Source organism: Tiliqua scincoides, chromosome 8, assembly GCF_035046505.1.
Source record: "Tiliqua scincoides isolate rTilSci1 chromosome 8, rTilSci1.hap2, whole genome shotgun sequence".
Classification (NCBI taxonomy): Eukaryota; Metazoa; Chordata; class Lepidosauria; order Squamata; family Scincidae; genus Tiliqua; species Tiliqua scincoides.
In genome coordinates, this window is record NC_089828.1 from 51,914,103 (window position 1) to 51,982,388 (window position 68,286).

At 45.4% G+C, this 68,286-nt stretch overlaps 1 protein-coding gene across 1 annotated transcript; it reads left to right on the forward strand.

Annotated features, from left to right (window-relative positions):
* Positions 1-4,257: 4,257 nt before the first annotated feature.
* Positions 4,258-60,580, forward strand: LHX1 (LIM homeobox 1). The gene is made up of 5 exons (XM_066636160.1): positions 4,258-4,427; positions 19,364-19,590; positions 27,568-27,845; positions 51,833-51,998; positions 60,201-60,580. Exons 1-5 carry the CDS (start codon positions 4,258-4,260, stop codon positions 60,578-60,580), a joined length of 1,221 nt encoding a protein of 406 aa, XP_066492257.1.
* The last annotated feature ends 7,706 nt before the right edge of the window (positions 60,581-68,286 follow it).

Here is a 68,286-nt window from a genome sequence, read left to right on the forward strand (position 1 = left end):
TTTCAGCACCTAGATTTTCCTACACACGTTTCGTGGGGAAACCAGCGCTCTTGTTTCAGTGGAATCCTGCAGAGGACTGGAGCCCCCGGATCCCCCTTAAAATCCAAATGCTTCGGCTTAAGTCGTTTGCGGATCTCTGGTTTTTCAGTGGTTTTATTCCGCGGCCACGCGTTTAGAAGCCGGCTGTCTAAACAGGCGACACTCTGGATTGACTGGTTTATGGATCAGGCTGAAGGCTGTACGAGGTGAACAACACCTCTGCCTCCCCTGGCTCAGTAATATTCGATGAGAAAGGAAAGAGCAGATATATGGCGTTTCAGAAAGTCCTATAGCCACACTTTCCAGGGAGTAAGCCCCATTGACTAGCATGGGGCTTGCTTCTGAGTAGACATGCCTAGGTTTGGGCTCTCGAACCCGGCGATCTCCAATCTGTTTGGTAACCTGCTCCCTCCCCCCCAAAAAAATAACCTTTTGAGTAGACCTGAAAACAGGTTAGTAAAATGGGATTCCGTTAGTTTAATAGTATTTATTTGATTCCCAGCCAGATAAGCCTTTTATGAAACTGACCCGGGGATTCGAAAAGACTTTTATAAGGAAATAAAAACCACTGACTTAAGTGGAATTTATTTTCCAAATAAGTGCCAAATAAGGAAACAGACTTAATAATAATGAATTAATACTTTATTAAAAGTATTAATTTTGGAGAATCTAATACATCTGAAAGAAAGAAAGAAAGAAAGAAAGAAAGAAAGAAAGAAAGAAAGAAAGAAAGAAAGAAAGAAAGAAAGAAAGAAAGAAAGAAAGTTGTTATTCCTAAAATCGAAAATAAACAGAAGTCATTTTCCTCTGTTAAGGGTTAAATTTTTCTAGTTAATGTAAAAAAAAATTTAAAAATTCATTATTTGTTTCTCTCTGCGGGTCAGTTTGACTCCCAAAGTGTTAGGGAGGGTCTCATCTGTACGTGAAATTCTTCAGCTCCCCTCAGTCCGTTGGTTTGGGGTTCTGTTTGTTTTTTTAACCTGCAGGGATCTTGTTAGTTTTCTGTTTGGGGAGGGGACTACATGGAGAAGAGTTCCAATTTAGCTTAGTCTCTTTTTAATTTTTTTTTTAACCTTGATGTTTTCTTTTGCAGCAAAAGTTTGAACTTCTGGGCTGGATTTTAAGGGGGAAATGTTTCGAAAAGCAGATTCTGCACTCTTCCAGCTTCTGTAAGAAAGAAGGGGGTTGAAAATTCGTTCCCTAACAGAAAACCATTTCTCTTCTTTGGGGAGGGGGGCAGATGGGGGTTGGAAAAGGGGATCTCCCCCATGATCATCAACAAGTGCTTTCTGCAATAATAACCAATGTGGCAACCTCTCTCTGTCTTCAAGTATTCTGCCCCCTCCCAAGATTTAGCAAGGGGGGGTACATTATCTAGCACTCCAAACTTGAACAGAGAACACATGCATGCATTTAAAGCAGCCCATTCGTGAACCGAAATCCATTAAGTTCTAACTAAGGTGGATTTGTTCTTGACATCAGAGTTCCCCATCCAGACCTGAAATCAACACATTTAATTTTTTTTTTTTTAAACCAAGGCTGGAAAATGAATGACACCCAGTATTTTGCTGTCGTAAACTCCTCCTTGCCACGAGGAGATCAACACTGCATCTAAGCAGGCGTCTCTCTCCTTCCTCAAGAAGTCCATATAGAAAACTTCCCCACTATTAAAAAAAACAGAAAAGGATGCTAAAATTCCTGGGGTAAGAACCAGAGTTAAGAAAGGACGTTAAAATGCAAGGGGTAAGGCATCCTTGGGGACAGCTTCAAGCTGGGAAACTTGAAGTCTGAGCCTCATCTTTCCTCTCACCCCCATCCGAGACCTCAAGAAGTTGTGCAGAAGCTTCCCTTCTCCCTTGCAGGCTTATGGGAAACCTTGTCTGTTCACTCCAATCATAAAGCAGGCAATTGGCCCTGACACAGGTAGAGTGTTGGAGGAACCCCTCATTCTCCAAGCAATACACACTTCCCCAGTGAGAGTCCCCATCCTCGCAGGAAGTTCCACTGATAACGAGGGGGGAGGGGGGCTTTGTTTGCAGTCAGTACATTCAGGGTTAAAGTTCTAACTTCTCCCACTGATCTCTCAGGCAGGCACACGCACCCCTCCTCTCCCCACTCTCAACCACACCCCACTAGCATTTTGCATATGAACAAACCAGACCTTACATCCCAAAGTGCCTTGGGATTTCCCCCTCCCCCAATTCTTTCTGCCAATCTTAAACTTTTTTTTTTTTAAAGATACTTTATATATGGGCAATTTTTTAAAAGTGTATCGCCTCCACTGGGGTCGAGAGTTCACAAAAAACTCTATTTCTGCCAGGAAATTCAAATTTCTGCTTAAAAAAATTCTGCCCATAATTAGTATCCTTTAAAGAAGCCAGGAGTACCCACCCAGAGAGAGAGAGAGAGAGAGAGCAACCTGCCTTTAGAATATTTTCCCCTCTCCCCCCCCCTTTCCAAAATGTAATCAGTTATTGAGGAAATGAATAGATAACAATGAAGTGTCTGGTAAGTTTCACCTCCCCCTCCCCAAATTACCTACCCACTTGGATCACTTTCGGGTGTCAATTTCAATGTCAATTTCTTCTATATCTCAGCCAACTCCCTTTTAAAGTTTATTCATTCCCAACGCTGCAGTCTATATATATTTCAGGGACCATTTAAACATTTAATTTAAAGAAGAAAAAAAATAGGGCGGGAATAGATATTTCCTCTAGATACTAATCAATGGAAAAAAAAACAACAAAATCTGACACCACGTACCAGTTTTGGACAAAGGGGTCGGTCCCTCTTAGTCCCCCTCTAAAGGGTCTCTCCGGCTTGTACCATCCCGGGCTTAGAGAAGGATGCTCGGATGTGTTGGAAGAGAAAGAGTGGGGAGCGAGCTGGGCTCTGATTGGCCTGCGGTGGCTGTGACGTCGAGGGTCAGTTCATAAGGCTTTGGAGTGTAGACAGCTGGGAACATGCAGTCTATAGAGAGGCGGCTGGAAACTGACACGAACAACAGAGGGAGAGAGACAGAGAGTGGAGAGGAGCCTCTTCTTTGAAGGACAGATCTTGACCCAAACAACAACAGCAACAACACACCTTAGGAACCAAAAGGGGGCATCCCATCCCATCCCCACTTCCTCCAGCCAGAGCAGCAGCAGCAGCAGCAGCAACCAAGAAGCCAACTTCTGGGGGGGGGGAATTATCCTTCTTTTTTCACCCCCCTTCCACCTCTCCCTCCATCCCTTGATGACATTCACAGTCCAGGAAGGTTAAAGCAAGCCAAGCAGCTCCCCCAATGGACCAGGCGAAAGAGTTTTTGACTCCTGGACTTGGCAAGCAGGGGTAGGTAACTTTCTTTGTGTGGGGAGGGGGGGGTTAGAAAATTTAAAAAAAAACAAAAATTCCTCTTCTCCAAAAAAGGATTTAAAAATATAGTCTACAAGGGAAGAGAGAGGGGAGTGAGAAGGACTGGATGAGAGCTTGGATCCTCTGAGTGGATTCTTTTTCCTTTGCCACGCGTGAAAGAGACACGAGGAGAAAGACTCTCCCCGCCTTTGATTTCTAGTATGTTGATCTAACAGACTGCCTGTCCCCCCCCCTTCCCAATCACTTCCCCCCTTGGCTCTCTGGAGCAACCAGGAGGCACGATCGCCCATCGAAAAGCTCTACAAGAGACCCAACTCTGCATTTACTTTTATTTTTGAATTTTCGAGCTCTGCTTTTTGTTTTTTGGAGGGGGGGATTTTCCGATTGCACTTTGACCTCTTGCCTGTCTACCTCAAAACCTCAAACCTTTTGTGATCGAAGGCTCCTTCCTGCTGTGGTTGGGTGTCATTCCTGGCTACGAGTGGGAGCATCGAGCATCCTTGACCTGGAGAAGGACCAAGGCTGAGTGCTGCTGGCGTGGGGCCCTGCAGGGCCGGCCTCCTCTGGACGCTGGGGCGAAAGCCCGGGCTTGGTTCTCTGCCTGCCTCCCTCTTGCCTCCCGAGCTCATGAACCGGCCTGGACGCCTCCAAGAAGACGTGTCAATTTCACCCTGTCCCTTCCACCGCGAAGGCTTTTGAGAAGCAGGAGAGGGGTGGGGGGCTTTGCTGGACTCCCCCCTTTTTTACTTGCCTGGGCAAAGACAGTGGCCGCTGCCTGCTTCCTCCCTCCCAGCCTGAGCCAACTTTAGAGCCTTCCCCCCCTTTCCCTCCCCCTCCCCACCAAGCCCCTAGCCAAAGACAATGGTTCACTGTGCGGGTTGCAAACGACCCATCTTGGACCGCTTCCTCCTGAACGTCCTGGACCGCGCTTGGCACGTCAAGTGTGTTCAGTGCTGCGAGTGTAAATGCAACCTGACCGAGAAGTGTTTCTCCAGGGAAGGGAAACTCTACTGCAAGAACGACTTCTTCAGGTAGGTCCCAGAGGGGTCCCATCTGGTCCTTTGTATCCCCCCGCCCCATCCCTTGGATTCTTTAGGATGGGAGACAGTAGGACTCTTGGCTACTCTTTGGCCACTCCAGTGGCGTAGCTAGAGGGGGGCAAAGCACTGTGTTTTGCAGGGAGCCACATCGCAGAATGCAAGGGGCCCCTCCCTCCCCTTGCGAGCTCTTGGGGAGGGGAAGGGGCCCCTTGCACACTGCAGTGAGGCTCCCTGCAAAACTTGGTGCTTTGCCCCCCCTCTAGCTACGCCACCGCTTGGATTCTTTAGAAGGGGAAACTTGGGGGAATTTTGGCCATTCCATAGTCATTTTCTTCGGCGTCACCCTCAACTTCTCCCCCCCCCACCCCTAAGCCTAAACTTTTTTCTTGGCCATCCCCTCCTCCTCTTCCTCCAACCATTCCTATCCCAACGGACGAAGGGTACCCATCACTCCACCCAAGGCTCAATGCGAGGTTCTCCAAAAGGAGAGGGGTGGTTTTATCTGTAGGACCCCGATGTCAGTCCCAGGTCCTGTTTCAATACCTGGGCTTTAGGCACCAAGTTGTATGAAGCAACGGTGGTTCCCCTGAGCACGTGCAGAGTGCGTTTCCCTCGCTCCTCAAATCCAATTGGCCAGTACACATCTGGGGAATAGGAGCAGGGCTTCCTAAAGTCCTGCGGGGTTCTTTGTAGGGCGGCAGGCTTTCGCCCCAGGAAGAAGTGGTGTTCAGTTCGGTCCGCCGTCTTAACAGTGCGCTATGAATACAGTATTTAACTTCACTTCATTTCAAGGAATTGGGGCAGGAAGAGGGGGGAGTGATCTGGTTTGTTTCAGCGGGCCTTTGTTACTGGCAAGGCTGCGGGGGAGGAGCGCGGTGTCACCTGTCAATCACAACCCATCGGAAGTGTCAGGCCTTGGAGGGGGAAAAGGGCTTGATCCCCCCCCCCCAAACCATCCAATACTTTTCCAACTCCAAACTTCCTTCCAGGATATCGCTCTCCTGGGCGTTTTGAATATGACCCAGGCTGCGATTCTAGCCACACTTTCCTGAGAGTGAGTCCCATCGAGCGCCATGAGACTTACTCCCAAGTAGACATGGCTGGGATCGTGCTGTTTAAGATGAAGTTAAAGAAACTAAGGCTACAATTCTATCAACACTTACATGGAGTAAGCCCCACTGAGTATAAAGGGACTTCCTTCTGCGTAGACACACATAGTATTGGGCTCTTACAACCCAATCCTATCCACACTTTCCTGGGAGTAAGTCCCATTGACTCTAATGGGACTTACTTCTGAGTAGACACGGTTAGGATTGGGCTCTAAGGCTACAATCCTATGCACACTTTCCTGGAAGCAAGCCTTATTGAACTGAATGGGACTTACCTTTGAGTAAACCTGTTTAGGATTGGGCTGTAAGTCCAACTTCATCTTAAACCGTTCATCCCTGTTACTCCATCCTGTCCCCTTTCCTCCAACAAACCAGAAGGAGAAGAGAGACAGAAAAGAAAATAGAAAAATAATAATAACTGGACATTTTTTAAAAAATACTAATTTTAAACCATGCTGGGGAAACACAACTGTTTGTAAATATGAATACTCTATTTCCAAAGTGGTCAGAAATGAAGTGAACTTGGTCCTTAAGCACGATTTCAAATCTAAATTTTAATTATTATTTTTTTTAAATATATGATTTCCACCCCTAACCACCAGACCCTCATCAGAAGCAGAACAAGCCCCTGGTTTCTTTCCCTGTCTTATAACCATTTCCCAGACTGTTTTATCAGATTTACCAGAATCATTTTTCTTTTTAGTTTTTCTTGGTTGGGGGGGGGGGTAAGAGGGGGACTGGAGGTTTCAAACCTGGCACTTTCGATCAAAGAAATACTGAGGGGGGGGGGAGGAAGCTGACCTTGGACTGTCCAAGATTTCTTTTTCAGTGGAAGAAAAACAAAACAAACAAAAAAAACACCTCCTTTTAACCAGAATAAGCTTTTAAAAATTGTTTATTTTTTTATTTTATGAAGCATTAGTTTGCCTAAATATCTTCATTCTCTCCACTTTTAGAGATGCATTTTAACAATGCTTCTGTAAGCATTGATTAAAATTTGAAGCCTTATATATTTTTTTTCCTAAAGAAAGAAAGGAAAAGGTTTTGCAATGCCTTTTAGAAATACCCAGGCCTAAGAGGGGTCCACTGAAATCACGGCCCTGAGGTGGTTTGAGTACTTGAAATGTGATAGATTATTAGCAATAACCAGGAATAATAATTACAACGAAATATACTAAACCTTGACAGTTGCTTTCCTCCCTACAAACTTTTAATTTCTATCTTCTAGTGAAGATAGCAGGAAGAGTTTGACCTACAAACCATTCTTGAAATAAAGATTTTTTGATAGTGTCTCCGCTAAGGAGGAATTGAACTGATCAGAAATAAAATTGGGTTTTTTTTTGGGGGGGTGGGGGATATTAGGGTGTGATCCGGTCAAAGTTCTAGAAAGCTGCAGTCCTAAGCACGCTTACTGAGGACTAAATGGGATGTACTTCTGAGCAAACAGGATCTCGAATTGAAGCGACAATCCACATTTCTCGGACTGAAATCAAAGGGACTGAGGCTGCAACCCTATTCACACCTCACCCCAGTAGGGTTTACATAGGAAGCGATGTTCTCATATAAAACTGCCATCCTAAAACCACTTACTAGGAAGGGGGGCCTCTGAAATTAACAGGGTTTACTTTGGAGTAAACATGTTTACAATTACTGTTTTGTTTTTTTAAAAAAATTAATATATATACTGCCAGTGTTGGTTGAATCGTATTGTCCTTTAGATCACTTTCTAAGGTGTGTGTGTGTATTCTCGTTTTTAATTTAGATCAGAGTAGGATGCTTCTTTTTAAAAAGTTGGTAGAAAGAAAGAAAGAAAGAGGACTCTTGACGATACTGAAGTCTCTTAGGCGTGGAATCCCTTTACACAGGTACTGTGGCTTCAGTTGGAGCCTCGGGCTGTGTGTTGGGAAAGACAATTCGAAGGGCAATCGCACAATCCTTGTTTAAAAAGGGGGGGAGCCAAGTTCGAGCAAAGAAGTGAGAAGCTGAGGGAGGCGAGGGGATTCTAGTCCAGTTTTTAAATGATCGCTGTGGTTGGCGGCTGTGGTGGCATTGCTGGGGAGGGGTTTATTTCAGGGCAGAAGTGACAAGTGGATTGGAACAGGAAATGTCTCCTCGAGAGGAAGCGGGTTGTGTAGATCCCGACCCACGAAAAAATTCCGATCCCTAACCCCACCCTCACCCCAGCAAATCTAACCCTGTTCACTGCAGAGGAGCGCACTGGGATCTTAACGCGAGACTCCCTTCGCTTCTCCCCAAGTGTCCTCGGACAGCAGCCAAGCGGAGCAGCCCTCAAGAGCCAAGCCTCGACGTGGCTTGCGTGGGATCTACTCCCGTGTCAGCGCGCCTCGGATCGCAGCCCTGAGACTGCAAACAGCGAGCCCCAACCTCAAAGCCTGCGCTCTCCCCTCTGCTCTCTGTAGAGTTTCCGGGTGTGAAATAGACACTCCTTCCATTAAAACCATCGTGGGGTGAGGGGGGGGGAGAGATAATTCATCTGGGGGAACTCAGATGGAAGAGGAGGAGAAAGGAAAAGAAAAGAAGATAAAAGGATATTCCATGCAGAGGGGGTTTAAGGCAGAGTGAAATTGACCAAGGTCTCCAGTCCAATTTTGGGGCTAATATAACGCGTCAGAGTCAACGGAGTCCAGTAAGCAGAGAAGGAGAATTTAGAGTAGACCATGGAAGGGTCCTGGAAAAAAGGAAGGGAGAGGATGGAAGGGAATAAATAGGTAGCCAGAAGGAAGGAAGGAAGGAGATCAAATAGACAAAGCAAGAGAAGGAAGGAGGGAAGGTAAAAAGGTTGGGGAAGGTTGGCAGAAAAAGAGAGGAGGATTTATATAGGGGGAAAGAATTAAGAGAAGCCCGGAAACAGGAAGAGCGGGGCTAGAAGATCAAAACTGCCTGCCCCCCCCCATTTTAAACCTGCTCGTTTGTCCAGGGGCATCCCGCTCCCCCCCTCAAATGACCCCCACCCCCCAAAAACTTAGATTCACACACATACGACTGTCCCAAATCAACACCCCTCCCTAGTTCTGGTTTTTCCTTTCCTCTCTGTCTCCTTTCTCGACCCCACGATCGGAGGTCCCGATCCTGTCCAACTTCCCAGCGCCAATGCGGCCACAGCGCAGCCCTGAGGGAAGGGAAGAAACATTTCCTTGCCTTGCGGAGGCCTCCGTGATTGCCCAAGCCCGGTTGGGCTGGCTACATCAGCGCTGGAAAGTTGGGTAGGATCGGGCCCCTAGGCCTGCGGGAGTGCGTGGGACACACTTTCGGGAAGACACGACTCGGATTGCACGGCCAGGGTCAACCACGGGACATCCGAAGCTGTGGCGTAGCTAGAGGGGGGGGCAAAGCTCTAAGTTTTTGCAAGGAGCCTCACCGCAGCGTGCAAGGGACCCCTCTCCATCGGAGTCATTCTTGGCGGGGGCTTCCCCCCGCCAGGAGTGGCTCCAAAGAGGCTCCTTGCAAAAACTTAGAGCTTTGCCCCCCCAGCTACGCCACTGCATCCGCCTTGACCACCTTCTCGGGTTCCTTCCTTCCTTCTCCTGCAAGTTACAAGCCCCTCGTATCCAACCTGGCCATTGATTTGTCCCCCATCCTCAAAGCCCCCCTCCCCAGCCGATCGTCCCCAGCTCCGTTTCTTAACGCATTCACCAAAAAGATGTGGACCTCTCCGCTGGCCCTCATCCTTCGTCCCGGTCTGAGGAGGAAGCGCTCTGGAAACTGGCGGCCAAGTAAGCGCCTCCTCCGCTCACTGATGGGGGGTAACAGGCCCCCATCCAGCTTTCGCACGTGTTCCTCGTCTATTTCCTTGTGGCGTTCAGGCTGCAAGTCGACGAGCACTTGGCCTCCTAGGAGAAAGCCTATTGAATGCAATGACATTGACTCCTGAGTCGTCATGCCCGAGACGGCGAGGTCCAGCCCAGGTGAAGCTGAGATCCACTTCCCATTGAACTTAATGGGGCTCGCTGACTTACAGCACAATCCTACCGCGTGTCTATTCAGAATTAAGTCCCTTTGTGTTCAGTGGGGCTTACTCCCAGGAAAGTGTGCATAGGATTACGGCCTTACACCTCCGCCCTGGAGTGCGGGCAGGAAGCAATCGCGTTGGTTTTCCTTTTTCCTGAAGTTTCCTTTTTCTCACTCAGCCCACACAGGACACTTAAACAATATTTTTACAAAGGCATGCATGTATTTGAATGGTCCTGCATATTAAGAGATGGGACACACAGAGACACAAGCACACTGCCCAACCAAAGCTCAGCTGATTTCAGTGGGAAATCTTTAAACCTGTGGCTGAAACTCTCCCATTCAGATCAATGGGGCGTCAAAGTGATTCACTTGGGCTGCATCGTGGCCTTTCTTTGAGTAGTAAAATCCGGATGCTTGCCTAGAGACTTCTGGTTTTGTGCATGGCTCGATTTTCTATTATATATATACTATGTATTATATAGGCTGACCTATATACTATACAGTGTGTATATAATAGAAAATTGAAGCTGTGCACAAAACCAGATCTAGTCACCCTATAGAATATATAGTATATATACTATATATGTCATCCTATTTGTGTGTGTGTGAGATCCTATTACATAGAGTGACCTATATAATAGGATGACATATATAATATAGTATATATTCTATAGGGTGACTAGATCCAAAGGGGGACAGAGTGTCTCTAACCTTTAACCATTGTACAGAAGTGGGGACTTTGGGCAGGGGCAGCTTTTTAAACCTTTCCGTGTTGAGCTGCCTCAGCCCAATTTGCCCCTGCCCAAATAACATGAATATTAATATATATTCATGTTGTATATTAATCCAGTGGTTAAAGGTAGAGGCACTCTGTCCCCCTTTGGATCTGATCGCCCTAATTAAATAATATTATTCTATCTATTTATTTAAAATGTGCGTCTCCCGCCTCTTCCCCAAAACTTGCTCATTGGTTACGGCAACCAACGTAAGAATAAAACAATAAAGGCTGATATAATGTTCTCTTTGGGGAGAATGTAAAGATTGTGATGGTAAATATGTTTTGTTCTCCCCTAAAAGAAATTAAGAACAAGTCATGTTAACTCCCAAGTTTCAGGTCCTCCTACTTAATTTGTGGAGAGCCTGATTGGCGTTTACTTACTAGTAAGAAGGGTCCGGGTGTTGGGGGTAGAGCTGATATTAATGAGGCATTTTTGAAGGGAAAAATCCTTTTTCGCCCCGATCATATGAGGTAGCTCTTTTAAAGAAGGTAGACGTAAGTGCCATTGAAGACAGGAGGATTTGCTTCTCGAGTAAACCTGCGCGAATACGAACGTCCCCACTGATTTAGTAGAAGAGTTAGGGCCCAATCCTAGCCAATTTTCCAGTGCTGGTGCAGCTGTACCAATGGGGCATGCACTACATCCTGTAGTGGGGAGACAGTCTCTAAGGCCTCCTAAAAGTATGGGAACATTTGTTCCCTTACCTCGGGGCTGCATTGTGGCTGCACCGGTGCTGGAAAATGAGTTAGGATTGGGCCCTTGGAGCCCAATCCTATGCATATCTTCTCAGATGTCCCATTAGAGTCAATGGGGTTTACTCCCAAGTAAGTGTGGATAGGATTGTAGCCTTAAGCCTGCGAGTAAATCTAGCCCGTGGAAAGCCCGGAGTATTTATATCTTGGGGGGGGGGGGGTCTAAAGGATGCAAGTACGGGGATTTGGGGTCGGAATTAATGATTAATCAGTTAAGGGAGTTGGAAGAGAGGGATCTTATTTGGGTGCAGGGAAATGAAAATATAGAACCACTTTTTTGTTTAAAAAAAAAAAAAAAGATGGTCAGTTTCACCTGGCAGCCCTGGTGTGGTCTGGGTCGCCTTCCAAGAGGGGGGGGTCGTGGTGGAAATGACCCCCAAAGAGTTTAAACTCTTGTCTTCTTCCAGAGCGCTTTCTGTGTGCAGAAAGCCTTTTTAAAATAGTTTAAAAAATAATTTTAAAATAAAAGCCAACCAGCTTTACTCAGGCATTCCGTTGATGTTCGCGGGACTTACTTCCGAGGAAGCCTGGTTTCTTGGCGCTACAAAACGAGGACTCTGCCAGGCCCAGCGAGGCCTGGAAATTGAGGATCACTGAGAGATCCATCCACTCTAGAGGGATCTAGAGGCTCTCCAGTGGCGTAGCTAAAGCGGGTGCAAAGCACTAAGTTTTGCAGGGAGCCTCACCGCAGCGTGTAAGAGGCCCCTTCGGAGCCATTCCAGGCGGTGGGAGGAGGAGTACGCCTGGAATGACTCCGAAGGGGGTCCGTTGCGCTCTGCGATGAGGCTCCCTGCAAAACTTAGTGCTTTGCCCCCCCCCAGCTACGCCACTGAAGCTCTCCACGACGAGTGAAGAAGCTGGCCCAGGATGGGGCTTTGTTTGCTGTTTTGCACAAGGTCACCACTCTCTCCCCTGGAGGGTTGAGCTTTGATGGGGGGGGGGTGAGGATGCAAGCTGCGATTGGAACCCGGCTCCCGGATGAACCTGCCCTTCTGGGCTGGAGACCAGGGGCGTCTCTCTCCCTTCTCTCCGGCTCAGATCTCTTCTTCTCCAAGCCAAGGATCGACACCTGGGGACCTCCCGGGTGGAAAGCAGGACCCTGGGCCCATGCGGGCAGGTGGGAGTTGGGTGGGCTGGGAACTTCTTTGCAGGCTCCACCAGTCAGACTGTGGTGGCCTCCCCAGCCCTTGGTGAGTGTCCCCCACTGAGTCTTGAGGTGGTTTAGAAAACTCCAGCCTCCCTTCCAGGCCAATAGCTCTCAGAGAAGCCCCTCGGTCCAATTAATACCGTCATCTATCTCTACCCAGTTCTGGAATCGAGTTTATTAGGGCGTCGTTAATGGACGTGTCAAGAGGATAGTCCCCAGCAACTCCCCTGTCCTCTTTCCAGGTCACTTGCAAAAGCATCTTCTCTCTCTTATCCCCCCCCCGCGCCCCCAGAGAAGGAACTGATGTGGTTGGGGCTGGAGAGATCTAATCAATACATTGCTTATAGGCAGCAAAGGCTAGAGAGATCCAGGAGGAGACCCAGACTGGGGCAGACCTTTGGAGAAACTGACAAGAAGCTCAGAAGAGATACTTCTCCTGTAGTCTACCTGTCGCTTGGAGACAGGTGGACAGCAGCAGCGGCGTAGCTAGAGGGGGGCAAAGCGCTAAGTTTTGCAGGGAGCCTCATGCAGTGCCTGAGGCTCCCTGCAAAATTTAGGCTCCTCACTGCATGAGGCTCCCTGCAAAACTTAGCCCGTTGTTCCCCCTCTAGCTACGCCGCTGGACAGAAGGATGAATTGGAGGGGCATTTAATCTAAGTAGGCTTTGCATCCAATCTGGGACGAAAGGATCCCTCCTTGACCGCTCTGTTCATATTCCTTGTCGTTCTGTGTGGCCCGCAAGTAGGTCCTGGTGAGAGGGGCTCATCATTATTCGCTAATAATAGCATTATTATTTGAATTTACTAATTGGGAGTTTCTGCCTGGAGTGACCGTTTGACGAAGGTTGCCTGGCTATTAACTGCAATGGTAATGGGACTGCGGTGTGCCACTAATAATAATTACTAATAAAAATAATAAGAATCAATAATTTCTCATAAGGAGAAGGAAAGGCAGGTCTGGACAGACTGGTGGAGCCATCAGTGGATGTAGCCATTTTAATGAGCCTTAAAATAAAGTTCCAGTTCTTTAATTCTTCCTCCCAGACTCACAGGCTGAGGGCCTGGCAATGTTTGATCTATTAAATCCGGTTTCATCCCCTGCTCTGCACCTCCCAATCCCCTTCACCCAAATTCAAACACTCAAGCTGTGTAAGCGTCTCGGGGCAGAGACCCTGCCTTTTTTGGCTTAGGAAACTGGGTCAAGCGCGTGCCTTAAAGGCGTAAGAACGACAGCATTTCTCCGGCTGCAATCCTACCCATACTTTCCTGGAAGTAAGCCCCACTGACTACATTGGGACTTACTTCTGAGTAGACAGGCATGGGCTTGGACTCTTGATGGTATTCCCCTGTGGCCCTGGGCAGTCTCTGCAGATGGCTTCACGCGTGGCTGAGGGCCACCGGATTCCTCAGGGACACCCCCCCGCCAGCCTTCTTCTCGCCCCTTGGGCCATGATAAGCTGCAATCTCGTCTTATTAGAGCAGCCGTCCTAGATCCACTGACACCAGGGCCTTGGGTCTTCTTGAACCTGGGCAAATCCTTCTCTGCCTCAGGCTAAGACTGGCACAACTGCGGGGGAGATAGTCCAGGGAAGTGGGAATGGGAGCTTCTCAAGTGTCCCTCGAAGGTTTCTGAGATGGACACTGGTGTTGAGAAGCAGGACTGGCTGGATTTAGTGATAGCAGAGGCATTTGATGACTATTTAGTAGTCCTCGGTGCAGAGATGGAGGACAAGCGGGCAAGAAGACTCGGAAAGGCCTCTGCCTGCTGTAGCATCCTCGCCAGTTCTGTGCCAGTCCCTGGCTTCCATCCAGTGGCATAGCCAGAGGGGGTGCAAAGCATTAAGTTCAGGCGCCTGCCAAACAGTGCTTAGCACCCCCTCTAGCTACGCCACTGCTTTCATCCAGCTCAAAAGTCACGACTGTCAGGCCGACGCTCTGTGTGTTTACTCGGAAGTAAGCCCCACTGAGCACAGGAGACGCCCTACTAAACTGGGCAGCTTTGCTGCCTTCAACATTGTGGTACCCCCATCTGTAGTACAGAAAGCGATAGAACTGGGCTGGGAGGGGGCGCCTGCATTCCCACGCACACTTGACTCCGGAGTAAAGCCCTATTGAGATACATAGGACTCACTTCTCTGGGTCGACTCTCAGAGGATCAGGCTGTAGTGTGGGACCACCGCCTTTACCTGGATCGGGACCTTCGGAGTGTATTCCTCCCTGGGGGGGGGGAGGATTGCTTTCCACCACCCTGATGGCATTTTTACTCGGAAGTAAATCCCCCTGAGTTGAATCTCTAGAGATCTTTGAGGGAGGGGGAGGGGGAATCAGGGGCTGTCCTGATGGCTGCAACCCCTTAATAAGTCAATAAATAATGACTTATTTAGTCATGTGTCCTGTTGACTACAGTGGGGCTTACTCTTGAGTAAACATGCGGTAGGCTCACACGCTGTAAGGGTGCCTAGCCAGGCCCCCCTCGCAAATCAGTTGTCAGAAACTCTATTGTGTCACAGGGTTACTTTTTGTTTGTTTACTTGTTTGAAATGATGAACTTCTCCACGCCTGGGAGAAGAAGGGATTTGCCTTGAAACCACCGGATCCAATTTCTCCTCTCCCAGCAGTCCCTCTGTATCAAATTCCTACACTGGTTCCATTGGAAGAGGCTCAGGGCTGGAGAGATGGAAAGAATGAATGATTAAGCCACTATTTATAAACTCTGCTTTGGTTCCAACCAGAAATCATGTGCAAGAGAAGATGGAAAGGTCAGGATTTTTGTTTTTTACTTCCAAGGAGACAGAACTTCAGCAGGTTGATTCTGAAGCCAGTCCCGACTGACTTCAATGGCACATACTTTCCAACAAGGAGATCTAGAATTGTAGCCTGTGGACTCCCTTCCAGATGAACAAAGCATTGAGATTAGAGCCTAGGTAGAGCCACAGTCTTCCATGGGGAGGGGGTAATAGTTTTTTTCTGTTTTGATATTATTCATGACTGTGGGTATCCCGCCCTTCCCCTTGAGCTCAGGACACTGTACATGGGAATTTATTATTTATTATTATTAGTTTTAATAGTATTAATTATTACTATTAACATTAATTATTATTATTATTCGCACAGTAAGGTATTTCGGCTGGTTTGTTTTATCCAGACATCCTTCCCAAGGATCTGGGAAACCTGTTTTTCATCCTCTAAATACTGTTGCAAAATTTAAGCTGTATTTTTTTGATGATGATGATGATGATGATGATGATGATGATACAGTGTAACATAAGTCAAGGTTTCTGGCCTGAGCAGCTTTGGGATCTAGACTTCAGCAGTGGAGAATTCAAGAGATGAAGCACGGAGAAAGGGAGAGGCAGGAACAGCAAATGGGTTTGCCAACTTTTAACCTGCCTCTACTCTCCTGCCCTTAACAGCAGCCCCATCTGTAGATATCAGCAAGCATCAGTGCTTTTGTCCATACAATGAAAAGCTTCGCCTGTTGATTTCTGAAGATCAGGGTGTAGTTAGGCATAGGAGCAGAGTAGGACAGGTTTATCTGGTCAGTTGGCAACCCTGGGAAAGTGGGATGAAGATGGGAGTTGCTCAGGCCACCCAGTCTGCTTCATGATTTAGTGGGGAATTTAAACTCAGATTCCCCACTCAGTCCAATTCTCTCCCCAGCCCAAGCCCAGTGATCTATGCATTGCACCACACATTCTCCCCAGGAACCCCTTCTTCTCCTCCCGCCCCTTGTAAAAATATTGTTTTCTTGAATTTATGTATTTGAAATACTGTATTTCTTTTTTCACCTTCTGACTGACAGTGGGCCTCTGAGACAGATGATCATATAGAAAACTAATACGCTGATTTTTTTTAATGATCGGTAGCAACTATCAAGGTTTTGGTCAGGGAGATACTATAAAATGTTCCCACCCCAGTCGTAGGTGTTATCCCTGCCAATGTATCTGTGCTTCTGGTTCTGCCTGGGAACTTTGCTCTGATTTTGGCTAGAGTAACTAGGTGCAAAAGCCACCACTGTTCTTACCACAGCTTGATCAACCCCAGCTGCCATAATTTCCTTTCCTGTTGAAGGTGTAGGAGGTCTGACATTCTTCTCATCTTGGGATGGGGCTGTAGCTCATCCTTTGCATGTAAAAATCTCTGTTAGATCTTTGGTGCCTCCAGGTATGGATGGGAAAGATCCCTAGAGAATTGCTGCAGGTCACTGTAGATACTGGGCTAGATGGATCAACAAATTAATTTAGGAGACCCGGCCTGTTTTGCATCTGCTCAACCCCTGAACATACTTCCTTAAACTGCCTGTGTCTCATCACTAGGGCTGTCTTCTTTTTCCTGGTAGGGCTCCTGTGTTTCAGGATGAGTAGACATGGGCTCACATCTCCAGCACAGAGCCTGTCACAAGTTCACCTGCCTGCCATCAAGGCAATGTGTGAACATGCTTTACATCAAGATGTGGTGATGGGGTGGGGTGGGGACAATTCTCCTATTGAATTTCTGCTTGCCTTGCAAATATTAAATGCACAGGAAGGGGGGGAGGTAGAAATCTTACCCATCATCACCATGACAATAACCCATACCCACTGGCTGCTAGAAACCATTCTTGTGTGTCCACTAATATAGCAATTTTTTTCAGACAACTCCAAGCTATCTTACTCTTTATAGAAAGTGCAATTGACTCAGAGATAACTGAGTTTATTTCTGATGATTCAGAAAATACCCAGTCCTCTCTTGCACCATCAAACTGCTCCATATACAAACCTGGAAGGATATCTACCTCCTGGTTTAGACATATAGGCTCATCAGCAGAGGACTTGCCCCCTCAACTGATGACTTGATGTATATGCCTTCGTATATACAAAGCAACATGGAAGTCTCACATCATCTCTTTTTACACATAACCCCCTTTTCTTGGATCGTGGGACTCAGCCACAGTGCTATTTTTCATTGGAGTCCGTTCACACATTCAGCTGCCGGCTGTCAAGGGTAGAGAAAGTAAACAATGTGTAAACTACTCTGCATCAGACATGACTATTTTGTGGACTTGGTAAGCAGTTAGTTGATGGCACAAGGTAGAAATGTAGATCAAAAGACCAAACTCTGCAGTTCATCCAGGGATTCTCAATAAGAGACAATAAAAGAGAAAAGGGTGTCTCTGAGCATGGACAAACTGCCCTTCCTTGAGCAAACTCTCACCCAATATGAAATTGGACCAAGACTACCCCAGGCAGAGAAGGTTACTTACTTCTCATTACCAAGTGTTTTGTCCTCAAATATCCCTCTGTTAGGGCTCAGTACTCAAAATCACCAATACAGATTGATTGCTCTTCAATGCTCTTCAACCACCTATTCTAAAGCAAGATGATTAAAGGATGCTATATGATGAACTTTCCCCCCATGGTTTGAATATGTGGGGGTGGATAATTTAGGGGTTCTAATCCAAGTTAGTGATTGCTGAATCAGAGGCCTTATTTAACAGAATACAATGGTGTTGTCTTTGGTACCAATCAACAAAAAGTGTTTAGTGTTGCAGAACCATGTTCAAATTACCCCCCCCCCCCCGAAACTCATGGTGTGTTTGTGTGTGTGGTTCTGTATGTCATTCACCTTCACCCAGATGACCCCTACTCCAAGCTCCTTGGAAAAATATAATAGTTTGTTGGGGTTTTCTCTTTGTTTAAATAGCAAGGCACCTTGCCTTCTCTTGATTTATTTTTATTTATTACACATATACCCTTTTGTTTGATCATGGAACTCAAGGTAGCACCAATGAAGCTCCCAAGCTGTCAAGCATCTTGGCACTGACCAGAGCTACGCCTCCTTAGCAGCAACAACCAGGCTGCATTGCCAACCCCTTCAATTCAGGCTTGTAGAAAACTCAGTTCATGTTTTTATAAAGAAAGTTACCTGCCTGTGATTTGGGAGCCATTCCTAAAGGCCAGGTAGGTAGGAGCGGGATGTAATTACTCAGTAGGGAAGACACTCTGTATATGCTTAGAGGACTTCAAGGTGGCCCAACAAGATGCCCAGGTGGTTTCAGGCTTGCTGATTCAAACAACATCTGGGACAAGGTTGCAATAAATGTTCCTTCTATCACAGCTGCTTTGGGTGACACACTAAGAAAAATTCCCTACTTTGCCAATCAGAATATTGAATTTAATTTGCATTATTTCTTAAAATTGGTACTGATTAAAGTCAATCCTCAATGCTTTATTCTTGAATTGTTTTGCATGGGGAAATTGTTGGAATACTGTTGCTGGGATTTTTTTTTTTTTAATTTTGAGATATTGATAAAATATATTGTTCTCTTTTAAATATTGGTATCTTTTTAAAAATGTTGTTTTGCAATAAATAACTGGGTTTGTATCTCACTCTTTCCCCCATGAATGAAATGGCAATGGAATGAAAATAAAGGGTTGTTTGTTTTTAAAGAGGCTAAACTAGTCTAAAGAGTTTGATCCAAAACCATGCTTAGATACCAGCTAGAAGGTCTATGATTCCAGGTCTCCAATGACTGTTGTTGATTTTCCCAGGGAGAGAAATGCAGCTGGATCCTATAAATATTTACTCAAAAATGAGCCCCACTGCATTTAGGGGGGCCTCCTCTCAGGAAAGGAGCGTTCTCACCTCCATCCATAGAGTTTTCTGGGAACTTCAAGACTTATTCTAGCATTATGCAATTGTTACATGCATGTAGTATCTTTTTAACTTTTAAAAACATTTTGTTTTGCATTTTTGACTCCAGTCATCTGGAGTAGAGGAGCAGACTTTCACAGAAGCCAGCTCTCCTCCCAGAAAGATACTACCACAATACATCTATGCACCTTAAAAGTGCCATTAGTCTTTTTGGCTGCAGGCCTCTGCCTACTTACTGTGACTGGGAATAAACCTCATTGGACTCCCTGGGACTGACTTCAGAGTGAACATGCATGGAGTGAGGTGCCAAGGCTTATGCGTGCCTACTCAGAAGTAGGTCCCACCTGAGTCAATGGGGCTTGCTCCCAGGTAAGTGTGGCTATGGCTGGAACCTCAGAGGGCCACCCCCTTCTGGAACTTGTCCAGGGGAAGGAGTGGCTACCTAGCCCCTTTCCGAGCTCTTCCCAGGAATGTCCAGCCTAGTCAGTTTCACCCGCCTGCCTGGTCAGTTTCACGTCCATGCTTCCCTCTCGCAGGTGTTTTGGTACCAAGTGTGCGGGCTGCGCGCAGGGCATCTCTCCCAGCGACCTGGTCCGGCGGGCCAGGAGCAAAGTCTTTCACCTGAACTGCTTCACCTGCATGATGTGCAACAAGCAGCTCTCCACCGGAGAGGAACTTTACATCATCGACGAGAACAAGTTCGTCTGCAAAGAAGACTACATGAGCAACAGCACCACAGCCAAAGAGAACAGCTTGCACTCAGGTGAGTGAGGACCGGGGGGGGGAGGGATCCCCACCAGCCCTATTTGCACCCAGTGGTCACCAGTGGCGTAGCTAGAGGGGGACGAAGCACTAAGTTTTGCAGGGAGCTTCACCGCAGGTTGCAAGAGGACCCTCCCCCTTGGAGCCATTCCGGGGGGGGGGCGGAACAACTGAGAGTACGCCTCCGTTTTGCTCCTCCCGCCTGGTATGGCTCCGAAGGTGAGAGGGCCCCTTGCACGCTGCGGTGAGGCTCCCTGCAAGATTTAGTGCTTTGCTTCCCCTCTAGCTACGCCACTGCTGTTCACTGACTGTACCATACCCCAGAACTCTCCCCCCACCCCAAATTTCACAAGGTTCCCCTCTTTCTTCAGATATATGCACACCTGCCAACTGGGGGGGTGACCCTTCGTGATGGGGGGGGTGACCTGATGAAGTGGGCAGTGGCCACAAAAGTTTTTGCTGAAAAATATATTCGCTGGTCTTTAACCTGCTATGACTCAGGGTTATTTTGGCTGGTTTACTAGATCTGGTTTGGTTTCTTTCCCTACCTGCTTCAAAACAAGGGGACAGACAGACAGACCCCCCCCTCCTTCTGCTAATCAGATTGACTGCAAACGATCGAACAGTTAAAACCATCTATCTACTTCAGTATCTTATAGCATAAAACCTTGGATATTATTTATTAATAATATTGCTTTTAAACGTTCCCAAAGTCGTTTAAATTGTTAAAGGAGTGCAAAGATTCTTTCTGAGCCCACAGGGGCTACGATCTAAGGGGAGCCACCTGGAGTAGCTAGTGGGAGGTGCTGAGTTGGAGTGATGAGGGACAACTGATCTTCCTCCATAAATGCAAGGGAACCGCCCCCTTTAAAAAAAAATAAAACACCTCCTTGCTCAGGCAAATTTTGAATTCGGTTTGAGTTCCAACACTCCTCTCTAAAGGCAGAGCGGACTCTCAGTCAATAGAGGTGTCCATTTCCGTGCCAGGCTGAACTATTGGACAAGAATAGGGAGGGCACCAGGATGCAGGTCTCTTGTTATCTGGTGTGCTCCCTGGGGCATTTGGTGGGCCACTGTGAGATACTGGAAGCTGGACTAGATGGGCCTATGGCCTGATCCAGGGGAGCTGTTCTTATGTTCTTAATAGGGTTAATTCAACTGCTCTTTGTCCCCCATTCCAAGTGAAATGTTTGGATTTTCTGCGGGGGGAGGGGGCTAGATTGTAAAGAGTGTGAGATTTATTTTTGCATTTTAAAATATCTTAGCCCTTTAACACAACATTTTAGAACAGAGAGGAGGAAGGAAGGCTACCGGGGCTGCTCAAAGCCCGGCCTGTTTGATTTGATTCCCTGTTGCATATATGCAACGTTGGGCAAAAAATGTTTTAAAGTTACAGGGACCTGAATTTTCCTTTGGGTGTAAACTTAGTATGTCAGAATGATGCCCTTCCCTGGCCAGCAGTCACCCTATCCTGGCCTGATTAAACCTGCGTGATCATGATCTTCAAAGATAGATTGCCTTTGTTCATGGAAGCTCCATTTATCAATCATGGCTAATAGCTAGACGAGTTTGTCTCCAGCCTAAGTCTTACTGAACACAGTAGGCTTACTTCTGAGTAAAATAAATCACACCATTTCCAAACACTTTCCCTAGTAGCCACTAGACCTTCTCAAATTCAACCCACTTAATTTAGGATTAAGATTTTGTTTTCGTGTAAGCAGGTGGCGACAGGATTCGGATTTAGGGTCGACTAAATAGACCCAGGTCAAGTGAGTCAAGGCATAAAATTGAAGTGCCAGGCACACTTACCTGAGAGTAAGTCCCATTGGCCTTACTTCTGAGTAAACATCGGGCTGCGTCCTGCTCCCTGATTTTGCAGTAAGAGGTACAGCACAATTCCATGTATACATAGAAGTGAATTATTGGGGTTTTGTAGGGCTTACTCCCAGGTGGGAATAACACTTCTAAACACGTTTCACTTGACATGGATCGGGTCTGAGAGCCCAATTCTCTGCATGTCTACTCAGAAATAAGTCCCATTATAGCCAGTGGGGCTTAGTCCCAGCTAAATCAATGGGGCTTAGTCCCAGGTAAGTACGGATAGGATTGTAGCCTGAATCCCTTCCACCTTTTTTTCCCCCTCCTTCAGTAATAAAATATAGCCTTTTAAAAAATAAACCAATTTGAAATTGACTTGTAGAATTTTCTTGTATAAAAAGTAAATTTCTTTTACTACTGATATCTTTTACTACTCATCACTACTGATAAGATTTTCCTACAGAGAGGAGAACGTGTAGAATTTTCTGGTGTAATTTGGGAGGGATTTTTTAAAAATGTTTTAATTGTTTCTGGGCCAGGCATGCTTTAAACAAGAGATAAATTTTGCTAGACTTTGGGCATCCTGAAATATTTTTATCATTCAATTAACCTGATTACTAATGAGAATACTTCTTGTAAGGGAGGCAGCAGTAAGCTTTGCCAAAACACCAAGGGGGTGTGTGTGCCTGCCTTTAAAGCTGAATCATCCCCGTTACACTTTCTTGAGAGTAAACCCCACTGAGCTGAGTAGTGGAACTTTATTTCCAAGTAGATCTATTTTGGATCGCTCAGCTACAGGTCTCCTTCGTCTCTTCTGGTCGGGGGGGGGGGGCTTACAGCCCAATCCTGGACAGGTCTACTCAGAAGTAAATCCCATTGTGTTCAATGGGGTCTACTCCCAGGAAAGTGTGCATAGGATTAGAGCAGAGACTAAGGCTACTTATAGGCCAGCTGTGTTTACTCGGAAGTAGATCCTCTTGATCTTCCCCGGAGCTGGCTTCCAGAGAGAAGTGTGTAGGCTTCGGCTTCCAGCTGCCCCTCCTTCCAAGCGGTCAGGACTGATCATAAAGGAATTAGTAGAGGCTGCGGAGATTACGCTCACGTACTACTTAGCAGAAGTGCTTGGAAACGGTGTTAGTTATTTTACTCAGAAGTAAGCCCATTGGGTTCAGTAATGTTTAGGCGGTAATCCTTTCTTACCAGAAACAAACACCTCTACCCAGGAGTAATGCTGCATTGAGGCTTAATTCCGGGAAAGCATGGGTTAATTAGAGCCCAAGCCTGGGCATGTCTACTCAGAAGTAAGCCCCATTATAGTCAATGGAGCTTACTCCCAGGAAAGTGTGGGTAGGATTGCAGCTTTAATTGCTTAGTCTGATAGAAGATTCCTCTCTCTCTCCATCACTATTATTTAATATTTATTATTTAATATCCATTGCACTTTTCTCTTACATCATTGCTTTCCTGTCGTCGGTTTGTGTATTCTGTCTGGGTGGTCGGTCTGCCTGCCTGCCTTCTATCTGGTCACTATTTCTTGCTTCCCCGTCAGTGGCGTAGCTAGAGGGGGTGCAAAGCACTAAATTTTGCAGAAAGTCCCACCGCAGTGTGCAAGAGGCTCCGTTTTGCTCCCACCGCCTGGAAAGGCTCCGAGGGGAGGGGCCCCTTGCAAGCTTCGTTGGGGCTCCCTGCAAAATGTAGTGCTTTGTACCCCCCTCTAGCTACGCCACTCCCCCCACCCCGCATCCAAAGTAGCATATAGCTAAGGAAGATGGAGGGGGTTATTCTGTTGTTTCTTTGTTGGGGGGGGGGGCTGAAAAAAGGTTATAAGCTTCCCACCTGGATGGGGAGCCAAAAGTGACAACCTGGAAAGACTTTGCAGAATGGCAGGCAAATATCTGGGGAGAGGGGGCTGCAATCAGGATTAAACGAAGACATTCCTTTCATTTGTTGCGAGGTGTGTGAAAGATCAGAGGGAAATGCACAGTTTGCTATACACACTTTGTTGCAAGCTGTGGGGAGGAGCAGAGAGAGAGGTGTGTATGGCGTTCTTCCTCTTAGTTTGGGGAAGGGGCTCGAAAATTTGAATGTCCGGGGAGATCAGAGAGAGACTCATGCAGAGGGAGAGAGACTCTTTGGTAAACATTTTTGCGGGTGCTGGGTGGGGAAATTCACAGCCCAGAGGGGATATTTGGTCAGGCAGTCTCGGTGTGTAGAGTTTATCTGTGTCAGTTTCACACCCGCGTGTCACTGCGCACGTGTGGAGGGAGGCAGGGAGGAGGGAGAAAGACAGGAGGGGTGATTTTCACTCTACCACAAGAAATCAACACCTTTTTCACCCCCTCTAAAGTTAAAAAAAATGTTTTCCAAGAGGAAAGGAAGAGACACCCTAAAGCCAAAACAATTTCAAATCCCATTGACTTCAATGAGAGAGATTTACAGTGCAATCATATGTAGCCTTAATCACATGCTTAAATCTCTCAGGGCGCTATCAATTCTATTGATTTCCCAATTTATGTATTGTTTACTCTGGAGTAAGTTCCATGGAGTCAACTGGGGTTTGCCGCCAAATAAGTATAGAATTGCAGTCTTAAATTTGCATATACGCAACAGGGATCAAATGTGAACACCTGCGGGCCAGGCAAAAAAAGGGGTTAATATTAACTGGAACCCTTAATTAACCCTTATTTTTTTTCTTCCAAACCCCAAACATAATTTTTTCCCCTTACTTTCAAGACACAGCCCAATCCAGAAATGCCCTTGAAGATTCTCTCCAACCTATTTAAAACTATATTTAAACAAAAACCTTTTACTTTCTTTAAAAAAAAGTTCTTCCCTTTTCTTCCAAATCATGTGGAGCAGTGGCATAGCTAGAGGGGGGGTACAGAGCACTGAGTTTTGCAGGACCCTGAACCTGTGCCATGAACACTATTTTGCTCCCTGCACTGGGAATGGCTCTGCACATTCAAGCACCCCCAAAACTTAGTGCTTTCCACCCCCTCTACCTACACCGCTGATGTGGAGAAATCTGAAGTTTGCAGCCCAGACTTATACATGTTTATTTGGAAGTAACTCTCACTGGTTTCAGTGGGAGAGGATTAGGAACAGGCTCCACCCTCCCATTGAAATCAATGGGTTATCTTATTTATGTACCACTTTTAAGGATAAAATCTTCACAAAGCCCTTCGCAAAAAATAGAAGCAGAAACAAGGGCCAGGGTACAAAGATAAAATCAATAACAAACAGATAGTGAGCAGTGGGATAAAACCATTCAAAACAGCATGATCCCAGCAATTAAAAACCCCCAAAAGACAATCAATCAACAGTCAGACAGAATAAAAATGTCTTCACACTTTTCTTAAAAGCAGGCGTGGGGAAGGGAGGCTGCATACACATCTCTGGTGAGCACATTCCATAAACACAGCACGACCCTCAAAATGCAGCTTGTCCCCAGTTTTCGCCCCATGAAAATTGGAGTAGGGCCTGATTTGTAAGTCTAAGAGGGTCCTGTGGGTGAAGGCAGCCCTTCCAACTCATTTGAAATCAAAATTTGTAATGCTACATGCTGGACAAGATTTTTGGCAACCCTCAGTTTTGAAATGGTACTGCCGTTTCAGGATCATGGCTACACCACAAACTGGACTCATGAGGACTTTTGTCAACCAGGCAAATAAATTTGTTGAATATTGGCCTTTACGTTTTGAAACCACAAGTTCAAAAGCACTTCCTGGCTATAAGTGAGGCAGAATGGCGGCCTATAAAAATTTTAATTAATGAAATGTGTTCTTTCCTCGGTTGTATTGGAGATGATATGTACAGACATGTTGACATTCCTCTTCTTAAGGCCTTCAATGAGTAATTTCTGTGCTTTCATGATGATAATTTGAAAAGATAATTTGAAATCAGTGGAAAGTCAATGTCCGAAGCTCTGGATAGATTGTGCCTGGATGGACAAAAAAAAAAAATCAAGTATCCAGTTTAACAGAACTGTAATCATTCCCCACCAACACAAAACAAAGGGGAAATTAAGAAATAGAAAATATTCAGTATTCCAGTACATATTTAAGGCCACCTAATGTGAGTTAGTTACCCCTTGTCATATAGAGCTACTTGCAGATCACACATACAACAAATCTGTAAAGTAGGACAGTTTTATTTATCATAGCCTGTCTTTCAGGACAAAGTTCTTGCAAGGCAATTGGGAGAGGATTCAGAAGGATTATTGCCAACAACAATAATTAAAAAGCAAAACCAAAATAGAAAAACAGTGATAAAAGTAACCAGGTAGAACATCAGAGCTAAAACACATACAAAATTATCCATATTATGGTCCTCATATTTGCAACCACCAAAGAATATTCCCTCTCTTTCAACTGTCTATGTACAGAAATACTACATGTACAGAAACTGTTTATGTACAGCAACTGTTTGTGTTCAACTCCTGTTTTGTGTCTAAGTGTTAAAACACAGATTTTTTGCTGCCCACTGAAAAGTAAGCGGAGATTGGGCCAGGCAATTCTTCCTTGGGAGGCTGTCCTAGATCAGTGGTTCTCAAACCTTTAGCACCAGGACCCACGTTTTAGAATGAGAATCTGTCAGGACCCACCAGAAGTGATGTCATGACTGGAAGTGACATCATCAAGCAGGACAATCCTAGACTGTAATCCTATCTACACTTACCCAGGAGTAAGTCCCATTTACTATCTTTGTTAAAAGCATGTACATAGTAGCCTGTTTAAAGTACAGAGCTGTAACATTTCCCCAGATGCAGTTCACACACCATGGTAGCATCAAGTCTAATATATTAAAAATAAAATTCTGAAATGAATGGGGACCCACCTGAAATGGGCTTGTGACCCACCTAATGGGTCCCAACCCACAGTTTGAGAAATACCGTTCTAGATTCTGGGTGCCACAACACAAAAGGACTGGCCTCTTGATATATGATATATAATCACATATCTTATGGTCGGAACGGAGGCTTGGAGGATGGTGTTGGCAGTAGATGATGGTTGGTATTAAGGCAGGTTTGTAAATGAGGAGCCAAGATACTCTCTATCCCAGAACATTTATGGTTTAAAGGTAAAAAAGAGAGCTCCTCTGGCTGACTGCCTTGTTGGCTATAGCTGTGATAGGAGGAGATTATATAGGTCTACCCAATAATGACAAATTAATCTGTGGGACTCCTTGCCACAGGTTGTGGGGATGGCGTCTGACCTGGATGGCTTTAAAAGGGGACTGTACAGATTTCTAGAAGAAAAATCCATCACAGGTTACAATACGATGGGTATGTGCAACCTCCTGGTTTTAGAAGTAGGCTACCTCAGAAAGCCAAGAGTGGCAACAGGATGCAGCTCTCTTGCTGTCTTGTGTGCTCCCTGAGACATCTGGTGAGCCACTGTGAGATACAGGAAGTTGGACAAGATGGGCGTTTGGCCTGATTCAGTGGGGCTTTTGGTATGTAGGTTGGTTAAATAAGGTTGCACATCAGGGAGGTCACGTATCTTGTCTAATTAACTTAATGTGGTTAAGGTTAGGGAAGGCAGACAGGCAGATGGTTGGTTCATTTGCAAATGGAGTTTTATGTGTACATTTTTGGAATGATAAAACTCAGGCTAATGTGCAAACTTTTTCTTCTTTGGGAATGATCTACTGCTTATCTAAACAAAGTTGTGCATTCAGTGCTGTATTGATCAAAAATTCGATTGAAACAGCTGGATTACCCTGCAAGTTAGTTTCTGGTTAAATTCAAGTGATAACATTCAGAATGATTTTTATCTGTAACTGTTCATACTCTAATATGTACATACTCTGGTGTCTCATAGCATTGCATAGCTTAGATTATGTGTATTCATTATTATACATTACAGAATAAAATGAAAACAGCACCTTGAATGGAGCCCAGTGACACACTGGTAACCATTGCAGGTGGCCATTGAACTGGAGTAATGTGGTCAGGGTAGCAGTATGCTGGAGTGTGAGATCCAGTGTTCTGGATTTTAACTGACTTATGAATCAAGGTATAGGAAGCTGGGGGTAGGTGGGATCTGAGGTCAGTCTTACTTCTGCTGGCCTCTCCACTTTGTAAACTACAGACTTACATCACCCACTGCAATGACCTCTAGCCCTATTTTTACCGGTGTATTTGTCCCTACCATTACAGCCACTACTGGTAGTGACCCCAGCCTGTCCCCAGATTCCCAAGATCCCTGCCAGGATGATGCCAAGGACTCGGAATGCGCCAACGTGTCTGACAAGGAAGTGGGCAGCAACGAGAATGACGACCAAAACCTGGGGGCCAAACGAAGGGGACCCCGCACCACCATCAAGGCCAAGCAACTGGAGACGCTCAAAGCCGCATTTGCTGCCACCCCGAAGCCCACCCGGCACATCCGTGAACAGCTGGCGCAGGAAACCGGCCTCAACATGCGGGTTATCCAGGTAGATGGGGCAAGAGACCATGGGGAAAATTCTGGGGTGTGGCAATGGGGATATGAATGCTTACAGTATGTAGGCTGTGCTATTCTCTGCTATGGAGGACAGGGCTTTGGAAAGGCTGGATTAAGGGACATAGGTTAAAGTCAGCCAAAAATGGGAAGCTTTTATTGTGTGTGGCTGTAGCTCAGTGACTAAGGGCATGTGCTGCATCAACACTGGAAAGTTGGATAGGGTTTGGCCCTAAGGCTGGAATCCTATACACACTTTCCTGGGAGTAAGCCTCATGGAACACAATGGGACTTACTTCTGAGTAGACATGCCTAGTATTGTGCTGTATAGCACCTACTTTTACCCAGGTTCAGATCCCTGATATTTCCTGGTAGGACTGGGCTTGAAACCCTGGGGAGCTACTGCTGGTCAGTGCAGACAGTCCTGGGACCTGGGTCTAGTTCAGCAATTCCAATGATCTGTTAGGGGTGTTGCTGTTGTCATTTTGGTCTTGTGATCTCCACCAAGCCTTCCAGATGGACTTTATCACATGCTGGGAATAAACAACAAGGGAAGGCTCATGACCTTCATGCCCGGCTGGTTATTTACATGACACCAGCAGTATATACTGCACTGTGCAGAGTTTCACAAGGGGAGAGAGAGAGAGAAAAGCTCAGCCGCCGCCCCCCCCAAGACTTACAAATTAATTTTGACATCAGAGAATATAGTGGAGCAGTACAGTATTCCTTTTAGCGGGTCTCCGATGCCTTTGAGAATCTGATGAAAACAGCAGACCCACATCCCAAAGAAATACACATAAATGCATCCATGCACAAAAATTTTTGTACCTTGTCCCTGAACCCCCTGAATCCCATACATGGACTCCCTAGGGGATTTCATGCATCCAGGTTAAGAACCCTTGCAGTAGGGGAACAAGAGTTGCAGGGAATGATTGTGAGCCAAGGAAGTTATTGATATGTTCTCTTATTCCACCCTTCTACTGGAGAACTCAGGGTGATGCTTGAGGTCATCACCCCGCCCAATTTTATCTTCACAATAATCCTGAGATACAGATTAGGCTGAGACAGTGACTGATCCAAGGTCATGAAATGAGCTTTGTAGCTAAGCAAAGCCATGTCTCCCATGATGAGTTCACTAGGAGGCTTGGACAAGCTCTGCTCTCTAGGCCTCCTCCACCTGCAGTATGGAGTTTGTGTAGAGATCTGAAGGCCAAAAGCAATGTGTTTGTAGATGGTCTGGGAAGGATCTCCCAGGCACTGGGGGCAGTAAGAGAGAAAGAGTAGAAATTTAAAAATGAGACTTGGATACTCAGGGTTGATAGAGTTGCAGGTACAAAGGTGAGGAGAAAGGATGGCATTGAGAGATTAGGGGAGCTATGAGCACCCAGGATCATTGGTCTGGGTACTCTTGGAAATAAAATGCTCAAGAAGGTAAGCTTTTGATATGAGTCAGTAAGTCTGCTTTTTCTTTTATTTATTTATTTGCATTTTTATACTGCCTTTCCTCCAACAACCCTCCGAGGTAGGTGAGGCTAAGAGATAGTGACTAGCCAAGGTCACCAAGGAAGCTTCATGATTGAGCAGGGATTTGAACCTGGGTCTTCCAAGTCTAACTTCCAAACCACTACACTGTCCTGGCTCTCGCTTATAGCCCAATCCTAACCAACTTTCCAGCACTGATGCTACTTTGATGCAGCCGCAAAGTAAGGGCACAAATGTTCCCTTACCTTGAAGAGTCTCTGTGACTGCCTGTCCACACAAGGATGCCGCACTTGCCCTGTTGGCAAGGCTGCATCAGTGCCGGCTCTTAATTATCTGTTGAAATTTTTTGTATGAAAGAAGTAGAATAAAGAAAATGTAGTCAAATAAACTAAAACATTTTTTAACAATTGTCGTTTTCAAAAAATGGATAACTAAGAACATAATTATCAATGCACATCACACATGTAAAAAATAATAATATGATAATTAGTGAATTGCTTCAGTCTGTAGCTCCAGGACCAATATTGGCTTCTCTTTCCAATATTAAACAAGCTGAATTTTTGCCATGACCGTAAAAGTCCCCACTAGTACTACATGATTTATTATCACGTCATTCTTAAAAGACCCCAGCAAAATTACAAGTGACCTCTTTGATATCTCATAACCTACACTGTGTCTCATAAGAAAAACAATTCTTACACAGATACAGCATGTTATGCAGCTATATCTTGCAATCAAATGCATTTTTAAAAATGCTCTGGTGATAGATCTGTAATATGTGGAAGATAAACCACACCTGGAAAAGTACTAACTCTGTCCGTGGGCATCCATGCTCCAGAGATTTGTGAGAATAGATGCGTTTCTACGCAAGGCTTCCTGCTCCCTGGATTTGGAATTGGAGTAAGGAATTGAGCAGAAGTGTGGAGGAGAGAAGAGTAGTGGGCTATAGCAGCGGCTCCCAACTTACTGAAATCAAGGCACTGTGGCACTCTTTGGGTGCTGTGGCACACAGTTTGGGAATCACTGGGCTAGGGTGTTGAGATGCTCTAGCCTACCACTCTCATTTCCTTCATGCTTCAAATCCAGGAAGTAGGAGAAGAAGTAGTGGCAGGCAAGACTGGGCTCTCGCTTAAGGCAACTGCTTTGCCCAACCTCATGGTGGGCCAGCCTGGAGCTCCTGAACATTAGGAAATATAACTTTATCCTATAGGTGGACAGGGGTGGACATTTGTCGTGACCTATGTGTGAGACCATCTGTGTGTTTCACTTGGATCATTTCTTGTTTGTATAACATGGTGTGAGCCTCAGCAAGGGACAACAAGGGCAGGCTTGTCATGCAGCATACACAGGCATGAAGTTGCAGGTGAAATCAACAGGTGAATGTAAGTGGTCCGTCTACAGCACTTGAACCTGTTTTAACAAGTCAGTTTGGGACTTGCTGTTCTCTGCAGGTAGTTTATGGTCATAACGCAGCATCTTCATAATGTTACAATTCCCATAGTTCCTTGTGGGAAGCCATGACAATTATCTCAGTGTGAAGCGAGTTTACACTTATAGTTTAGGGTTGCCACCTTGGCGGGGGGGGGGTGATGAACTTTAAACGTGTCACTATCTGAGGAGATAAGATACCATTTTCATCCACATCCTTTATTTCACTTTTTTATACCACCTGTCCTCTAAGGAGCTCAGGATGGTGTACATAGTTCCTTCCCTCCATTTTTTGTCCACACAACAACCCTGTTGGGTAGGCGAGGCTGAGAGATAGTGACTGGCCCAAAGTCACCCAGGAAGCTTCATGGCTGAGTGAGGATTTTGAACCAAGATCTTCCAGGTCTGAGTCCCAAACAGCCACATCATCCTGGCTTTCAACACTTCTCTGCCTGCTGTGTGATACGTCTGGAAGATTCCTGTTCACTATAGTAAGCAAGAGGGGAAGTGAACTAAAGGATAGGGGGTTGTGGGGCTGGCCCATCCACAAGGCCAACTGAGAGCAGTTTCACCAGGCAGAAGATCGGTGGGAGGCTGTCTATCTTCTTGCCTCCACTGCACCTCCTTCTCCTTCCACTCTCTGGTTTGGGCAAGGAAGAGAGGGCAAAGGGGAAGAGGAAGTGTTTAGGAGAGAAGAGTGCTGAGCTAAGATGTTGGAGAGTGGGAGGAGCAGAAACTGGCACTATTGGGTAAGGAGGGGCAGTATTTGGCATGCTTCCTCAGGCATCAGGAGGTTGGAAAATGTGTTGGAAGAAGCCACCACTACCTCATTTCTTGTGGCAGCAGAAAATTTCAAGGGAATCTCCAGTTGCCTTCTGGCTGCCTTGTTTGTAGCTTAGCTACACTATTACTTGGGATGGGGGGAGGGTGACAGACAAGTCAGCGTGTGTCTGTACTTCCAAAGAGAATATATATAAAATAGTATAGGTGTAATTTAATGAATATGTGGCACATAATTTTAAGTTAAAGGCTCGTCTTGGCAACTAGTCCTGTTTTAAAGGTCACTGTGGAAAGGAGGCAGGGAGGGACTGACCAAATCTTCCTGTCCCTCCATGAAAGAGCTTACTGGTGCCTTACTGGGAGCGGGGAGACTCAGGCTCAGATCCCCATTGGAGTTTCACATGCAGAAGTTCCCAGGTTCAATCCTCAGCTCCAGGTAGGGTAGGGGAAGCCCACATCTTTAATAACTCTAGAAAACCACTGCCAACCAGTGTTCAGTTGGATGAACCAAAGGTCTAACTCAGGGCTTTTCAAACTGGGGTGTCGCAACGCCACACCTTGCAGGCCCTGGCCCCTGCCCCCTTAAGGGGCAGGGGCAGCCTGGAGGCAGGGAAGAGGCAGCGGCGCAATCCCCAGGATCATGCCACTCAGGGGGGCTGCAGGGGCTTGAGTACATGTAAAGCGGAGGCGGGGCGCGATCACTCTGCATCTACTTTCACTGCTGCAGGTCGCACTGGGCTCCCCGCACCCCCGGGAGGCTGCAGGGTCCTGGGCTGCCTCCCCCCTCCCGCCCACGCAAGAACTTAGTGGCTCTCAAACTCTCCCAGAGAGTTTGAGAACCACTGGTCTAACTCCTAGAAGGCAGCTTCCTATGTACCATGAAGTTCAGGGGGGGGGGGGGTGATAGACTAATTTCTCTCTCTCTCTTAGCCTTGGAGGTAAGGGTGAGAGAGAGGACAAGCAGGGGGTTTTGCTCCCCTGAGCTCTTTGGGGGAGGAAGGGGGTGTAAAATGCCATTAATTTGCTACTGATCCACAACCCCTTTTGCTTTGTGACTCAGGAATTGGTGACTAGGCTGGGCCCCATGATTGGTGCAATCTGGTGGAGGGGCACTTGCTGACCCTTGCTGTGTCTGGCCCAGGAAAGGGTCTGGGAACATCCAGCATTGTACTGTTGTTGAAGTCAAGTATGTGGGGAGCAGATCAGTCTCCTGAATGGGAGGCTACTGGGGCTCTCACATGAGCTGCTCTGAGCATTTTACGGTATGAGTAGGACGCCTAATCCATGAGGCCAACTGAGGCTGTAATCTGTTCAGGCAGCAGATTGGTAGATGACACCCACCTCTACCAACCCACTTGCCTCCACTGTTCCTCCTCCCATTCCCTAGATTGGAGGAAAGGACAGATGTAGAGAGGAGAGTTGTGGGCTAGATAGCCCTGCATGTGTCACCCTAGCCCACCAAATTCCTCCCTTCCTCTTGTATGCCACTCCCCTCTTGCTTTTCCAGTCCAGGGAATGGGAAGAACAGAGGCTGGCATATCACCAGGATGAGGGTGGGCAGCATTTGGCTTTTCAACCCAGTAAGTCTGGGGCTAGCACTGGGTGCAAGCAAGATAGAAGCATGTTCCATGCTTGCAAACATTGGGAAAGTCAGCACATAAGCTACATAAGCCTTCCCTCTGTTGTCCTTTGCATTTTTCCTGCCTGTTGCTTGTAAGCAGAACCGACACTGGACAGAGAGGACGTATATTGAATTGAATGGAGTTGTCAATTCAGTCCCAGAATCGTACCCCTCCCAGGTGACATGTTTCAGATTAAGAGATGTTCTTAATGGTACTTGTGAAAACACGCCTGCGTTATATACTTGAAACCTGCTCAAGGTTCATTAGGTAGAGACTATTGCTTTTGGGAGGGGTGAGATTTCTCTCTATTTGAGATCTTAGGCCTCTAACAGAACTAAAGCCTCCAGGGTTCCTTATGGAGAATCCGTTAAACTGGTTTAAGTTCATAGTGTAAACAGGTGGGGAGTAACTGAACGCATGCGCATGTGTGAGAGAGAGAGCGCGTGAGCGATCCTGTCTTTCTTAGGAAGTCCTTGGTACAACAGACTGTCTATTCCTCCTACCCAAAGCCTGAATGAGCAGGCTGGGACTTAGGGATAGGAGGGTTTCAAAGCTGGCTGACAGTTGTCAAGCCTTAGAAGCTACATCAACAGCAGAAGTTCATTGGGCAAAGCACTAACTATTGGGCAGAAAGCTGGATTTGTTGAATTCATGTCTGCTGTGCTGCTGTTAAAGGTACAGGAACAAAGAACAAAAGGGTGCCAGCCCAGGGTGCAAATGAACATGCATGAATGCACATATCTTTTTTTTTAAATGTAACTTTGTGCATGTAATTTGAAAAGGAAATGTTAGTGAAACACCATGGGTATTTCAAAACAGCAGTCCTTTGTGGCATAGGTTGTACAGAAATAAATAGAATTAAAGTGGGGTAAGCAGAAGTTAGACTCCTGGGCTCTGTTTTGTTACTTGAAAGCTTTGTCTTGTGTATTCCCCTAAGCATTTGGTGGGCCACTGTGAGATACAGGAAGCTGGACTAGATGGGACTTTGGCCTGATCCAGTGGGGCTCTTCTTATGAAAGCTGAGCTCCACCAACTGGAAGTCAAGTGCAAGTAGTGGATCAGGGAGATGGAATGAAGGAACTGGGTGTCTCAGAGGGCATCATCAGACCGGGAAGTTGTTTGCAATACCACAAATGGGCTCCCAGTCCTTTCACATAAAAATCCACTCGGCTTTTCCCTAAGGAGGTTTCTGTCTGTTTGGTATGTGAACCAATTGGAAGTCAGAAACCTTGTCGATATACTGCAAATCCCCCCAAAATCTGGTACTGATTCCTGATCTATTACACAGAAGTAGTAAACTGGTGAGCTGCCTGTTTCACTCTAAACTACAGAGGAGGCACCTGAGCTTTGAATTCTCACACATACACAATTGAGTGCCCACACCATTCACCGGGTGCAAGTCAACATTTCAGATTTGTTTGTTTATTTTTATTTGTTTCAATCCCACATTTCTAGAACCAAATTGTGCCCAAGGCAGCTAACAATTCCAGCAACTTTACAACTATTACAGATATGTAAACATTATGCTTTTCATGATAATGATTATTGCATAAAACATAATAGGTTGTAGAGAGCTGGTGTAGGGTGGTGTCCAAAAGACCAGGCTGTGAATCAGGATGTCTTTCTTTCAAATCTCCCCATTACCAACTTCCTCTGAGCCTCAGTCCTTCCATCTGCAGTATGGGAAGAGAATATTTACTTACCTTAAAGATTCCATTAAGGTCATAGATAAGAAGCACTTTGAATACCTGAAAGAACAAATGTATTCTGTTCTTATTGCATTCTATGATAATGATCCTCTGCATCACCTGGCAGGACAAAGTTCCAAACAACACAGTCCTGGAACGTGCTGGAATCCCTAGCATGTATTCACTGCTGAAACAGCGACGCCTGCGTTGGCTTGGTCATGTTGTGAGAATGGATGATGGCTGGATCCCAAAGGATCTCCTCTAGGGAGAACTCGTGCAAGGAAAGCGCCTTACAGGTAGACCACAGCTGTGATACAAGGACATCTGCAAGAGGGATCTGAAGGCTTTAGGAGTGGACCTCAACAGGTGGGAAACCCTGGCCTCTGAGCAGCCCGCTTGGAGGCAGGCTGTGCAGCATGGCCTTTCCCAGTTTGAAGAGACACTTGGCCAACAGACTGAGGCTAAGAGGCAAAGAAGGAAGGCCCATATCCAGGGAGACAGGCCAGGGACAGACTGCACTTGCTCCCGGTGTGGAAGGGATTGTCACTCCCGAATCGGCCTTTTCAGCAACACTAGATGCTGTTCCAGAACCACCATTCCGAGCGCGATACCATAGTTTTTCAAGACTGAAGGTTGCCAACAAACATAACTTGTCCCATTGATTTCAGTGGCACTTGGGGTCCAATCCTATCCAACTTTCCAGCACTGATGCAACCACAATGCAGCCCCAATGTAATGGAACAAACATTCCCTTACCTTGAGGAAGCCTCCATGGTTCCCCACCACCACCACAGGATGCGGCAGATGCCCCTGTTATGGCTACATCAGTGCTGGAAAGTTGGATAGGGTTGGGCCCTAAGTGCCATTGAAATCAACAGGACAAGTTAGTCATGAGTTGCTTTTTTTGGATACAACCCAATAAACACATTACAGTTACCAGTGTGAACTGGTTTGGTTAAACTGCATGAACAAATGCATAGCCTTGATATACAGACCCAGGCATTGGAGAAATCCTTGTGGCTAATTGTGCATAATTTAACACATGTTGATTTATGTGTAAAAGCAATTAACCTGCCTCAATCATATATGGCCTGTGCATTTTTAAAGACATTACCTAAAAGAAAGCAATAACGTGTGTGAGAGATTTGGAGAGTGGGATAGGGTAGCCAACTTACTAGAAGAAGCCAGCTTGGCCTGCTCATATGCCTTTATAGCCACTCACGGTGCAGAAATCAGTAAATGAAGCTTTTTCACAGCATGGAGATAAGCGTAACCATAACCTCTTGCACATCTGATGTGTTAAATGGAAAGCCACAGTGGCTAGCGGAAAACTTGTCAACCCACGAGAGGTTATGAAATCATTACTGTTTGACTATGTCTAGTGTGGAATTCAACCTTAAGTGCTATTGTTTAACTGGAAGTTTTCAACTCCTTGCAGGTCTCATGTATTTAAAGGGAGGAAATTCAGTCAGTAATTTTTCCCTCCCCACATGGGGGAGAGGAGAGGGGAATGAAGTCTGTCATGCAACTATTAAAGGCATAGGGACAGTGTCAGAAAGCAGATGGCAATCTTAGCTTAATCTCAACAACCTTTTCATTGGAGGAGGAGCATTGAGGAAATATCAGACTGGTTGTGGATATAAGGAGGATGGAAGGAAATGAGTTTCAAACCCCTTCTGAAGAACCCAGAGGAGAAATATCTAGACCGAATTGCTGTTTAGGATCGCAAGGGTTCCTGCAGGTGTTAATCTCTCTTTTCATCCCCCATTCAACATCATTGGCAGTATTGTGAGTTGAATTCTGATAGGATATTGCCCAATATGTCCTGACCACCACCCAGATTTTTTCACTGGCATCATAATCAAAACTGTCATTAGACTTTTGAAGCATTTCACCTATTTTAGTTGACAAACACAGGCCAGCACACTTTTTGCTGTCTTAAAAGTTGGATCTATTCCTAGATATAGCCATATGTCTTGCCACAGCTTCTCCCCACTGGGCCTCGTATCTGCTTAAGGCTGATTAGTTTCCCTTGTGAAACTCACCAGTGCAGCAAGCAAAAGCCAGAGTCCAGTTCCAGTCCACATATTCCAAGTAAACCAGTCCAATCAATGAGAGTTGCCAAATCAGAGTCCAGAGCCAATAAGCCGAGTTACAGTCAGAGGTCAAGTTCTAGGTAAGTCAGGGTATTTGAGTCACATTCCAAGGTCAATAAGCCCAGTTAGTCTTCTACCTCCAACCTGCACTCCTTCTACAACCCACCAACTACTTCCTCCAGGTGCTGTTTATATGCTCCCAGGTTCACTGTAGCCTCTAGTGGCTGCAGCTGTGCAGCACACCTCCAGCTACCACCTGGGCTTTAACCCTGCATTTACTTAGAGCAAGGGGCACTGTGGACACCACACACTACCTCCTCACCAGATCTTCCACTATTCCACTACACCATAGCATAGGTTTCCTCACAGGGTGGTTGTTTGAACCATTCACTCATGAGGCTCTGCCTTATCTCTGAAACTAGATGTGATAGGGCCAAATTGATGCCATTTTGGAAGCAGCATTCCAAATTCATATAAAACCACCATAAATTTTGGAAAAAGTTTTTCTGACCCTCCATTTCGCAGGCCTGTGTTATTGACTCCGTATTGCCCGGCAGGGAAAGCGGAGGTAGTGTGGTGGATTGCCTCAAGTCACTGCGGCTCAACAAATGGGATAGAGCAGGGGTGTCAAACTCATTTCATACAAGGGGCCAAACATTATCCATGATGCCTGCAGAGGGCCAAAAGTGATTATATCATGAGGCAGGAAGTGATGTCATTAAACGGGTCAGAACCAGAAATAAGCACTCTGTTCTCATGTAGGAACTCAGTAGCTGCAAATGACAGAAGATAAAATACACAGATCTTGATCATATTTCACGATATGGGAGAGCCCAATTATCATGTGGGCCACCCTTTTAGCAATGACAGCTCAGCATTGCTCAGCAGCTGAGAGCCCAAGGGCCAGATAAAAAGCTTCTGCGGGCCACATCCGGCCCCTGGGCCTTATGTTTGATACCCCTGGGATAGAGGGTTTTCTTGATCTGCAGCTTGGTGCAGGGTTGGCTCATCCATAAGGTGGACTGAGGTAGTCACCTCAGTCATTGGCGGAGGACATCCCCTCCCCAAACCATCCCCTCACCTCCACTGCTTCTCCTCCTCCTGCTCCCTGGAGATAGTCCAGTTCTCATCTTCTACTATGTCCCCCTCTTCTTTTCCAATCCATGGGGTGGGAGGAGGCCAATGAATCACCAGATAAACACAGAATTTAGCATGGTGCAAGAAGGTGAGCTGATCCTAACTTGGTCATGGACTGTGTATGGTTCAGTAGCAGAGCCTGTCCTTTGCATGCAAAAGGTCCCAGGTTCAGTCCCCAGCCACATCTCCAGTCACAGATCAGCCAGGTAGCAGAGAATGGGAAAGGCCTCTATCTGAGAGCCTGTAGAGTTCCCACAATTCTGGGTTAGATGGGCAAGTAGTCTAGCTAAGTACAAGGCAACTTCTTATCACTTTTGCTGCACTAGGGCCACCTTCTGCCTCTGGATTCCTAAATCAACTGCTGAGTCCCTGATCTGGACATGTAGACCTGCCCGACCAGTGTAAAGATGCAGGGCCTTGGCAGTGGTGGCTCCTAGTTGGTAGAATTTCTTTTCCCAGATAAACCCACCAAGAAAACTCCCTCATGACTTCCAGAAGGCTGCTTTCTCTTCAGGAGCAACCTTTACTTTTGCAAGATTTGAGTACATTTTTAGTTCTGTGACTTTGTTTTTAAAATATTATAAGTTAGATAGCTGTACAGTATTTGATTTTATGATTGGTGCAAGACTCTAAAGGCCAATTTGGCCATAGGCCATGGTATAAATTGTATATTTTATTTCAGTTGTTTTTTTTAAATCTGCATCCCTTTCCCAAGAAGTGGTATATATCATTTGCTCCTAGTTTATCCTCACAAAAGCTTTGTGAGGTAGGTTAGGCTGAAACACAGATTGGCCCAAAGTCATGTTGTCGGCCTCATAGCTGGGTGGAAGATTTGAACCCAGCTCTTTCTGGTCTGTCAAACACTATTGGAGAGACCCTGCAGTAAAGCGGTTAGTGTGTCAGACTACACCTAGGGAGACTTGGATTAAAATCTCCTCCCAACAGTGAAGCTGAACTTGGGCAAGTCTCCAACCTGTCAGTCCAACCTACCTGTTGTGAAGAGATGCATGCTGGCCTGAGCTGAAGGCAAGATACAAGTGCAATTAAAAATAGCTACACACCAGTTCTCAGTTTAATGAACAATCCTCCCCCATAATGACCCCACAGATAAAAAGCCATTTTAATTTTTATTCCCAAAGGCAAAGATTTGCAAAGGAAATTCCAAATGGAAGGGAGAGTTCTTTTTAAAAGAAGTTAGATATTCAGGAGGATGTTTGCTACACAGAATGATAGGTTGCTGGAAGGAATAATTAGTTGTGTGCTGTGTTTGAAAAGCTGGTGATGAATGGTAAAAATCAGAAAGTACTGAAGAGCATCCCGCATACATTGGTGAGGCTTTAGGCACCTGAGAGTTCAAGTCCCACTGAACACCTAGAGGATTGTGTTGCATGGTGACCCCGGACTCTTGTTATTGCTCAAACCACTGTTTTGTTCTTCATGGGGGGGGGGGGGGTATGACATCCCTGAGTTTTTGAAATTTACTTGTCAGTTCCATATGGTTTGAAACTGACACACTCTACTTAACTGAATTTTGGATTTAATCCCACCACTATTACCACCATATCCAATGAGCTTTTTGGAACTTTCCCTGTTCAGAGAGTACTATTTACAGTGGTTCATGGGGGGGGGGGAGAAATTTGGATAATTGAGGGACTGCACTATTTAGGTATGAAACAATGATGTTTTATTCTCAATATTGTTTCATAGTTTTGGATAATTTTTAATAACTTAAGGTTTAGTCCCTCAACACCCTTGCCCTATAAATTGGAAAGCATCTCTCAAGGAGGGTAGAGACCCAACTCAAGGGGGTTGGAAGGGCTTATGGGAAAAGCCTATGGAAAAGGAAAATGAATGAGAGACACACCCCCCCCCCCCCAATAAAAGGTTTATATTTAAATCCTGCCTGGAATGAAAGGGGAATGATCTTTCCAGTGCAATCTGAACTGAATGGAAAGGGAAGGAAGTGGCAGTGGGTGGGAGAGCAAGTTCTGGTCAAGGATACTCAGAATGGACATTCAGTAGTTGTTGGGAAAAGATGCCCAAGATGCACACAGACACCCTGCACTGGGCACCTGGTTTCCTTGGCTTGGGTGCCAAGTGTGTGTGTGTGTGTGTGTGTGTGAGAGAGAGAGAGAGAGAGAGAGAGAGAGAAGGTTGAAGTTGCTATGCACACTTACCTGGAAGTAAACCCCATTGACTACAGTGGTGCTTGCTTCTGAGTAAAGATGCATCGAATGTGCTTTAGGACTTGCAGTCCTAGACGGTACACACTTACCGCTTGAACTCAGTGGTATGATGACTTCATGACATGTATAAGGCTTGTGCTGTGTGGGTTTTTTGCAAACCAACCCATATTCAGGTTTCAGCCATAGTAATCCGAATTGAAACTGGTTCCCCTCTGAAATGCGATGGGGGTAGGAAAATCCCAAGGCCCAGAATTCAGTGTAAGAGTTGGTTGTCTTGTATTTGAACAAATCTTCGCGCCCTGTAGTGGCTGTGACCGACATCCCAAGTATTTCTACTTAATAGAGGTGTGTGGATGGCTCTGTCGGGCTCCTGCAACCTCTCCTTGTCTTACTAGAGCCGGTGGAGTAGCTAGAGGGGGTGCAAAGCACGGAGTTTTGCAGGGAACCTCACCGCGTCTTGCAAGTGGCCCTCCCCTTCCGATCCATTCCAGGCAGGGGCAGACTTCCTGCAAAATTCAGTGCTTTGCACCCCCTCTAGCTACGCCACTGACTGGAGCAGCCCTAAATGTGCCTACTCTGCAGTCAGTCCCTCCGTTTTCGATGCGTTCTGCTCCTAGGTAAAGGGGCGTAATGCGTCCAGGGACTGTTTGGAGGAGACTCGGCTTAACTGAGTTGTGGATCACACGGAATCGCTCCTGAAAAGACCCGATCCTGGACACACACACACTGTGTGTATCTAGAGGGGGGGGAGCTCTCCAAATGTTTAATAAGGGTATTAATTAAAGCCACTTTCGGAGAGTTTCCCTGCGTCTCCTCAAAGCAATGGGGATCGTGGCCTCTCTAGTTCACCTTCGTCATTTCATAGGTAAGGGCGGGGAAAAGAGTTTGGAGGCATCCGAGGACGGGCTTACTCGTGTGTAGGGAATGTAGGGAGCGCGGAAGGCGCATCCGTTGACCCCATGGGTGACTAGCCCCAAACTGTGCTTAGGATTGGAGGATGCGTGTTTGACAGGGACAGAGATCCGTGTCTTGCTCGTGTGGATGCTCTTATTTTCTTACGGGTGGATCCAGTGTCAGCAGGGGACGCTTTCCGAGGGGCGGCGACCCCCAGAGCCGTGAATCCCTGAAGCCCAAAGAGGGCGAGGCGAATGCTAGACCCCCTCCCCGTCTTTTGAAGCGGGCTCTGTGTGTAGCCCAGTGGGGGCTGCTCTTGGGTTAGTCGTCTCCCCCCTCCCCGACATATTACTTGCTGCTCTCCTTACTATAAAAACCAGGTGCCCCCCTCCCGCTTCCAGGGGACAATTGACCCACCCACTCCAACCCTGCAAAGGCCAGTGGGCCGCGGGCGGTGCCCTGTTCTCTCCACCCCAGTGGCGTAGCTGGAAGGGGTGCAAAGCGCTAAGTTTTGTAAGGAGACTCACCGCAGCGTGCCAGCGGCCTCTCCCGTTGGGAGATATTCCGGGCTGTGGGAGCAAAACCGAGGCGTACGCGGCCAGGCTCCCGGGCCAAACTTAGCGCTTCGCACCCCCTCTAGCTACGCCACTGGCTCCACCAGAAGGTTGTACAGACAACGAATAAACGAAGGCTGCCATCCTAGCCACGCTTACCGGAGAGTAAGCCCCATTGACTATAAAGGGGCTTACTTCTGAGTAGACATGCCTAGGATTGGGCTCTAAGAATCCTTCAGAGATGGTGCTTTTGCGCCGCTTTGCCGCCGCCCCCCCTCCCCAGGCACGGTTGCCCCATTGGGTGCAACGAGGCCCATTGATCAAGGTCAATGAATCCCCTTGATTCTTTGGAGGTTGCATGCAACGTGATTTACTCCGGAGTAAGTGGGCATGGAGGACTTAAGCACTGGTTGAGACTTAAGCTCCCCAACTGAAGTCAGTCTTAAAATCTCTTCTTCTCTGTGGCCAGATCGTAACCTCGCTTTTGTTAGAACCGGAGCCTGTGCATGTCTCCTCAGAAGTAAGTCCCATTGTGGTCAAAAAGGACGTACTCCCAGGAAAGTGTGGTCAGATTTGCAGAGGTTTGTGTTTGAAGTCACTGCGCGCCATCCTAAACACAGGGGTGCACGGACAGCATTTCAATGGAGTTTATTGCCCCACTGGTGTGCGTTGGACTGGGGCCAGTTTGAATGAATCCTTGCGATTATTCACTTGTCGATTCTAGTCGGAAGACCGAGAGGTTCTAGAGGTTCTGGAGCTCCCTTCTCTCCGCCTCAAATCTTATACGTGGGTGAGAGTTACTGAGTAGTGAAGAAAGGTGCTCTGCTCATGTTCAGAGACCTCTGGTTTTCAGGGACGAGTGCGAGACGTGGACTTGATTCGGGCTCAAGGCTTGGAGAGGGTTGGCCTCAGGTTCAAAAGCCATTTCTGCCCAACGTTGCATATACGCAACAGGGATCAAATGTGTACACCTGGGGGCTGGGCAGAAATGGGTTAAACCCTGCTGAAGCCCAAGTGTCTTGGAGATAGTTTTCCCCCCAATCAATTCCCATTGGAATCAATGGGACCTTCCAGGTCCTCAGTTCATAGTCTCTGTGTTTTTGTGGCCATTGGCTTTTAAAAGAGTGTTGGCTTAAGTGCTTCAAGGATCGCAACTAATAAAGTGCCATTTGTATCAGAAACCAAACCACTCTGGATCTTGGGAGACTAAGGACACAATCGTAACCAGGTCTACTCAGAAGTAAGTCCTATTTTGTTCAATGGGGCTTACTCTCAGGAAAGCGTGGTTAGGATTGCAATGTAGTAAGCCCCATTGAACAAAATAGGACTTACTTCTGTGTAGACCTGGTTAGGATTGTGCCCTAAGAGGGGCTGGAGATGTTAACGACCTTATAGGGCTAAAGAAACATTTGGATTATGAGCCTGGACCCTGCCCGGGTTTAACTCCTGAATCGGCGTCTCTTCACCCGTGTTGGACAGAAACGTGTTTGCACGTGTGAGGTGTTTGAAAATCTCCTTGGCGTGTAGAATGTGGGGTAGGGGTGGGATTATAAGGCAAGGAGCATCCTGCCCACCTGTGGCTTCTACAGTGGCGTAGCCAGAGGGGGTGCAAAGCACTAAGTTTTGCAGGCCCCTGAACGCTTTGCACCCCTTTTAGCTACGCCACCACCGCTGCGTTTGCTTCCCCAAACTCGATGGATCCCAGAGCCGCTTCAAAACGTTGACTCGAAGAAATCTATTCTGAAGGTATGCATGCGTTTCTATATAGGGCGACTTGGGAGTAAGGCTGATTGAACTCAGTGGAGACGTCCCTCCGAGGAAGCAGGCACTGGCTGGGAGAAGAAAAAGATGGGTAGTTAAAAATGGGATCTAGTGGATCGCAGGCGCAGCCTTTTTTAAGATGGATTTTCTTATTAAGACGGTGTATCTGAGGAGGAATCCGCTTCCTTCTTCAAGAGTACTAAGGCCCCGATCCTTAAGAGCAGTGGCGTCAATGGGACAGACTTAGAGCCCAATCCTAGGCACGTCTACTCAGAAGTCAGTCCCAATATAGTTAGTGGGGCTTGCTCCCAGGAAAGTGTGGGTAAGATTGCAGCCTTAGGGGAACAAAAACACACCGAGAGTCAACGCGGTTTTGCGCCTCTATTTCAGGAAAACCAAATGACAGCAATCCTGGCCAAGGAGCGAGCACTATGGAAATCGGGGTAGGGGGGTCCTAGTCCTCCCCTTGTGCTCCTCCTAAAAGCATTTCACTTGGAAAGACGTCCCACAGGTTTCGATGGAATTGAGGGCCCAATCCTATTCAACTTTCCTCCACGTAGCTGCAGTGTAGCCCCAAAGTAAGGGAACAACATTCCCTTCCCTTGAGGAGTCTCAGTGAGTACCCCCCCCCCCCAGTGCAGGATGCCACAGGCGCCCACTGGCACGCTGCATCAGTGCTGGAAAGTTGGGCAGGATTGGGCCCTGAATCTTTATGCCCAAGTAAGCGAGGGACCTGTGTATGCCATGGTTGCATTTTGCCACTGAGGGACCCGTGGGTGCCATTCATAGCCTGAGAGGGCCCAGAGCATCCCTTTTGAGGAGCTGATCTTGGAAGGCATAATTGGGGTCCAGCAACAGAGGCGAAGCGCTAGTCAATTTCAGGTGAAACTGACCAAACCTCTCCAAAGAGCCCTGCGCTGTCCATCAGCACCCTCCATCAGTCTCATTCTGTGCCTGGAGCTACTGGCTTTGCCTTCATCCAGCTCGTTCTGCTTTTGGGAAGAGCTTGCTGTGTGAAAGAGGAAAGGTGGGGCTGCCGGTGGAGAAATCTGGGGGTGGAGGGCGCCTGTCACCCATTTCCCCCCCCAAGCCCAGAGGCAAAGGGCTAAGCTAGTAAGAAAGAAAGGCGAGTTAGGCATCATCATCATCATTGGAAGGCAATTGCGTGACATGATCACTTCTGCTTAAAAGAGAATCCTGTACAGGCAGGTTTCAATCTACAACTCCAGTCTTAGTTGGAAGACCTGGACTCTAAGACCTGGACTTCAAGGGAAGGGAAGAGTTTCCATTGAAATCAATTGAACCACTGTGAGATTGACTGACTCGAAATGGAGAGGAGAGGAGGGAGAGGGCCAGGGAGAGAACTATAGGAGTTCGTACCTTCATGTTTACATTGAATATACTCTTACTCTATATAGGGAGAGAGATTTTATTATACTAAGAATGCATTAGATACAACACTATTGCACACATTTCTAAAATATAAAGACATTTATACTTACTGAGGTATTGTATGCTTGCACTGTTCCATGCACTTACTTGAGAGTAAATCCCATCTACATCAGTGTTTCCCAACCAGTAGTAGGGGAACCACAAGTGGTACTTGAGGTGGTGTCTGGGGGTACTCATAGGCCCCTTGGGCATCTGCCACTTGGCAGTGAGACCAGGAATCTAACACAACAAACAGCAGTAGGAGGGTCAGCTCAGCCCGGCAGGCAGAGCTCCAAAGCAGGCTTTTCTGCACTCAAAAAAGCCCTCCCATCCACTCTGAGCCTCTTACTGGTATTTGCCATGTCACACCTGGCCTCCCAACCTAGATGTAACTGGCAGAGACATCATCGTGGCCCCCAGTTACTTCCAGAGGTAATTCTAATAGGTGGAATATGTGAAGTGGTATGGCAGAGGATAAACATTGAGAAACACTGATCTGTATGTATTTTAATATATACTGCTAGCCACATTGGGGCCTCTAAAGAAAGGTGTTGTATAAATTGCATTATTGAAGTGGTTCTCAAACGTTTTAGCACCAGCACCCACCAGAAGTGATGTCATTTACCTGGAAGTGATGCCATGGAAGTGAAATCATCAAACAGGAAAATTTTTAAAACCCCCCCATATGACAAAATCAAATCAAAGTAAATTAAAAGTTTAAAATAAGTATGTTTAAAAATTTATTTAAAATAAAGAACACTCCTAATCCTTCCAAGTAGTTGCTGATCTGTTTATTTAAAAAATCCCCAAACATCCCAAAGACTGCATCAGGAGTGAGTGAGTGTGTGTGTGTGTGTGTGTGTGTGTGTGTGTGTGTGTGTGTCTCCCACCTTTCTATATTAAAATATTTCTAAATTAAAAAATATGTCTTGCTGGAGCTTGTACAGGTTTTTATCCAGATGTGGAACCTACTATGCTGAATAGGACTGATTCTCAATTAAATATGTAGAGAATTGCAACCCTTGGTGAAAGGACGGCAATCCCATTAATTGTAATGGAACCCGCATGCAGCTCAAATATAGCTATTGTTTACTCAGAAGTAAGTCCCACTCAGTTCAATGGAGCTTACTTCTGAGCCCCAAGTAAATGTGTGTAGGTTTTCCAGTCTTACTTGTAACTAAGCTGTTCATGGATTAAATGAGTAGGAATTACTTTTTGGCACCTATTGAAGAAAGTGTAAGTGTGGTTTAGGGTGCTTTACTCACAAGCAAGTGCATGGAGACTTGTGGAGACATCTAGGTACATAATGAGGAAGAGCTCTTTTATAAATTATAAAGAAGATCTCTTTATTAATGGATTCTAATTCTCTTTGTTCCTTCTGGAGCTTTCCAGATAGCTGGACTGGGACACAGTGAACATGGGATTGCATATTGTGCCAGTAGAAACTTGTCTGGTGGGGGAAAATAATGTGCATGTCTGATTGATTTAGAGAAGAGAGTGTTGTCTCTGGATGTGTCAGCTTGGCTGCGGGGGACTATTGATGTAGGTGACCCAGTGGGAGACTGGGAGTTGCACAGTTCCTCATGTGAGTCGGTCTTCATGGTAGATATGGAATATTGTAGAAGTGGTGGCAGCACCAGAATAAAACAGGGAACAAAGTGCATTTTAGAGATGGGGGGGCAAAATTTGCCCCCACATGTGAAGATGTTGGAAAGAAAAATAAGTGATTTCTATTCTGAATGTAAATTCAAGTGAGTATGGGGGGATGGACCATACAGTATCTCTATGACTGACAAAGGAGATCACTTTAAAACTTTTCTTTAGCCAGATGTTTGGGCTTCCACCTTCCTCAGGAACATACAGTTGTCATTTTGGATGAGCACCAAAAGCTAAGGGAACAGTTTGTAAAGAATGCAGAGAGTTGTGGAATTCTCAGCAAAGTAGCATATGCAAAAGAAACACACACACACCAGTCTATATGGATTCAGGAATTTGCTCATTCTTTTAACAGCCTTGGAGTAGATGGTTTCTCTGTAGGAAATGTTCCCAAGTTGGAAAAACTGCAGCCATCAGAATTAAAATGCTTTGCAGGAGGCTGTTTGGAGTTCTTTGTTGCAAACACTGATCTGTGGTTTCTCAATTGTGTAGAAGGCCTGTTTTTCCAGCATCTGGGCGTTTGCATGATAACCTATATTATGTTGTTGGATTTCAGTCCAGCAGCTCCCAGCTCTTTCCTGGCTCTTAAGGAGAGCTACAGCAGATCCCCTGCCATTGCCTTCTGCCAGCCTTCTATCTACATACGTGAATATTGAGAGCTGAAATAAAACCACCCATTGTCAATCTAGGATGGCATCACACTGAATCCAGCTGTTGCATCAGCTACATTGACCTTAGGAAAGTGGCCACCTTTCGAAGCAGAATAACTGGTAAAAGCATTTTTATTAAGCCATTTCTGCCCAACGTTGCATATACGCAACAGGGATCAAATGTGTACATCTGTGGGCTGGGCAGAAAAGAAAGCATCACTGCCAAGTCCAACACAGCCCAATATAAAAATCAGGTCTTCTATAGATTAATTATGGTGAATGGTAGACAAAATGTTAACACAGGGGTGTGTGTGTGTGCGCGCGCATGTTTCTACATTCTACATGTCCTTCAAAACCTAGTTTGAGCTGAAAATTCAGCAAGAAATAGATGGGGAAGAAGGAGGAGAGTCTAGAGTGGGTTTTGCTCATGTTCTCACTTATTATTTTAAGTAATTAATTTATAATTTGTAGAGCACCATCAATACCAATGGTGCTTTACACAGAGAGGGCAGGTCCCTGCCCCAAAGGGCTTACAGTCTAGACAGACACAAAGCAGCAACAGAGCAAGGGGACAAAAATAGCTGATAAGCAATTGCCTCATTCTAAAATAAAAGGTGCTGGGGCCTAGTTTTCTTCTGGCCATGAATGTGAAGGCTTAGTTGTGGTTACTCAGTGGTGATGACGGAAGGGCTACCTGTATGCGCTCAGGGTACCTCTGCTTGTTAATCAGTGAAATCTTATGCATGTCTACTGAGAAGAAAGTCTCACTGTGTTCAATGGAACTTACTCCCTGAGTGCATAGAACTGCAGCCTAAGACTGTGTATGTATGTCCCAGCATTGAAAATAGTTGTTGAGGTTGACATCTGGCTCCCTGAGTCCCTTTGTGTGTATTAACTGTGATGGGTCTATTCACTTGTGTTCAAGCTGCCCATATTCACATATGGGGTTTACTTCTGAGCAAATGTGCAGAGGCTTGTATTGTAAACACAGAAGTGTATGTTGGTGGCTTTCTAGGTGAAGTATCACACTGAGAAATGATGACAGGCTTGTGTCAGGATTCAAGCTTGGATAGTATGGATGCATATAGGTTAGTACCAGTCCATTTTGTGGGAGCGTGTGACTTGTGTGCATATGTGCTTTTGTGTTGGTGCGCTACAATGGATCTTCTTCCACTGCTATGTGATGCCCACTTCTCAGCATTGCTGGTCTCTAACCTCTCCCCCAAAACTGTCTGCTGTTTCTAACCTAGATTGTAATCTCTCTGGGCAGAGACTGTGTAAGCTTCATGTACTGTGCCGCACCTAACACTAGAAATTCACCTTCCAGTCTGGGGGGTGGGGGATCATATAGCCCCAATAGGTATGTTCAAGAGGACATGAAGTGGTACATAAAAGCTGTTCTGATATTTCTATGTCAGTGGTTATTTTATTTATTTATTATTTATTTATTTATTAAATTTATACCCCACCTTATCTCCCCAAAGGACATTATATTTAATACTGCATGAGATCTAGAAAGTAACTGAACTTACCTGCATTCAAGATGGAGTCAGGAAAAAAATGTAAACAAACTTCAAAATGATTTAGGGCGCAATCCTAACCCCCTTATGTCAGTGCTGGAAAGCACTGACATAAGGGCAATGCAGCTCTGAGGTAAGGGAACAAACATTCCCTTACTTTGAGGAGGCCTCCATGAGTGACACCCAACGGCAGGATGCAGCACATGCTCCATTGGCTGGAAAGCACTGCCAAAAGGGGTTCGGATTGCACCCTTAGTTAGCCTGAACATTTAACTAAGTTCACACTAATACATAATTGTTTAAGCCATTTCTGCCCAATGCTGCATATACGCAACAGAGATCAAATGTGTACACCTGTGAGCCAGGCAAAAATTGGTAACGCAATCCCTTGTATGTCTAAGCAGAAGTAAGTCCTATTGAGTTCAGTGGGATTTACTGTCAGGTAAGTGCATATAGGATTGCAGCCTTAAACTGATTTTATTGAATTGGACTGTCTTTCTCTTCTCTCATGTTATTGAATTTGTGTTTTTATTTTGCTTTTTTATTGTTCTTTCATGTTGGGAATCTTGTAAGAAAGAGATATTCCTTGTAAGAAAGCACAAATTCCTGAGATAAAATACATAGGTAAAATACAGTTTTGAACCGTTTGCACCTAGTTTTATCACTTATTATGGAATGGGTGTCCTGGGCTGTGTGAATAAAAAAGGAATCTGGTTTATCCTGTCTGTGTGCACTATTTGCTCTTCTGAAGTGCATGTGAACTCCACCTGCTGTTCAGTCTTTCCTGTTCGGAAGGGTGCATTTAATCGGCAGGAGTGGGACTTCTGTCTACTGATCTTTCTTTGGTAATGCTTATAAGAACACATATTCCACACTTGGAAGTACACTGTTGTGTGCTGCGTGTGTGCTGTGTGCTGTGCTAACACAACAGCGTGTTAATTCCACGCTATTGTGTACATTAATCTGTAGAGGTGATGGCACGTGAAGAAATACTTGGAATTGCCTACCTTTTTCATGGAAAAATGTATGTGTGTATAATGGAGCATTTGCTTATGCCTGTGTGTGTGTAAGTGGGTGGAGGCTGGTGTATATGCGGAGCAGATTCAGCAATGTGTAAGTTGGAACCAGGGGTTGGATCTAGATTTTGCGAGCTTGTCTCTGCAACCAATTGGATGACTGAGAATGCCAGCCTCTAGCAAAGTTAGAGAGTGTGTGTGTGGCAGCAACCATTCTGCCATTCCGATGAGCAGCATCAATTTAATTTGACACCTGCTTGGGTTCAAGCTGCATTAAAGAGAACCCCCATGCCACTCCCTCTCGCATGGCTGTCTTCTTCAGGACCTGACTGTGTCTTTATATGGTTCCAGGTAGGCGCCTGGCCTCTTTGGCTGACTAACCTTGGCGCCCAGACTCCCCTGCCCCTTCACAGCCTGATTGGTGAGCTGGTGTTTGCGTCAGAGACTGGCACACCCAGTTCTCCAATGGGCATCTCCATGGGAAAAAAATCCCCACTTTTTAAGAATTTTCATGATGTTTTTGAAAAAAATGAGAATTTGAGATTATTAAAAGTAAAACATACAAAATTGGGAATTTTTTGATAAATCCTTAGTGTATTATTTTTAAGGGCGATTAAAAAAAATTAAAATGCCAGTCTGCTCAAGCATGCTCTGCCTTGCCAAGAATGCACAAAGAGCTATTTTGGATAGAAGGATGTTCTTTTTCCCTCTCACACAATACCAGAACTAGGGGACATTCACTCAAATTAAGTGTTAGAACAGACAAAAGGAAAATATTTTTTACCCAGTGTGTCATTAGTCTGTGGAATTCCTTACCACAGGATGTGGTGATGGCATCTGGCCTAGATGCCTTTAAAAGGAGATTGGACAGATTTCTGCAGGAAAAGTCCACCAGTGGTTATAAGCAGTGAAAAGTACTTGCATGTAATTAGTTTGCGGAACTCCTTGCCACAGGATGTGGTGATGGCATCTGGCCTGGATGCCTTGAAAAGGGGACTGGACAGATTGATGGAGGAAAAGTCCATCACAGGTTACAAGCCATGATGGGTATGTGCAACCTCCTGATTTTAGAAGTAGGCTACCTCAGAATGCCGGATGTAAGGGAGGGCACCAGGATGTAGGTCTCTTGTCTTATGTGTTCCCTGAGATGTCTGGTTGGCAACCGTGAGATACAGGAGGCTGATGGGCCTTTGGCCTGATCCAGCGGGGCTCTTATGTTCTGAAAGGGAGAGGGAGAAATTTGGCATTTCACCATCTGAGTCCTATTCTTCATCTGTCTCCTTTTCTGTCTTAATGCTATCGAATCCTCTCGAGTTCTGTGCCAGACGCTATATCTCACCTGCTTTGTGCTCTGAAATATTAACATGCCACCAGGCTCTCTTTGTTGCTTCTCGGTCAACCCTTTGGAAGCTGTAAGCAGATTGTCTCCGGCCTCAGCTGTTCAGGCCAGCGCACTCCTCAGCTTCATGCACAAGTAAAGCATTGCCCCTTCTCAAGTCCTGATAATCCCATGACATGATACAAAATGAGGAAGGAGGGGAATCAAAATCCTGGCATGTATGTGCTTCTACTAGCCCTCCATACCATGCATACCTGTACTGTCTGAAATGAAGTGCAGGTTTTGCAAGATTTTTTACAGCACAGTCCTGTGCATGCCTATTCAGAAGTAATCCCTACTGTGTTCAGTGGGGGCTTACTCTCAGATAAGTGTGTACAGGATTACAGCCTCAACACAAGCCTATGCATGTTTACTCAGAAGTAAACCCAACTGAGTTCAGTGGGACTTACTCCCAGGTAAGTGTGGCTAGGATTGCAGGTTTAATCTGGAATAATGGAACGAATTGTAGCAGTGCACACTCTTTAATGCCCTGTTCTCCCTTAATTTATACTGTGTTTGGCATCATTGGGAATTTTGGGGCCACTTTCTAGAGACAGTTGGCATCCCTATGGCTCACCACTGATCCACGATGCGCCCAGGGTACATGGAAAAGGTGCAGCAGCTTGTCCTGGGATGCTGTGTGTTCCCATCCCATCCAAGCGACCTCTTGTCTCCAGTGTCTCTTTCTCCTTCTTCCCGGCAGGTGTGGTTCCAGAACCGGCGTTCCAAGGAAAGGCGCATGAAGCAACTCAGTGCACTGGGTGCCCGGAGGCATGCCTTCTTCCGCAGCCCCCGCCGCATGAGGCCACTGGTGGACCGCTTGGAGCCAGGCGAGCTCATCCCCAATGGGCCCTTCTCCTTCTATGGAGGTGGGTAGGGGTGTTACCAAAAAGGCTGTTTTATATTGGGGAAATAGTATATTAGCCTCTTGGAAACTCTTAGGATCGCAGGCTGAATAACAAGACAGCGTAAAGCAAAGAGATCCCTTGTCTAGCTTAAAGAGGAGACTGGGAGAAAGGTAACTTTCAATCAAAGGATTATATTTTTATTGCAAAAACACACAAAGGTAAACATAATACACATGGAGAATTGATAAGTATAGATTTCTAGTACTTGTGTCTAGTGTACCTAGCTTATGGTGGCTGCATGTGCTATGTATTTGGGTGCATCCGAAAAGGAATCAGAAACGGATAGGTTGTAGGGAAGTATTTTAGGGGTTCCTTAATCTGCTAAACCCAGTTTGCTAACTAAAGATGGGGGAAGAAGGGAGGAATAGATAGGGAAGAAGGGAAAGAGTTTTAGACGCAAGATATATTTACCTGTCCCGGGGAGCAGTTCGGAGAAGAGTCTTAGGAAGGGCCACTCCTGTGGGAGGGCAGCCAGAGAGAGAGCATGTGCTCGGAGCCTTCTCTTAAGGGGTTGTGTCTGACCTAGAATGACCCGGATGTGTCGTACACACAGGTACACGTGGAGTATGTAAAACAAAGGGTAGAGGGGTCCAGAAATCAGCTATCAGCAAAGCCTGACTCTGGGGAGGGGGGAGTAGCTTGCTTCCTGTTGCTACTGGATTTTGGAGTCAGGATGTGCTTGATTTAGTTAACAATAGGTGATAGACTTTGCTGCCAAGGTCCTCTTCCCTTAAGGTGTTTGCATATTCAGTGATTGACTTAAACAATAAAGACATTTCCAGTGTCTCTAGAGAAAATGAGTCTTTCCAGACTGAAGGTGGCCAACAACATAAGAAATGAGTAAGCTTATGATTTGACTCCTTTTGTGGCCTGTAAGAGAAGTTTTAGGCCTGCATTTTAGTCCAAAATACATAACCAGATATAAAAACACTACTTGGAAGGGAAAGGGGGATTTTCACGTAACAGGGGCACACATGGGTGTTTGGGGTGCACTCAAAGCATGCCCACAGCTGTGTCCAGGAGTAAGTTCTGTTGAGCTCCATGTGGCTTAGCTTCAATGGAAACTGTCGAAGGAGAGCATAAGATCATTGAAAAGAACTTTTACCACCCAATATTTCCAGGTTAAATGGATTGTGGTTAGAATGCCAGCCACATGATCAAGGCTCCCCATATACATAACCAGCCCATGTTCAGGCTAGAATCATCTTACCCTTGAGTAGTCTGGCTTGGTTTTGAAGGGTTTCTTCCAGTGGTTCCCAAACTTTTTAGCACTGGGACCCACTTTTTAAAATAACACTCTATGGGGACCCACCTAGGCTTACCAAATTTTTTTTTTAAAAGAAGATCTAGAAAGAAATGCTTTATTTATTTACAAGTAATAACCACCAGAAAAAAAGATCTTCAGACATTTATCTCCTTATATTTACACATGCTTGCAAACTGCAGGAGCTCAGCTCCTTGCAGGACAGTTAGCAGCTCTCTGATTTTTAAATAACTTAAGGGTTTTAAACAATTAGTTATCTTATCTTTCCAACACCCTTACTTGACCCCCAAAAATCAGGTCATGACCCACCAGTGGGCCCCGACCCACAGTTTGGGAATCACTGGTGTATTCAAATATGAATGATTGTGGGTTGCACTTACAGTTGTGGTTGCTAGTCTAGAGCAGCAATTTTCAACCTCTTTAAAAAGGCACACTGACAAGGCACTAAAATTGCCAAGGCATACCATCAGTATTTTTTTTGGTACAACTGACAAGGCACACTATACTGCTGGCAGGGGCTTAAATCCCTGATGGCCCTATTACTCAATGACCCTCCCCAAAACTCCCACGGCACACCTGCAGACCATTCGTGGCACAGCAATGTACCATGGTACAGTAGTTGAATATCATTGCTCAGTCCACTGTTACTTGGGATAGAACAACCATGGGAAGGTGACCAGAGTACCTCTGAACATGTGCAGGATGCTTTCCCTTCACCATGAAGTAGCTGCAGCTGCCCCAAATGCATCTGGAATTAGGATTAGGGCTTCTAGGCCTCAGATTGTAGCATATCTGAGGTTCTAAGGGTTGGTGGGGGGGCTATTCTGGATGCAGTGGATAGTGCCCAGAGATGAGGCTTTTCAGTGATGGTTCCTGGATAGCCTATACCAACCTTGTTCACTTTTCCAGGCCAGATGAAAATTACCTTATCCTCTAAGGCTTTAAAGGCCTTAGGGCCCAATCCTATCCAACTTTCCAGCTCCGATGTAGCCACAATGCAACCTCATGGTAAGGGAACACATGTTCCCATACCTCGAGAAGGTCCCAGGGACTTCCCCTCCACCACAGGATACAGTGCACACCCCACTGGCACAACTACACCAGCACTAGAAAATTGGATAGGATTGGGCCCTCAGTCAGCAAAAGTTAAGCATATCAGGGCCAGTTGTATAGTGAACTGAATATGTAGTTGGGCCCTGAGTAGCTGTATTTGGTGGTGTGAATGTTGATTTTATGGAAGCTTAGAAAAGTTGCAGAAAGGGGTCTTGGCCGCAGAGTCTGGCTACATAAGAATCTCTAGCTTTCTTTCCTCCTTTCTTAAAGCAAGTTTCTAGCTCTTATGTGCATCAAAGAAATGCTTTGAAGTACATGGGCAAAACCTGGTAAAAAAGGAACCAAAGATGGTGCTGAGTAAGTTCTAAGTGGTTGAAGGGGGTGAGGCTTCAGTGCCTTGTCTATCCCATGACTGGTGGATACAGCTTATGTTATGGGAAAGACGCCTCAATAGTTCAGACCAAAAGTTCATCTTGATCAGTTTCCTGCTTCCTACCATGGCTAGGGGTGTTTGAAACGGATTTTATTTTTTTGCAGATTTCATGATTTGAAAAGCAGAAAGTGGTGTTAGGTTTTTTTGTTCCAAGGTCTCATGTCAATTTCTCATTTTTATTAGTTTTAAACACTTTTAAAGTGTACTAGGTCGGTGATATAGATGATATAGTGTCCACAGATGCAGCCACGGTATTATTTCTGACTGGCAAAGTTATTTCTGGAAAATATCTTAAAACACCAAAATGCGATGTTTTGTGTTTTTATTTGGATATTTTAAACACAAAATGGCAGTGTTTTGTGTTTTTATGAGTTTTTTTAACACACACACACCCCCACCGCCACCACTCCTTACAATGGCAAACAAGACACAGCCAGTGAGCAGAGCATAGAGACAACAGCCCTCTGTTGTTGCTCGTCCCCAAGAGTTGGTTTTCAAAGGAAGATTGGGCAGGAGGTCTGGTCTAGAGGGTAGAGCCTCCATCTGCCTGAAGATTAACATCCACAAGGTCGCCAGTTCGAGGCCACAGGCACCGTGCGACCTTGAAGCAGCTGACAAGCTGAAGCCGAGCTATTTCCATCTGCTCTGAGCGTGGGAGGATGGAGGCCAGAATGTGAAGCCAGATTGGAATGAAACACCTTGAATGTAGTGGTTCTTGAAAGAAAGAACCTTCTTTCAAATTGTAAAAATTCCTATTTAATAAGGGATTTAAATAAAAGCCTGCCTATGTAAACCGCCTTGAATAAAGTCTTGAATAAAGACCAAGAAAGGCAGTATATAAATACCTGTTGTTGTTGTTGTTATTATTATTATTATTATTATTATTATTATTATTATTATTATTATTATTATTATTGGCCCCAACATAGGTTTGTGTTACTGATAGATCTCTCCTCCTCTATGGTCCATGTGGTCCAACATCTCCTTTCCCACAGTGGCTAACCAGATGCTTCTGGCTGCTGACAAGCAGAGCATGAATGAAAGAATTCCTTTTCTTTCCCTGACCTGAGAATTTGGTACTGGTACCCAGTGTGGCCTACAGTCCCTGAGCATGGAGATTCTGCTTAGCCATTGTGGGTAACCAGCTAGAGCTGGACCTCTCCTCCTCTGTTGGTTTGTCTAATCTCCTTTTAAGCAATCAAAGCTCATGAGCATCGCTGTGACTTCTATGTATGTGGTGAATTCCATAATCAAATTATGCATTGTGTGAAGATGTCCTTTCTTTTGTCCGCCCTGAGTCTACTGCCAAGCAGAGTCATTGATTATCTCTGAGTTCTGGTGTTATGAGATTGAGGAAGAGAAGCTTCTCCCTACTATGCATCATCGCATACATCTTTATCATGTTCCCCTTTAGTTGTCTTTTTTTTCCTAAACTGACATGCACTTAATTTTCATATTTATTTATTTAGAGCATGTGTTTGCCACTTTTCGACACACACACAATCCTTCTCAAAGCAGTTGCGATAGCAAAAGGAATGTATGTGAGAAATGTTCCCTCAAATTTCTTCCTGGTGTGCGCAGAGTCCTATGGTGGCTGTGGAGTGCTTGGTGATGACATCATTGCCGGGCTCCAGGGGGCCAACAGGGAAGCTGCATGGGGCTTCCATTAGAGCCATGCGGCTGCACAGCTTACAGGGAAGGCTGTATATAAGACATATAATATGTAAGGATGTATTGCTGGAAAATTGTGATTGATTTTTAGGACAAAATACCCACAGACCTGATTTAGGTTTCAAAAAAACAAACAGATCGTGTTCCCTGCTGCCTAAGGTTACCAGTTTGCCAAACATCATCATCACCAGATAAAAATATGAGACATTGTTTCTCCCCCTTTTTTCTCAGGGGGATGGGTCACCCCACCCCAGCACCAGATTTTTCCCCAGCCCCTTCCCCCCTATTTTTCAAGAGTTGGCAGCCTTGTTACATCATGAGGCCTTACCTTGTGACATCACCAAGGCGCCCCCTGTCCCCAGAAATCTCAGGTTTGGGGATGCAGTCAAATTGGCACTATTATCACACTACTTCCCTAAAACAGTGATTCTAAGCATGCTTTCTAGGAAGTAAGTTCAAATGAGAGACTGGTGTAGTATCTTGGTAAAGAAACTGCTGTGCACTGAAAAGGCACATCCTGCAATATAGATCAGAGATGTACTTGGACAAGCTGCTTTCACTCAGCACTGTCCTGTCAGTGATATGGGATAATACTAGGGGTTTCCCCTATAGGGTTGTTGTATGGGTTATTGAGATACTGTAAGTAGTGGTCAAGTGCTGCATAAGTCCTAGAAAGAATAATGCTTAGCCATTATTAGCCTCTGGCATAGCTAGAGGGGGTGCAAAACACTAAGTTTTGTAGGGAGCTTCACCATGGTGTGCAATTGGCCCATCCCCTCCCCCTTGGAGCCATTCCGGACAGGGGGGGGGAGCAAAATGGAGGCATATGCTGTGAAGGAGAGGGGCTGCTTGCACACCCTTCCAGGGAGGTGAGGCTCCCTGGAAAACTGAGTGCATTGCACCCCCTCTAGCTACACCACTGGCTAAGCATTTGTATATTACTTTCTGAGTGCGCAACTTGACACTCAGTCCTTCAACAATCCTGCAGCAGCCTGCAAGAGAAGTAAGTCTTTTCCCGTATTGCAGCTGGGGAGCTGTGGCTGAGACAGAATGGCTTGCCTAAGGTCACCACCTAAGTTCATGGTAGAGGTGGGATTTGAACCAGGGAAGTCCCGGTTCTTAGCCACTTGACCCTCTTAGCCACCATGTTGCACCAGCTCTCTAGTTATTATTACTAATTACTTATATGGCATGTAATTAGTAGCCAGGGCCAAGCCAAGCCGTCTTGGTGCCTGAGACACTGTGTCAAATGCCAGCTGCTGCTCCTTTTCCAGTCCAGAGAGTGAGAGAAGGAAGAGGAGGGGTGGAGCAGAAGAGGAATTGTGGAGAAAAGTGGTGAACTTGAGCGCCCTCCTTCCTTTTCCAATCCAGGCAGCGGGAGAAGGAACAGCAGAGGGGAGATGGCACCACCTCTCAATCTGCTGCCTGAGGCAATCTCCTCATTTGGCCACATGGACGTGCTGGCCCTGCTAATAGCTGGGGCTGTGGTCTGAATGTACATGATGCAGCCACTTGCTGAAACTAAGCAAGTCTGGGTCTGGTCAGTTTCTGAATGGTAGTGTAGCCAGGCTGCCCAAAACAACCTTGACCCATGAGAAATCTCAGGTTTCTGTATGCATCCAACTGGGCAGCTTGACTGGATGAGGGGCTTCTAGGAGCTCTCCACATTCCCCCTTCAGTTCTATAGCAGAAAGGTGGGATGTAAAAATGTTGTTATTATTGGATTTACATAGTAGAGCTTCTGAGTAAACACATGCCTAGGTCAGGCTGTAAAACCTACAAGTACTCTGTTGGAGAGGTAGTGGGTTGGACCATTGTAAGATGAATATATTTGTCTGTCAGTATATGTCTGTGTAGTATGTTTGTAAATTATAACTGATGAGCCTCCACTAGCTGATAATCAATCACTCAAATGAATGACCTCCGGAACTACAGGGAAGGGCATATTTTTAACTTCTGAATTTCCAACATGGCTAAGTTGTGCTTTTGCATCATGCAAAACAAGGGGCTAGAATTTTGGGCTGTGTTGCTCGGAGGTGGTGTGCATGCATGTGACTTTCCCCCCCTTCATGGATGAGCATTAACAGAAGATTGACATTTGTCCAGCTTTTGTGCATGCCTGTCTATGTAGATAAAACTCCCTGAATGAAGTCAGTGAATCTGTTTTGATGTGCTAATTTACTGCATGAACGGAGGATGTGTCCTTTGTATCACCACCACCACTTGGAGAGTATTAACTGTATTATTTACTTATTTGTTTGTTTGTTTGTTTACTCACTCACTCACTCCCTCCCTCCCTCCCTTCAAGGACCTCAGGGCAGTGTACATAGCTCCTTCCCTCCTTTTGTCCTCACAACAAACTAATTGTTAATGACCTGATTTTGTCATATAGTGGGTGTTAAAATTTTCCTGCTTGATGATGGCATTTCCATGACATCACTTCACGTTTCATGACTTCACTTCCGGTGGGTCCCAACAGACAGTCATTCTAAAACGTGGGTCCCACTGCTAAAAAGTTTGAGAACCACTTGGATAGCATACTGAGCATAAGGGGAAGCGAGGGGGAAAGCCCAGAGCTGTTGAAAATAATAGGTTATGTTGAGGAGGCTGGGTAGAGGGGTGGGAATTGTAAAGTTGGGGAGGTGTCAGTCTCAGACAAAAGTGTAATGAGAAATAAGAATGAACTGCCTTAAAAGTAAGAATAGGGCCAGATTTAGGGGTCACCAACCAGCTGAGGCACTGGGTGTGCATATAACGGACAAATCCTGCATGGAGCTTCTGCAGCAAAGTTGTGTCAGGGGCTATGGATGCAATATAAAATATTCGGGGATGCCAAATGCTTCTGTTGTCTTTGTCTTGGGATGTTAATGTTGGAAAGCAGAGCTATATTCCAGCATCTGCTTATGCTTCAGACTCAGGCATGCTGGGAATATGGAAAGGAGCTCAGCATAGCTCTGGGTGTCCTTGGACTGGGCAGCAATAGGGTCAGGAGAAAGAGGAAGTGATGATGCTTTCCATTTCCTCTCTCCATTTATCTTCACCAAAAGGGAATATAGAACCTATGGTTGGCACAGTTTGTGTGACTGTGGAGGTGGCATAGAGAGAGGCAGGGCAAGGCTTGTGGTCTAGGTAGGGCTGTCTCAGGAGCGGATGTTGATGGGCAGGTGCCCAGGGCCCTTAAAAGGACTCCTACTGCTGATTGTTGAGACCATCTCTGAGTTCATAGTGCTTATGTGATGATGGCAGAGAGACTCTCTCCAGGTCCACTCAAGTAGGAGTGGGCCCTTAGAGGACAGTTTGTTGACATCCCCCTCCCCCTGCAACCTGGAGTTGGTTCAGGTTCCAGGAAGGCTTCACACACACAAAATCTTGGCACAGATCTTTAGTTATGTTTTGTGGTTCCCTATTTGTTTGCCTCTGTATGGCAGCAAAAACAAGAGATTCCAGTAGATCACCATACATGGCTGTTGGTCTACATTTGTCTTGATGGGTTGCAACTGGTGCACTCTGGCTGTGTGTGCTTGTTTATGCATATCCCATGTTTTTTTCCATCATGGGAAGACCACCTTCCAGGTGGTCACCTACACAGGTCCTAAACTAGACCAAGACCTGCCCAGTTTCAGCAAAGTAGCTGCATCATGGGCCTTGAGACCATGCCCTAGGACTTTATCACGAATGGATTATGTGGCTTCTTGGTTTTTCCTCCATCATGTACGTCAACCCTTTCTCTTTAATCCACCAGATTATCAGAGCGAATATTACGGACCTGGGAGCAACTATGATTTCTTCCCACAAGGACCTCCTTCTTCACAAGCTCAGACGCCGGTTGATCTCCCATTTGTGCCCTCCTCGGGGCCATCAGGAACACCTCTTGGGGGGATGGACCACCCTTTACCTGGACACCACCCTTCCAGTGAGGCTCAGCGTTTCACAGATATTATGTCCCACCCACCAGGAGACTCACCCAGCCCAGAACCTAACCTTCCTGGCTCATTGCACTCCATGTCGGCAGAAGTTTTTGGCCCAAGTCCCCCATTTTCCTCAATATCCGTCAACGGTGGTGCTAATTATGGCAACCATTTGTCGCATCCGCCCGAAATGAATGAGGCAGCTGTATGGTAGCTTTAAACTCCAGGACTGGGCTCAGAAGTAAGTGGGCATTCAACATCTATTCTGCTTATATTGTGGTGTACAGAAATGGACTCGTAGGACATTTTTATCCTGCCCTAAGACAATATATATATATATCTCTATATATTTTGTTGTTTTTGGGGTTTGCAATCTTTGTTTTTTGTTTGTTTTTTTAAACCTTGGGAATGAACTGATTCCAGATCAACACCCAGGGAAATTTTGCTATAAGACCAGGGGACAATCTTCATGATATAGAATCAACAGGAGAAATCGCTTTTTGTACCAAGTGAAAAAACGACATGGATGAAGTGGATTTGTTTTAGTATCACCATATATTATGGGATGGTGTATACTGGGTACTTTGTTCACTAGACAATAACTCTAGGAATCAGAATGCTTAAGACACTTTTCTCAAATAGGAAAAGTAACAAAATGTTGAATGAAAGAAAGGTCAAAGACAACAAGAAAAGGCTTCAAAGAATTAGTGTTTTGTTTTGTTTTTTTAAATGGTGGTTTTGGCATTATCAATTTGTTAATTTTGCCTCAGAAAAGTTCAATAAGAGCCACAGACTTTTTTTAAGCTTCAGAGATGTCAGTTGGGGCAAATGAAGTGTATTTTATTTTGGGGGGGGGCGGGTGGGTGTGTTTCTTTTTGGCCAAAATAAGCAAATATTTAAATGTAACCCCTCAGCATCAACTCTTCTACCTTCTCTGAGCAACACACACCAATAATCCTCAAAACCCAGAAGTCTTCTGTGAGACTTCTAAGTAAAAGTGACTTGAAAGAAATGAACAACAAAGTATTCTACCTTCACAAATATAAAAGCTAAACAAACAAAAAAAATAGACTCTATGGAACTAGAAAAAAAAAAACAGTCAACTGTTTACGTCAAATGTTAAATTCAGGAGCGCAATGTTTTACTAAAAAAATCCTGTTTGAAACCTCTTGTTCAAAAGCAAAGGATTTTGAGCAATCAACCAAAATAGTTCATTGTTTTTTCCTTTCCTTCTCCTTTTTTTTTTTTTTTTAAATTTTCTGTAGGTGTTATAAGACATTACAGGGCTTGTGTTTCACTGTGCTAGTTTGTTAAGGTGGTGTTTACAAAAAGGCAAAGAATAAAAACCTATAAAATCAGACAGTTGCCAAATAAAACAATTCTATAGCACAAATACTCTTTGGGGTGTTGCACCCAAAGCCCGGGGGCTGCCGTTTTAAAGTGTTACAAGGTTAAAGGGGGGAAAAGAGAACATCTTTGCTAATGTTTAGTCCTGTTCAACATTCATGGAATTGTTAATATGACTTATATAGACCCACACAGGTTTTATTTTTGTGTCTTTAAAAGAAAAAAAAAGTCCAAAATATTTAAATTTTATGGTCAAATATGCAGTCAGCAGCTGCTACTTTTTCTTTATATATTAAATTTCTCATATGTCTTTTATTGTTCGAATAAACCTAAGCTTGTGTGACCTCCAGTGCATATTAGACCATTCACTGTATGAAAGGGGGAAAAAGTTGGATTTAAAAATTTGTGAATTTTTAATAAAACTAGAAAATCTGATGTTTAGATAACCTGTGTTTCATTCAGTGCTTTCAATGATTTAGGATATTTGTGGTATGTGTGTGTATATGTATGTGGATGAAAGACACACTTTCAATTAGAATTGCCACCTGAAATATCACTGACAGTGACAATGGAAGCCATTTTTTTCCATATATATATGGATGCTGTTGCATTCAAATTTTTCTGTGATCCATTGGTGACAGAGCCATCTCTAAAATAGGGTGAATTGGTGTGACTGCCTTGGACCGCATGCTTTAGAAGCCCCCTTCCCCTGTTTTGAGTTTCGACTACAGCAATTTCCAACCTTTTTCATCACACAGTACACTGACAAGGCATTTAAATTGTCAAGGCACACCATCAGTTTTTTGACAATTGACAAGGCACCCTGGGCTGCTGCTGGGGGGCTTGCATTTCCCAATGGCCCTACGAACAAATGGTCCTCCCCCAAACTCCCCTGGCACACCTGCAGCACAACAATGGTTAAAAGCCACTGCTCTACTCAATCACTCTCCTGAAAGCAGAGCTGGAGAGAAGAGGATCAGAGCTGTGGCAACCCGTCTCTTCCTCCAGCATGGCTGCTGCAAGCAAGCAAGTGCAGGGCTGGAGGAGGAAGTAGGGGACCAGTGTGATCCTAGAGGAAAGTGGCACATGGAGGGAGCTTGGAGCATGTGCACTGCCAGTTTTTTAAAAGTGAGGACAGAAAATTCTGGTGCTGCTTCAGGCACTGAAGCAGTTGGGTCATGCTTGTCCCAGGCCTTGCAGCCCTTCAGGAAGAAGGCTGTGCTAATAGTTTTTAAGTCATTGATCTCCTCTGACAGCTTTATGTTCATGTACATGCTCATCTAAAAAGTGGGACTTTTGAGTAAACATGCTTAATTTAGGACTGTAAGATTAAGTTTATTGGGTGATACGACCTGGGCTTTATCAGATATTGGCCGTGTGCAGACAATCATATTCCCAGTCTAGCAAACCACGATTTGCTAGATCCAGAATGAGACATGTGCCTTTGTGCGCTCTCCTCCCAGTCATGTGCGGGGAACCAACTTTAGTTTCCAATACTGATTTGGAAGGAGTGCTTAGACCAGGTTCCAGTGTCTCTGCAAACTGGGTTGGCAAATCAGGATGTTTTCTACTAAGGCGTTGACAAGGGAAGGCAGGAGCGTACGGTGCATCCCCAATCCAACAAACCATGGTTTCTTGGAGTGAGACTATGATGTTTGAATGGAGCCACTATGAAGCTTATGCCGCAATAAATAAGGCTTTTAAGGTGACATGTCTCATGCTTTTTTTTTTTTTTTTTAAAGGCTAACATGACTCTGCTGTTGATGCTTTTTGTTCGGAAATATTGCCTTTCTCATTGTATTTACTGCTTTCCAATATTGGGGAGAAAAGCATTACTCTTGTACTAGGAGGGAGGTTAGAAATGCAATTTTTATGTGAATCAATATATTGGCATTGTTTTCTGGCAAGGCTGAATGCTTTTGTAAGTACCCATTTCTGCAACTGAATTCTCTCTCTCTGCATTGTGTACATGTTTGCTGTCCCATCATATGACTTGCACAATTTTTTTTTGGGGGGGGGGCATTAAACTCCTGCCAAAATTCATAACAGGAGAATTTCAAATAGACAAAGACAACCCAGAGATGTGCATATGAGATAGAGAGAAGGAGGGGGGGGGGTCTGAGTTTGATAATCAAAAACCTGAATTCTGTGACTTGCAACATGAATTGAGAAATTGCATACTTTGTGTATTTTGCATAATTTATTCTTGTAGTCACCTGGGATGGGGAAATTTCTGTGAGAGATGGGAATCCTGCCCTTGGCCTCTGGAAATCTGCCCCAGGGATCATCCAGACCTTTTACCCTTTTCTTTCCAGTAAAATTCTATGAATATTTACTCATGAACTCTCATTGAATCAGTGGCATTACTAGGGTTTGTGTCACCTGGTGTGGGAGGCCAGCATGTCACCCCCATGATGGACCACCTCCCATGCACTGGGCAGGGCAATGTCCTGGACGGTGGGTGTGGTGATGCACAATTGCCCTGCCTCCACTGGCCTTTGGGCTATAACTTTTGATAGAGATATTTCAATGCGGTTTGTGTAATTGCATTCTGCATGAAATTATGCATTGAATGATATACAGCATGATGGTATTATTCAAAAATACCAAGATCTTCAAAACATTTTGGCCAGTAGTAGCATCACCTCCTTTGTGTGCATCACCCAGTGTGGCCCACACTCCCAGCATCCACTGCACTGAACTCAGTGGGACTTGCTCCCTCATAAGTTTACACAGGATTAGGATCTAGAAACTTGTTTATTAATACAATGAAAGTGTGTACTTCCAGAAATGTGGAAGTGGTGGGCTAGAGTGTCCAATACTCCAACCGCTCTTCTCCACACTTCCTCTTCTATGGTATTCCTGCCTTCCTTTTTGAATCCAGGGAGCTGGAGGGCTGGCAGTATCTAGTGGGATGCTGATTAAGGGTGGCGGGGCTGGTATGTGATGTGCTGTCTCAGATACCAGGGGTTCTTGGGCCAGCCCTGAATGTATATCTAATGCTGAATCTCATATTCATTGAAACAAACTCTCCAGCTGCATTAGCAAATACCTCCTCACCTATAGTCACTTGTGAAATTAAGATCAGCCTCCTAAACTACAAGTATATATTGGTCTGATATCACTTTAATCAGCATGGCTTCCCCAAAGAATCCTGGGAATTGGGATATTCCAATCACATCTGCCTTAACAGAACTACATTTTCCAAGGTTCCTTAGGGGAGTGGGTCTATCAGGTACACCAGTTTCAGGTGTATACACCTGAACTGTATAGCAGCAGTTCTATACAGCAGTATTTCTCAAACTGTGAGTTGGGACCTACTAGATGGGTCATAAGCCAATTTCAGGTTAGTCCCCCATTCATTTCAATGTGTATTTTATTTTTAATGTATTGGACTTGATGTTACCGTATGTGACTGCATTTGGGGAACTGTTACAGGTCTGTTCTTTAAACAGGCTCCTATGTATATGCTTTTAACAATGATAGTCAATGGGGCTTACTCCTGGGAAAGTGTGGATAGGACTGCAGCCTTTGGGATGTTTGAGGAATTTTTTTTAAACAGATTCAGCAAGTGTTTAGGAGGTTCTTTATTTTAAATGTTTAAACTTAGTATAAATTTTTAATTTACTTACTTAATTTGATTGAGTTGGTCATTAAACATTGGGTGTTAAAAAATTTTCCCACTTGATGATGTCACCTGCAGCCATAACATCTGCAGGTTATGACATCACTTCCAGTGGGTTCCAACAGATTGTCATTCTAAAATGTGGGTCCCGTGCCAAAACGTTTGAGAATCACTGCATACGGTATACACGTTTACTTCGGGATTAACCACCATGTAACCCAATGAAATGTTAGTTAGCATGGTTGCTGTGAGTTGAGAATTGTGATTTCCCCAGTTTGAATGAACTAGACTTAGGCAACTCACTCAGCCCTCCATTTGATGGGAATAATAATACTTTATAGCAGTGGTTCTCACACATTTAGCACCGGGACCCACTTTTTAGAATGAGAATCTGTCAGGACCCACTGGAAGTGATGTCATGACCAGAAGTGACATCATCAAGCAGGAACATTTTTAACAATCCTAGGCTGCAATCCTACCCACACTTACCTAGGAGTACGTCCCATTTACTATCATTGTTAAAAGAATATACATAGTAGCCTGTTAAAAGTACAGATCTGTAATTTCCCCAAATGCAATTGCAGCCCCAAATGCAGAAGCATCAAGTCTAATAGATCAAAAAAATTTGAAATGCATGGGGACCCACCTGAAATTGGCTTGCGACCCACCTAGTGGGTCCTGACCCACAGTTTGAGAAACACTGCTTTATAGGGTTGTTGCAAGGATTACATTAAGAAAGCATTTTGAGCACCCAGAAGGGCTAAACAAAGGCTCTGTTATTTGCTTCTTTGTAAAACCCACATTGGATTGCATACTTTGACTATGTGTGACATAGAGATGTCTTTGCTCCAAGTTAAAACAATTGAGAGTGTGCAGCAATACGTCTTTGGTGGTTATTTCCTACCAGTGTTTGACTATCCAGCGTTTGACTCTCAACCAACAACTTGCAAATGGCTAAAACAAGCAGTTGCAGACAAGAAAAATCTCACCTCTGCAAGTAAGTTTGGAGCTGCAAAAAAGAGGCCGGCTGTCTGCATACGTTTGGACTGTGTACACATTTACTCAATTTCAAGCTGCTTTAATGGTGTTAGCTTCCATTTTCCCCAAAGGAAACTATAGTTCTGCAAAAGGGGGCAGACTCCTCCTCTGCTCATTCAAATGTGAATACTCGAAAATATGGTTAAAAAAATAATTACAGAATCAGGGGTGAGAGTGCTAAATGAATCACAGACACACTTGTTTTCCCCCCATATATTTTTATTCAGTACATTACAATACTATATTACAAGACAAACGATTGATTAATTCCTTATACCTCCTTAAAACATAATTAAAAGTCCAACATTGGCATAGTGTTGAGCAAGAGGGGGCTTACCATGCTTGAGTAATCTACTTATTATTTCACTAGAATCCCCCACAGTCTGCCTATGTGCTTTGAATTTGCAAAGCGAGCACATATCTTCAGGATCTCTGAACAGTTATGGCATAACTAATTTGTGTTAAGTGGTCCTGGGTGTGCAATTTTTCTTCAGGACTTAGAAGTGCCATGCTGGATCAGACTATCATCAGTCTGGCTCCCACTATCATCAGTAGTGCCCCACTGAAGGGACTTTGGTTTCCTTTCCTCTGTTGCCATTGTCTAGGCCAGTGATTTTCAACCTTTTCATCTCACATCACACTGACAAGGTGTTAAAATTTCAAGGCACACCACCAGTTTCTTTGACACATGACAAGGCTCACCATGCTGCTGCTGGGAGGCTCACATCCCCAATGAGCCACCCCCAAACTCATGTAGCACATCTGCAGACCATTAATGGCACACCAATGTCCTATAGCACACTGGTTGAGAATTGCTGGTCTAGAATGTCATAGAATCATAGAGTTGGAAGGAACCTAGAAAGTCATCTAGTCCAACCCCCTGCCTGTAGCAGGAAATTCTCCTAGAGCTAGACCATCTCCAGCAGGTGCATGGAGTCCCTTGGGAAAGGACCTGTCCTCCAATTCCTTGAAGGAATGCCATGTCCATGGATGCAATAATTATAAAGCCCCCTTTCCTGACTACTCCCCTTTACACTCCTCAACTTCCCTCCTTCCAGCCTCTATCCTCCCTTTTCCTTTTGGTTTTCCCCTCCATTCCCTTTCTCTTCCATCAGCAACAGTCCTTTAAACCTCATTCCCTTAGGTTGTTTCCCACTTCAAGAGTTTGCACCCTCTAGCTTTCCACATTCATCAGGTCTCCACTGATTCATCACTGCAAATCTGGCCAAACTCCCACTATCACCACATTTGCACTTTAATGTAACATCACCAGCTTGTGGAAAACATTCGAGATCTGTTGAGGAGATAGGATGTGGTGTCAATAGTGGCCAATTGCTCTGACAAGTCTGGGAAGTATGGGGTTAACACCAGAGCCTTAGATGTAGTGAGTGTGCTGCATGGCTGCAGCCACTTGAAGGCAACAGGGCTCTCAGGGATAAAAGCCACACCTGGAGAAGGGAGTGCTTGTGGGTGTAGAAGGAGGAAAGGTAGAAGGAAGGAGAGAGGATTGACTGACTGACTAATGAAGTGGTGGACTGATTAATGGACTGGCTGACTACCTGACAAACTGACTTGCTGAATGGAGACTGCTGAGTGATGGAGAGCTGAGGGGGCACTGCTGTACCTAGAAGATCTACTGCTTGAAGAATGGGGAGGAGGGACCCTGCAACCCCACAGGCAAGCTACCTACTGGTTACCTTCCTGTTGGTGCTGGGATTCAGCAGTAGTTTTGTACACTGATTAGCCATGCTTTGAGCAAGGGGGGTTAATTAGCTTAAAGTGGGCATAAGTTCTCTAGATCAAGTTTGGAAAGGGAGTTTGGAAAACACCTTTCATTAAATTGCTTTTGTTTGGTCATCCAAGGGGATGGGATCCAAAGCTTTTGGATTTGTTTTTCCTAGCAGACCAGC

Bases quoted from the DNA above. Each gene is read 5' to 3' on its own strand.
- LHX1 (XM_066636160.1), top strand. From the start codon at position 4,258: ATGGTTCACTGTGCGGGTTGCAAACGACCCATCTTGGACCGCTTCCTC. The intron at 4,428-19,363 runs GTAGGTCCCAGA...TCCCTCTCGCAG, and splicing joins TGCAAGAACGACTTCTTCAG to GTGTTTTGGTACCAAGTGTG. The intron at 19,591-27,567 runs GTGAGTGAGGAC...CTACCATTACAG, and splicing joins AGAGAACAGCTTGCACTCAG to CCACTACTGGTAGTGACCCC.